This window comes from Mastacembelus armatus, chromosome 16, assembly GCF_900324485.2.
Source record: "Mastacembelus armatus chromosome 16, fMasArm1.2, whole genome shotgun sequence".
NCBI lineage: Eukaryota > Metazoa > Chordata > Actinopteri > Synbranchiformes > Mastacembelidae > Mastacembelus > Mastacembelus armatus.
Window position 1 is genome coordinate 5942443 of NC_046648.1, and position 72089 is coordinate 6014531.

Genomic DNA, 72089 nt, shown 5'->3' on the forward strand with positions numbered 1-72089 from the left:
GACAACATACAATATGTTTAAGCGGCCAAGAAGGAATGCATATACTTCAGTGTACCAAATTATCTGAAAATATAATGTGTTATGCATGTGACTGTGAATCTACAGTATATATATTTTAAAACATCAACATCTAGAGCCCTAATTACTGGCAGTAACTAGTTTCTGAGGAGCATTTGGTGTTTGCTTAATAGTAGCAGGCCCAATGTACATAATCTCATATAACCATAAGAAATGCAATCAATTGCAATACTCTGATCAACTGAAATACTGTGAAAAAAGCCTGACTGCATTGATATACTAGGTTAATAGTAAACAATTATACACAGTAGAAAATAACTTTGAGCCCGCGGGTCCCCATTTTTGGGGACTTTGGGAAGATGTTAGTAAACACAGTGTGAAACAATGCACTTTCGCTTGCTCCAAACACAACAAAAATAACAACTAAATCAATTACTAAATATCAGACTCGACACAACACTGCTGTCTCAACAAACTCGCCACATTTCCAGGTTTTACTGCAACAGCGGTTTATGCAAAACACACAACAGGTACGTCAAATGAAAGCAGAGACTCTGCAGGTTGTGAAAATGCGCCTAAAAACACGGTACAGCAAAGCATCAGAGACATAGAAGCCAAAACACAGCAACAGCAGAAATCGCTTCGCCAAATGATAACTGTTATATTTGTCTTACCTTTGCTGTTTTGCTGTAAAAAAAACTATTTTACCGGTAAATCCAAACTCCATTGTGTTTAGACGAATGTTTTGTGTTACAGTCAAATCATTCCGAGCAAGACTCAGGGCTCTAGGACCCAGGGGAGAACTTTAACAGCAGCCTGCTCCGCCCCTCTGCTTCCCCCCAACCCCCCGCCACACACGGCGTTTTACGGACTCTGATTGGCTAACCGTGCTGTCAATCTCATTTTGGTGACTGTAGTGTCACTCTACTGGCTCTAACATTCAAACGAGGTGCCATTCACTCAAATCGACCAATCCATTGCGGAGATAGAGCTCTGGGCAATGACACGTAGGACAGTAGCAAAGAACGCACAATGACGTGGAGTGGGAGAATGAGTGGTAATTAGGAGTCATTTTTCACTTAATTATTGATTTTGAAAGTATTAAAGTATTGAATACCATTAGTGACATACAAATGAAATATCTAGTTTTTTACGTGAGAAAATAGAAATGGCATACATGGTGCCAAACTGTGCCAAAATGGCCATTTTGGAAATCTTGCCTAAACTGTACTAAAACCTCTCTAGTTTCGTTCTGCTTCACTTTATCAGATTAAACTATTGCAGAGATAATGTTAACATGTTTTATTATGATTTCATAGAGGTTTAGAGCTGCTGCTGCATCATTCTCAAAATATACTCATCCTTTTTTTTTTTTTAGATGACACAGACAAACTCTTACACTCATATTCAGTTTAGAGTTACCAGTTAACCTAACCCCAAAATGCATGTCTTTGGACTGTAGGGGGAAAACCAGAGAAAAGCCATCCATACACAGGGACAATACATAAAAAGGAATCAGGATCAAAACTGAACCTTCTTGCTGAGAAGCAACCCTCCTAACCACTGCACCAAGGACAAAGGTTTCAACTGTAAGCTTGTTAGGGTGGGCCGAGTATCTCTGTAACATCTGTACATGACAGAATCAAATGCCATAAAATAAATTAAAAGTACCTCTTGGCCCGACTAAAGGCAGCGTAATAGATGTCTCCCTTGTATAAGGGATTCATTAAGGAGAAGCAGATACAATAAAAGTCAAAAGTTTGGACTCACCCCCATTTTTCAATTTTTATTGACATTTAAATAGTTCAAGTCCAATGATTAACCTTAAATGGTGCAAAGTAAAATGGTAAATTGCCAGATATAAAAAGGAAGAAAGAAGAAGAATGTAAAAACAGAAAATGAATGTAAATTTCAAAGATCAGGTATTAGGTTACTTCCATTTTTTCTGCAGCAGTCGAAATAAATTGAGCCTTGAAAACTGATTAAATCAGTTCCTACAGATGTTCCGACTTTTGTTGAGTCCTTCCAACAAAATGTGTGTTTATAAAGGCAGTGTTGGAAATGACTGTTACTTCATTTATTAAATTATTTAATACAGCACAGCAGAAAGCAGCACTGTATTTTGCTGTTATAATGGTGAGACAAAGGCAATTAAAAACTAGTCAGGATAATGATGCAAAACATACGTCTAGGCTGTGTAGGAAAAGAACAACACAGCAGCTTCAAATGAAGGAAGGGCAGCACAATCTCCAGAGTCTCCAGGTGGAGATTATAGCAAAGAAATCTACAAGGGCAACACATTTGATGAAAAATCTGCAATAATGCTATCATGCTTAGCAATATTTGATCTTCAGTTGTAATGTTATAAATGTTTTTGGACTGTACACGCAAGCATGAGGGGAACATGCAAACTCCACACAGAAAGGCCATTGCTGGGTTTCAAACTGGGAACCTTCTTGCTGTGAGGCAACAGTGCTAATCCCTAATCCACCGTACTGCCACAAAAATAAATCTGTAAACTGATTTGTGTTTCCATTTAGGAGTACAGTGTGACATTACGGTAAACTACATACATTTTTTCTATAGCAACTGGAAAATTGAACTGACCCAAAACTTTTGACTGGTAGTGTATGAAGCCAGCGATGATGATGTCCTATGACTGAAAGGGGCTTTAATTACACTGTGAATCTGTGCTGGAATTTGCATTTCATAGAAACAAAAGTACAGTATACACATACAGTACTCACACACATGGGTGAGCACTTTCTGTTTTGTAATATTATAATCGCTTTGTGTTACCATGTTGCACACATATGGTTCTGTTGGTAAATGCTGTTCATAGTCCTGTCAAGGGGGGATGATGATTGAATACATGTCAACTGTAATTCTCACAGGTTGTGGCCCTGAGGTCTGTGTGGCCTCAAATAACATCCAGCAGAGGCCGAGACGTGAGACTGGGGGGGACAGGGGCCACTATAGGAGAGGAGAGTGGGTGAGGTTGGTCAGATATAAAAACATTATGGGGAAAAAGGACAGAGGGAAATATCAAAAAACGAAAGAGGCATAGATAAAGAAAAAGACAAAAGGAAAAATGAGAGAAGCAGAGGAAAATGTTTTGAGCGTCTTTTAATCCTGCATGGTGGTCTGGTTTTAACAATAGCTATGGTGACGATACTGCAACAAGATGGATGGTGTGTCCCTGTTCAGGACCTCTTTCTTTGTTGTTTTCACCTCTCAGGCTACTTGTGGTATTGCCTACTATCTCCTGTCCTACCACAACACCATACTGAGCACGCACACTCGACTGAAGCAAATCAACACAAGAACCTGATTGCTTCTGCTCTTTTTTTCCCTCAATAACAAGTCATCTCTCTTCACCCTCACTTCCTTTCTGTGAAACTGTAATGCTGTGGCCAAGTTGATGTTTGTGTGTTTCTAACTGTAGGTTCCATCCAGGGATGATAGCAGCTCTGCAGGTCATCGTGGGATCAGTGGAAAGTCTGATCCTGCATCCAGAGGAAAAAGGGAGGAGGAGGAAGAAGAAGACGCTTTCCTCTTGGGGATCAAAAGGTTACTTCTACCCATTACGAGCACTGCACCACCTAAAGTGACAGAGGAAGAGATTAAAGTGTGTGTGCATCACTGCCTGATCAAGAGCACTGAGGGCTGCAGAAGGTGTCTTTGCCCTTCTGTATTTACAGCATTTCTTAATATAAATATAATTGAAGTTCAGCTCATCTATTTCTGCTCAACAATGATGCTCAGGTCCAGGGAGCTAATAGTGACATAGAGGTTATAGAAGGTATTTGAACATAAAGACTGCAAAACAAGCACAAGCATCAACATGAAAGTGTTTACTGTGTTTGTCTTTAATTTATACTTTTATTAATTTATACATTTATGGATTTATTTTCTGTTTCAAACCTGACTCCAAATGTATCAGCTTGCTTTACATTTGTCTCTGCATGATACATTTTTTATGTTTGGTCTTGTTTTGTCTATTTTTTGTCTCCCCTGTGAGTCTCTTGTCTACTTTCTGAGTCTTGCCATAGATACCTTGGCTTTGAACTTGTAGCTAGACCGACCAGCTGTTCGATAGCTACCATCTCACCATTTCCTTATATTTTTGAGGAGGTAAACATCATTGATCATGTTGTGCATAGTTACATGCAAAGGCTCCTTTTACACTATTGCATAATTTTTTGTTGTGCAACCAAGACATTAATGGGTTTCCTGGCCAACAAGCACTGCCTATTCAATTTTCTATTCAAAATATGTAATAATGATCCCAAATATGTGAGATGAGTTTGAATTTATGACACCAGATCATAAATTATGTTTCTAAATTTCACCATGTCCCAGGTCAATGTTTACCTCACATCAACACTGATTTACATCAATTCCAGCTACAGTTTGAACATATCCTTAATAGACAGCATCGTTTGGTTTTAAAGGATTAAACTTTTCTCCAACCAAAGTGTAGCCCAGTAATATCATTAATATTTACATTATTCTACTGGTCTTTCTGCTGAACATGGTTTCCTGGGTGTGTTGGATGTAAAATAACATGCAAAATTTACTGCTTTATAATGAGACAATGACTTGACTTGACTTCTGCCCTCCCGAGATAGTATTCCTTCCTGATGACTGATTGCATTTTTGGGGTGGAGGGCAAAGAAGATTTCCCTCATTTTCCTAAATTTGGGGAAATCAGAGTTTAACATATAGCCCTCCAGAGAGACATGAGGAAATTGTAGACTGAAGTATTTAAGAGCAGAGACACATGGTACCAATTGGACGTAAACTTTTGGAGTAACACTCTTTATGTCAGCCAGGGAAGAGAAAGGGAACCTAACATTGTAGCCTGCTCCGTGTGTGTGTGTTGGATATTTCTACTTGTCACACCCAACTCAATCCATTTCGGTTGTGTGTGTTTCACCAGCCACAAGTGCAGATGTCGAGACCCAGTGTGTTTGGTGGCTTTCTAATTGAGCCATCTAGAAACTGCACTTCACGCCCTAAGCCCACGCCTTGAGATGCAGCTGATTTGTGACTGTGGTTAAACTATGCTGAGCTCTGATTTATATCACCCACACACTCAACATTCAGTCAAGCTTTCCATTTCTTTAAGTTCTTAGACTTATGTCTTTAAGTGTCTGGCCCACTCTAGGCCTAATTATATAAAGTACACTTTTAAAACCAAAAAATTCTACAATAAATCCAATGGTGTAATACGTTAGGTTCATATAACAAACACATTGTGAAACTGTGCAACAAGCAAAACCAAATCTGGTGCATAAACATAACTCTGTTCGTATTGCATTTAGACTCTTTCTGTTGTAAAAACAGGAACATTTAAGAAAAATGTGAGATAAATGATGTTGTGATGATGTGTTAGAGGCTTTCCAATAACAATCTCTGACTTTCCTACAAATACAACAAAGGTAAAAGGAAACAAGAGAAGGAAATTCTCAGGGGTAGACATCTTGTACTCCAGGGACTACTTCAGTGCTCTACTGGTATGACAATATACAAATTACATTTTGGTTAAAAACCATTATTCCCATATTGACACAATCCAATCCATTTTTGCAGTTGAGAGTGTAGCTATTTAAAAATAATAGATGGCTAAAGGTAAAGAAAGTAGTTCAAGCAGCTAAATAAACAGTGTAATAATAGCTGAAAGTAAAGATCTGGTTGAAAGAATTAGCTCTTAGGGGAAATGGTTAAATGTACTTCTAAAAGTAACAGGTTTCTCCATTACTATTGTAGTCTGTTGGTTTCTTCACACCAAAGCAGTGACGAGAGATGTCACCTAAGACCTGAACTTCAAAGTGATCATTGCACGATGAGTAAAGCAGTACAGACAACCCCACACCCCATTTAAAGTAAGAAACATTTGGACATTTGGCTACAGTGCTTTCAACACCACTGCACACCTGCAACCTTTCATCTCACACTGGAAGGCAAAGGTGGTCAGTGTTTTTCATCTTATTTTCTACAACCTGAACTTGTGGAGCGGCACGACAGCAGTTCACTCCAGTAGAGCATCCTGTCTCGTCTGACAGTTTTCTCAGCTGATCCAGGGATTTGAATCGGCCACACTGTGTTTAAGCTGCACATTGGCTGAGGGGCGGCCGTGTCAGTGTGAGAGATTTGTGTTCAATCTCAGGCTGCTATGCTGGACAAGGCAAAAGTAAAACAAACCTTAGACTGACAGTGTGACAGGGTCTGTGAACATAGGCCCACAGCGAACTATACCTCCAAGAATAATTGCTCAATATATTCCCCAGTGCTCTGCTGCTGTTTCCTGCCTGTTGAGTCTCACAGCAGGAGACATCAAACATATAGAAGTTTTTCCATATTTCCATATGGACTTTCTGACTATGCCATGGGTGTGTGGTGCTGTCTACTGACTTCATGAGGAATGTATTTTTAATTCTTGTCCTACAGTGTACAATGCATACTGTTACAATTTGCCATTGACAGCAACATGGAACACACAGCACACAAAGCATGCTCCGACTTTATGTTTGCTCCCATCAGCCCTTGCTGTTTTCTGAATAAAAAGTCCTGATAATACTCATAAAAGCAGAAAAAGAAATATCATAAATGATCTATCTCAAGAAGTAACACTCAAAACACTGAAATGTAGCTTAGGCTTCTCCATGTAGAAATAAAACTACTGCTGTTACTTTGACAGAAACAGAACAAAACACAAAACATAAAAATCAGGGTAACAACTATGGTATTGTTAAGCAGCCTCTGAATTTTAAATCTTCTTTTCAGTAGCTCATGGTGGTAACGTGAGGCCCTCATGTTCAACATTTCCCATGATGTCAGTTGCATCTCTGTTCTATACTGTGCTCACTTCCAGGAAGCCTTTAGGCCTGCAAGTGATTGTGCATTTCCTTCTCTAAATAAATACTTTAGTAAATGAGCTTGTACAAATATAAAAAATGGAAAACGAGGGGACTCATTTGTCCTCAAACAATATATGGGCCATGCGACAATAATGTTGCTGTGTCTACTAGTACAGTGAAGTATAGACCCACTGGCTTAGAATCAGTGTTTTTACTGCACCATACATAAACAGTGCAGGTCCCGAGGGGTTTCCTACCACAGGCCCAGTTTCTGTTCATCACTTTGGGTCATAAACGCTCACATTCTGAAAATGATGTTTTACAAAAAGGATGTTTATCATGTGAGTTTAGATATTTGGAAAACGTGTAAGGGTTAGTATGAAATATGACACATTATGAGCCTTTGGTTTAATGTCGATATTATCAAGCCAAACCAATAGATTTGTATCAGTCAGCGCAACATACAACATGCTCAAACCTCAGGTCACTGAATCCCATGAAGCAATAGGCCACTACAGAAAATAAGCCTGGTTGCTGTGGCTGTATGTTCAGAAACCCTGATCATTAGTTCATTAAAGTGACACACTGACCACATGCGTTGTTTCCAGTGGTGTAGCGGCCATCAGGATAACCGAGGGGTTTCCTACTCCTCAAACTGACTCAGACTGAAGAGAAAACAAAAACAAAAACAGAACTCAGAGTAGGTGGAGAGAGACCACTCTGTGTCACGACCCAAAGTGCGTCTGTGTGGCCGTGATCTCCCTCACGTCTGCTTCCCTGCACGGCCCCGCCCGCTCCCCTGCTACTCATACACTCTTATCGTTATTAATGTCAAACACTGAGGCTGTGGACGGTTGCTGACTATAGTTTTACAGGATTAACGCGTTGAAAGAAAAATGTAAATGTTTGGCTCAAGTCAGAAAATCAGAAAACCATCCAAACGCTTGACATAGATGTGCGTGTCGCAGCAGCTGAGACTGCGCAGACACCAGGAGCAGCTGGAGGACCAGAGCTCCCAGTGACTCCAGTTCACACAACGGGCAGGTTTCACTGGATAAGCGGCAGGAGAATATTTAGCAGGATGCTGTTTTACCACTTCCTTTTCTTCCCAACACGTTAAGTTTGTGTGATTAACTCAGGGTTCAGTGAAGGCAGATATATGCTGAACAATAAACAGCACCTTATTTATTAATCTGCAGATTTTATTTCAGGCCTGTCTGATATTTCACTCGTTTCCAGACTACTTTGTGTGGCTTATACTCTGAAATGAAAAGTCAACTTAACAACAGTGAAGCAGTCACAGAATACAAATATTCTGACTGAGCTCTGAGGAGGAAACTATAATAAACAGTCTGATTAGATGAAACTGATCAGGATTAGAGCTTTAAAATATTCTGATATATGCGTGACAGGTAATATTAGATGGACTTGTGATGTTGCATTTATGTACATAGTTCTCAGATCCTTCTTCGGTCCTTCTCAGATGATGGCAACCACTTTGTAACTCATGGTCTTAGAAGTAACAGAAATTTTGATTTTGGGTGGATATTCCCTTTATATGTTCTTCCAGCGCCGCTACTGTGCGTTTCACAGCCCTGACTCTGGTTTCTACGTTACACAGCACTACCTGCTGGTCATGGGTGCGAACTGCACTCTGATGAATCAATGAAATGACTGAGATTCCTCAACATCCAGACTCCAGTTTACACCGCGATTATGAGCCTTTCTACTACACATGACTGTGGATTCTTGCTCTGCCACCAGCTTTTCTTTAAGTGTCAGACTTAAGACGATCATAGCGTTATATTCAATGTTATTCCAAACATTCACAGGCTCAATTAAACCTCAGTGCTGAACTTTGAGATGTGCCAGTTTTTACACCATGTGTATAAATTAATTAAAAAAAGATAAAAGCTCATAGTCTTTATTGTCTCTCAGGAACATGTCACAGTCCTTATCTGCTTCTCAGGCATGGGGGCATGGACAGCCAATGTAAATGACTCTCTCTCTCTCTCTCTCTCTCTCTCTCTCTCTCTGTGTCGCTGCCTCAGTTTGAGTTTGAATGACTTTGGATGAGTGACTCCCTGTCCCTCCCTCTCTCGCATCCCCTCTCCTTTGCTCCTCCTTATACCCCCCAAACCTCCCCTCTTATTAAAACAACACGCCAATCTGTTGTAGCCCGGTAAAAGGGGTTTGGGAGCCACAGCAGCCAGAAAAGGGGGCTCCACACGGACACACACATTCACACACACTCTGCCATCTGGATGGAATTAGACAGCTGAAACAGCGGCAGAGACTTTTGGCCACTTCTCTGCGCCCTGTGTAACCTGGATGCTTTGGGAAACTATAGAAATCTTTACCTACAAGTCCCTCAAGAGAGCAAAAAATACCGACTCATTATCAGAGTCATTGCTGGAAACTTTTTTTTCGTCTAAATGTGACTGACGCTGCCAAAGCTGATGCCTTTTTTAGCCTTTAAAAACTTTTAAAATATGAATGAAGGTCTGAGAAGTTGATGGAGGAGAATATTTATCATTTCTACACAGTCTGTTTTTTATTTATACTTTTTTTATATGAATAATGCCAAAGTTGACTGACATGATGTTTGTGTTTGTACACCTAAGATACATGCGGTGCGTAATTAAGGACTGCAGACAGACTGTTAAAAACTAAACACAAGCAGCCGTGATTATCTTTCAGGAACGATTCTCAAATTCTTTTTTTTTTTTAATGAGGATCAGTTGTAGCGGATTCATGAGACTCACTGCTCAACAAGTGTCCTTTGAAAGTGTATCAAGACTTTTTCTCCCTGTGAAGCGGCACCAGAGCCACCGGAGTTGACCGCATCCTTACTCAAGGACGAACCAGAGGACAAGAGCAGCTCCAAGGTAAGCGGCCAGGGATCATTTGGTGTGGGGGGCTCTGCAGAATGCGCACAGACAGTGACAAATGTTTGGTCAGAAGCCATTCATTCTTACCAAGAGGCAGTCTGGAAGCTAATTAGACGCATTTAAATTCTAAGTACGGTCATGTTGTTGCTCCAAAGGTTTATTTCAATACATGCAATGTGGCATATGATGTTTCTTTCATCATTTTAAATCATAATCAATAACTACGCTCTATAAAGTTGAGGGGGATGCCCGCTCTCTATGGAGAAGGGTTTGTTTCCTCTCCACGTGTCTGAAGGAGAGAGCAGCGTAAAGCGCAGATACCCGCTATGGAGGGTTTTAAATGGTAATGAAACAGCTTATTTGTCCTTCACAGGTCTTAGCTACTGTGTTTAAAATAACAGGTTGTGCCATAACAACTCAGAAAATATGTGTTGTGCATGTTTAATCGGCTCTAAATATCACGAGCATCCTCGATCCAGCTGTGCCATCCCTGGTAATGTGTGAAACATTTGTCTACACTGAACTTTTGATGATATAAAACTACATTCATTCTGGGCACAGCCGGTTGTTATAGCCTGATAATAATACCGACTGATGACGTCCAAAACAGCAGGTCATTCTTTGAGATGTGTGAGCCAATGGGAAAGCTGGATTTGGACACGTCCGGTGTGCTTTGTAGTAGGAGCGCGTAATTTGATGCCTAAAGTGAAAGACCGCCGTTTGCGCACATGTCAACGCTGAATTATAGATTTTAATTTAGTAATTGTTATTAATTATGTTCCCCGAGTGTCTGGGTAGTGACCAGACCCAGACAAAACGCAAAGCTTATGGCACCTGCCAAAAAGACACACTGCACTCACTTTTGGCATTCTAACTTTTTCACACATCCACCACGCACATTATACAAATGCAAATGAACATCTGTCCCCTGCTCTCTTCTTCCTTCCAGCTACTCTGCAGATACCACTGCTGCCTCATGTAAAACCACACCAGTGCCCATCTGTGAGATGGCTGTCTAAGCATCTCACAGACATGTATCTATGATGCACAGCAGAGTTGGTATCCTACTTAAGGAACCTACTCTCTATTCACCTGCCTACTTATTTTCATGATACATTTTGTTGAAGTCCACCTGTAAGGAGTGATGACATGTGTAGTCCAATGTCAGTGACATGTCAGTGATGTCAGATGTATTAGCAGAATCCCACTTTTTTCATGTTAGTTAGCAATAGAGCCGATCCAAACCCAAATCCAGATCCAAACACATTCCCTAATCCTGCACCTCAGTTCGTATTAGTTTGATGTACATACATAGATGCCCAATGACTGATGCAGACCATATGTTCTTTGCACAGACCTTCTGTCTATGCACAAACTACTAGAAACATACACCTACTGTCCCTAACCTGAGCCCTGCAGGGAGATTGTGTGCTGAGTGTGGGCCTCAGTGTACTGTAAGGAAAGCAGTCCATCTTCTGGTGTCTGTTAGTAGACTATAAAGCTCTACAACACAGCCCTAATTCGTATGTGGAGCATTATGTTCATTTCATTAAAGTGACTGTATCATGCAGATAAGCAAACAAAAACAAAGTCAAAGAAGAAACGTTTTTTGGCAATCCTTCTACAGTTTTACTGCAGACTCTTCAGTATGACAGGATGTTTGTCCACAGAGCAAACAGAGTAGTTTTAAGACAGGAAAGCATTCCAAGTCTCACGTGCAATTACCGTTCACAGCAGGGGTCCTTCAGTGCACAGGGCCCTGGGGCCGGCAAGGTTCTAACTACTGAACTTAGGAGAGAGTATATACATGCAGTCCCTCCCAGACACAAAACACCACCACCTACCTCATTTATTTTGCATCAATGCTTCAGTTTTTTCCATCTTCCCTTGGTAAAGTAGCAGTGAAGCAGCTCTGCAACCAGCCAGTAAAAGTGAAAATTTGGATGTCAATGAGAATTAGAGTTAGATTGCCACTACCTCATACTGAGTCATACAGAATCTCACAGAGAAGAATGATGCCAGTGCTAATGTGTCGTTCCAGGAGTTGCACTATACCATAAAGCAACCCAGGAGCTGCATAAAGTGAGCTGTGCTTTAGTAGCAGATTAAGTTGGCTCCTATTTGTGCAATACTAATGATATTCCTTACAGTATACACTGTGGTAAATCTCTAATGACACAAGGTACAAACGTTGGAATCACAGTCATGTTGTTCTTTTCTTCCTTAATAACTTCATCATTCAGGCTGATAGTGACTCCCTGTTATCTCTTATCCAATTAGATGTGATAATGCAGTGCTATGAATAGAGGAGGCAGAAAGGCTGTTATTTTAGAACACTTTTGATAACAGTCCAATGCCAAATAAGGAACATGTTGGATCAGTGGATGATAGAGAAAGACAGTCTGGGTTCATTAAAACAGAAATATTCTAAAGTCTTCTGTGACAGAGACCTCAGGGCTTTCAGAAACCAAACAGAAGCTTTTTTTCATACAACCGTGAAGGGTTAAAAATGACACTTTTACTTGTAAATGCTGCATAGGAAGGAAAAGCAGACAAATATTAAGACAGAGGAATATGAAGGCACGCTTCACTGTGCTGCAGCTGTAATTTGGCTGAAAATCTTAGAGCCTGTCACAGTGGCGTAACTCCAATGCCTCAGCTGGCAGTAAACTGAGCCAAGTCCACCACCGCGCCTCTAGTCTTTCTCCCCCTCCCTCTTTGGTGTCTGCCATCCCTCCTTCTGTCCTTCTTTCACTATCCCATTTGCTTCCAGCCCACCCTCTTTTTTTTCTTACCTCATCCTCATCCTCCACCCCTATCCTACTCACTCTTTCTGCATCTTTGTCCTACACACCAAGTATAGTACGGTTTCACTTCCCTCTACTCATTCACAGAAAACGAAATCCAGAGAGATGAGTCAAAGGGACAAACATGCCAAAATATTCCACAGCACAGCCTGGCTTCAAAAATGAAAATGGATTTACCGCAGTGTTTTATTAAATTATGAGCTTTTAAATTGAATCAAACTAAGACAATAAACAATACTGTTGTTTAAAATGAAAAAAAATGATGCATATATGAAGAAGCCGGTGTATTATAATACAAAACACTCTTCAAGGATGTTGAAACATTTGCTCTGTTGCCGGTTAGAGCCTTAGCACACCTGATTCTAATAGCATGCAGAAGGTGAAGAAATAAAGAGAGCTGAGGGTGGAGATAAACAGGAATGTAAAAGTCAACTCCCTTGTAATGTTGCCAGATGCAGCCCTGTCCACCCGATTCTAATCATGTAAAGAGGAGTTCATGACAACGTTCCCAAAACAGCACCCTGTGATCACACTGGGGTTTACAGGTGGGAGGGGGAAGAGGAGGATTAAGGAGAGGCAGAGACTACCTAGCAGTGCCTTTGAAAGCTCATCTGACCATTCATTTCATTCAGACTTAATAGTTTTCATGTACTGTAAGCATATATCATGAATTCAATAGACTTGACATAAAAAGCAGCAGGAAAGGAAGTGGAAACTAATGAGCCAGCCTTGAGTGTATCCAGAATGTCTAAGACAGCAGCCAACGCTCAAGTTTTTCCCAGCCGCTCCTTCTCCTCTGCTTATCATCTGCTTAGGAACATGGAACACACACACACACACACACACACACACACACACCTAAGATGAATGTGCACACCTAAAGGCTAATGCAAATTTTCACTCTGTGCATTGATTATTTGGACTTGAGCTTATGCATCTCTTTTTGCAGCCAGTTTCCCAGAACATCATGAGATTTCAAAGGTGTGTATTACCTCTGCAGGTACCGTCTTGTTGATAACACAATATTTCTTCGATATTTCTTCAAAGGATCAAGAGACTTTTAGCAAAAGAAAAAAATTATTATAGTTTTATTAGCCCGTACGTGTTGCAGATTGATAGAGGTAATGACACTTTCAGCTATAGATCAGAGTCAGAATTATAACCCTTTCTCAGTCATGTACTGTATTTATGCCCAAAGTACAGCAGTTACAGTTGTGAGCTGGCTGCTCTTTAGAGCAACATTAAAGTTTGATTTGTGAATACTCATCCAGCCAGAGCCGCCGATTTGTGAACGTTACACTTAAGGCGAGTGACTGCTGAGTCACAATAAGATAAAGATGTACACGTTATGTTATCTCAGCTCAGCACAGAAAAGAAAGGTGTCTTTTCTGGCTCTGTTTCAGATTTATACTGCTTGTGTATGCATAGAGTAATCACACACACGCACACACACATACACACACACGTCAACTGTATGAAGACATGCACACACACGGTCTGGCGAGGCTTGTTATATTTTATGTTTCTTCACAGTCCTTGGAACTGGACCCCTGATGACAGGGATCCGACTGCTCTCCTGAGTTCCTTCAAACCATCTCTTCCTCTCTGCAGTACACATGCACTCACACACACAAGCCTCCTCTTGTGGGCAAGTATACTCACTGGCCAAATAAACACACTGTGCATACAATACTTAGTAGTTTTTGTTTGCACACACACACGCACGCACGCATGCACATGCACACACACACACACACACACACACACACACACACACACACACACACACACACACACACACACAAATATACACATGGCCAACATTCAGCATCAACAGTGAGATTCACATTAACCCACACAAGGCACAATCAGTATACATGTGACAAGTGTCTTATATATATATATAGTGTCTTATAGTGGCTGGTGATTCTCCTGGCTTTGCAATATCACATATTATACTTATGGACCAATAGTCACAGAGATGTCTCATTTGGTTCTCCATGCAGCAGGAACGCTAATATGCTTAAGCTAAGACTCTAATTAAATATAGTTAAACTTTTTTTCAAATTTTAAACACCCCATCATATATAAATCTATGTAGACAGAATAGATATTGCGGTGGGCAGGAAATGTGGGTTGTGTCGCAGCCACCAGTCATCAGCTTTGTCACCTGTCACATGATTTTATCTGTATTGCTGTACTATATGTTTTGTGTTGGTGAGGCAAATATAGTTTCCCACCCCGGTGGACAATAAAGATTTATTCTTATTCTGAAATCTGTTAGTCACACCCACGAGGAATGATGTATTCTAACTGGCTGAAAGAGATGCATTATATTCAGATAATTGGCATGAAAAAACAACCTCATTTGTAAAAGCAATTATTGCTAACTGGAAGTCTACCCATTTCAGAGACAATGATTGTTCCTATTTAGGATAGTAATGCTTTTTTGAATTTGGTGGCTTTTGCTTTAGCACCACAACAACATAAAACTTTCTTTAACCCAGTAATTTTATTTCTTAATTTACTGGCTGTATTGTTCCAAAACACACACTGATGTTCCCTAAAGTTTGTGGATAGTAATTCACTGTCTTCTCATCCCAGGCCATGATCAGGGTAAAACTGAAATCAAATACTTTGGTTTGTAGAGCAGAAATTCCCACCAGTCTGAACAGCACTTTGTACCAGTAATAATTTACGCTTTTAGTGGTAATTATCAAATTTTAGCATGTGACCTTGTTCAACTAAGATGATAAACATGTAAACATCACATCTGCTTAACACTACTGTTGTTATTGTGGCCATGTTAGTTTGCTGATGTTAGAATTTAGCTTAAAGTCTCAAAGTAGCATGGTTGCAGATTCTTACTTGTCAATAGTTGTGCCCTACTTATTGGACAGGTTTTACTTATAAATGCACAAATGCTTAGAGTAATTTAAATGGACAACAGGGATTATAGTAAAATGTGTTGGACAGATGGTATACTAACAAATTATGTTTGGAGGGATCAGTGTCTTGCTTAAGGGCACCAGAGAACTTATTTTAGAAGAAGCCAAAGAGTCTCTCTTTAGAGATCCAGTTGAATGAGACACTTTGTTGATTGACACACGCACACACACACACACACACACACACACACACAGGGACAGAATAACCTACAAGTGCCAAGATTCAAAAACAAAAACAAAGCTGGGCTGAAGTCATTCACATGTGTTAATGATACCTTAAGCTCACACACATACATCGACATGGGTAGATACATGTACACATTACTGAAAAGTGACATCACCCACATGTGTCGATGACTGTTGCTGTGCAGATGCTCCTCTGACGAGAGGTTTTATCTCTAGGGGGGTCAGGGAGACCATCATGACTAAACCTTAGTCTGCAGTTAATTCTTCTGAGCTGTGTGTTAGTCTGACCTTTGCACTGGATCACACACCCTAAAAGTCATATGGGTGAATCGCAAACCAAACAGTGTCAATGTCTGTCTTTGCACTGAATCACACAATTTACAAAATGGACTACACACTGCACAGTGCTAAGCTGCTCTGTAATGAGAGAACAGCAGAGGGTTCATGTCTGAGGAGCATGACCTGAATTTAATTTCACAGTTTGGTTTTGTACTTTAACCACAAACTTATTTACCAGAGTGTTTCATGTCAGTACAGAGCAGATCATAAATAAACAAGCAGTGGAAAAACAACAAACACTGTGTGGAGTTTACAGTGTCTGCAGTGGTTTCCTCCATGTTTTCTGGTTTTCGTCCGACAGTCCAAAAGGTGAATTGGAAACTTCTCAGTAGGTGTGAATCTGTCAGTCTGTGAGCTGTCATGAAGGCATTTCAATATTTAATCTTATGGATTAGACTGTTAGTTGTACAACGTTAAGCACGCATCCATACACCAAACCATGCATGCCTATACTGAAGGACGTCTAGGATGAAATGCACTCTCAGCTTAACACAATTAACATCTGTATTTTTTACAGACAGACACATCCCCCCTCACTAGTGTATTAAGTTGTAGATGTGCATTTGTGTATGTGTGTGTAGCATGTGTGTCTGGGGTCTTGTAAATGAGCTGCTGACGTTAAGAGCCCTGCCACGTGCCAGAGGAAGCCTGCTGCAGTGGTTGTGGCCTTCTCAGCCAACAATCAAATGAACAAGGCATTATGTCTGAGCCAAGGGGTGTGTGTATTTCTCTGATTTAGCTTAGCCTCACTCTGATTTTTCTCTGACTCTCTTTCAGTGACTCTGTTGCTTTGTTTTCCCCTGTAGTCTCCCTAGCCATCTGTAAGTGTGTGCCACCCTTTCTCCTGACTGTGCTCTTAAATCTACTTTTACATATTTATTTATTTTCCTCTCTTATTCTTGGTTTCTCACTGCAGTTTTGACAAAACAATGACAAGGCTTTAAAATATTTAAAATGAAGCACAAAATATTAAACAGTGTCCCACAATGGATCAAAAAAGCACATGGTGACTTACAGAAAGTCAAAGGCTCAAACTACCTTCAATCTAGGGACACCTAGATGCCTAGATACCTCAATGACAAACAAAAAGCATGTTGTTCATAATGTGTAAAGCAATATAACATATCATCCCATCCATCCATCATCTATACCTGCTTATTCCTAATCAGGGTCACAGGGATCCGCTGGAGCCTATCCCAGCTCTCTTTGGATGAAAGGCAGGGGTACACCCTGGACAGGTCACCAGTCCATCACAGGGCCACATAGAGACAAACAACCTCACACACTCACACTCACTCCTATGGGCAATTTAGAGTCACCAATCAACCTGACATACATGATTTTGGACTGTGGGAGGAAACCAGAGTACCTGGAGAAAACCCACACAAGCACAGGGAGAACATGTACATATCATCCCTTTCTTCAAAATATCTTTGTATCTGGTTTAATCTTTGGAATGACTTTCTTGTCATTCTTCCTTTGGGAGTTAAGGAGGGGAAGAAGTACACGTGCAACATTTGAAAATCAAAAAAGCTCTTGTCTTCTTCCCACGGAGATATAAACAGATGACATCACAGGGTGGTCCGCTCTGCATTGAGCTGAGCTGAGCCATGCGGAGTGGGTCTCCACTGGCCTGCCAAACAGATGGCGGTAGCAACATAACAAGGGCTGAAAACAAACTTTAAGATTTTGAGCAGATGATTCTGTGTAGCAGGCCTCATGTTCATAAAACTGTCGCACAGAGTTTCCTTTCTGAAAACACAAAATTTTATGAACTAGATAAAAGTTTGCTAAATAGAGTTTTTGCCTGAACATGTCCCAAACTGTGTTTAGAATACTGCAGAAAAAAAATGACCAGATGTTCCTGAGTGAATGCTTGGAGTTTGGCTGCTTGGCAGGGGCAGCCAGCTTGCTGGTTAATTAGGTCAAGAAATCTTGTAATGTTCACCCACCCACACTAAAGCAGAGTTGAAACAATCAGATACAACTGTCTGACATTAGGCTGGGGATTTGGGGGAGGATTAGGGGGAAGGAGAGGGGAGGGAGACTGTTAAGAAAAAGACAACCTGACCTTGTTGTGATCAACTCATTGTGTCCACCAAATAAGAGTGAAGTCAAAGACTATGAATGAGCATTTGCTATATTTTAAATCTTATAAGGCCTCAATGTGTTTTAATGTTAATGAGTTCAATATAGTATAAGTATGACTCCCTAAAGTATGAACATGAGAGCATGAAAAATTTCTTTTGCATTTTACCTGCACATGTTAGGATGATTATTACAAGAGGTACATTTTTTCTCTTGTTAATTAATAATGAAAATGGAACACAGTAGCACTAAGGTTTCCCTTTCTACTCATTAAATTCTGTTCTTTTGTCTCCAGATGAAGTGTCAAAGAGTCCTCACCTACCTGCGGATATTTGGGACCACCATGTTCGGTGTGTCACTCCTGGTGGGCATCTCCACGGCCTACATCATGGGCTACCAATTCTTCACCACTGCCCACAATCACCTATCCTTTGGCCTATATGGTGCCATACTTGTCATTCACCTTATTATCCAGAGCCTCTTTGCTCTCCTAGAACACCGAAACATGCGGCGCTCCTTAGAGACACCAATCAAACTAAATAAATCCTTGGCGTTGTGCATTGCTGCATACCAAGAGGACCCAAACTACTTGAGGAAATGTTTGGTGTCAGTGAAGAGGCTGACATACCCAGGGATCAAAGTGATCATGGTGATCGATGGGAACGCAGATGACGACTTGTACATGATGGAGATTTTTAAAGATGTGATGGGATGGGACAAATCAGCCACCTATGTGTGGAGGAGTAACTATCACAACAGAGGGCCCGAGGAGACAGATGAGAGCTATGCTGAGAGCCTTCAGCACATTTCCAGGCTAGTGCTAAATAACAAGTGTGTGTGCATCATGCAGAAGTGGGGAGGGAAGAGAGAGGTCATGTATACAGCCTTCAAAGCACTGGGGAGGAGCGTGGACTATGTACAGGTAAGACTGAACACATTTTAAATGGTTTTTAATAAAGAAATGTAAAACAGAAATAGAATCAACACACTCATATAACAGATAAGGTCTACAGTGATATGTTTGCCTGTGTCCATCTCTTTACCCTAACCTTAACCTGTCCCCAAGTTTAACCACCCTATTTGGATGCCTAACCTTAAATGTTTATCCCCCTGATCCTAGCCAGGCCTAAAGGTTGTTTAACCCCAAATCAAACCAATACTCTAATCTCAACCATCCAACTACAACATGTCAGGGGGCTTAAATGACATGTAGGGAGAGTCACTGAGATAGAAGTACTTCACCTTACCTTTATCCTAACTATAACCTTCACCTTAAACCAAGTTGTCACCATAAAATTTTGTGGTTTACATGGTGGGGATCAGCATCTGGTCCCTACAAGAAAAGCCTTGTTCCCACAATGTGAATAGGAAGAAAGGGAATAGTAGGCTATAAAGAGAAAGTGCTACTCCAGTCCAATCATGGGTTCCACAAAGAGTCTTTTGTGTTGCTTTTAGATGGACGGTGGCTGTGTGCATTGTGTTGTGAAGTGTAAGAAGGACAGCAGTAGCTGATGTATAAGTGTTATGGGTAGGACTAGTAAGTGTTCCCAGGTTGACTTAATACACTATAGAAGAAAAAGCTGAAACCAATGTACAAACCTCACGTAAATATAAACATGAATTCGTCATAAAGTACAAAACACCAATAGTCATTGCACCATCCATGTTCAAATAGTTTATCTAGTAATGTTAAACTAAGAGATGTTGAGTAATGAGTGAAAGCGAACAGAACCCTCACGACTGTAATATTAGAATGATTGTTAATGAGTTTGCATTACAACAGATAAGAGGATTTCAAAACTCTTTGATATGATGCTGGAAAACACTTGCCACTGGATACAATCTGCCAGAAATATCTTATTTAACAAACACTTCAAAAGAAGAAGGCAACACTGCCAGCAATCATGCAGTACTTTTCAACATTATGGGAAAGGAAGGCCAGTGCATGCCTTTTTACAATCAGCAGGCTGTGTTTGTAACAGATGTGTAATGTTAATAGGGACTGGGCTCAAGAATTGTTTTAATCACCTTGTATACTTTATGTTTGCAGTGATGGCTTCACATGTAACAAGTTTTAATCCTAATATTTTTGTTTACATTTTTTGTATACTATCTTCACGCTATGCGCTTTTTTATATGACTGTGACTTCAGACTTAAAACACAGGTATCTCACTGTTTAACTTCTGGTTTTCACTCAGGTGTGTGACTCTGACACCATGCTGGACCCAGCATCATCAGTGGAGATGGTGAAGGTTTTAGAAGAAGACCCTATGGTGGGAGGTGTTGGAGGAGATGTACAGGTAGAGTTACAGAACTACAACAAGTGGCAAATTTTACAATTGAGTTTCACAATATGTTAAACCCCATCCTTTTTCTTTTTACTTATCAATCTGTCCCTAGATCCTAAATAAATATGAGTCGTGGATCTCCTTCCTGAGCAGTGTACGATATTGGATGGCTTTCAACATTGAGCGAGCCTGCCAGTCTTACTTCGGCTGCGTGCAGTGTATCAGCGGGCCTTTAGGAATGTACCGAAACTCCCTCCTGCATGAGTTCCTTGAAGACTGGTACAATCAGACCTTCATGGGATCCCACTGCAGTTTTGGGGATGACCGTCATCTCACAAACAGAGTTCTCAGCCTCGGCTATGCAACCAAATACACAGCACGATCAAAGTGCCTCACTGAGACGCCGATCACATATCTGCGGTGGCTCAATCAGCAGACTCGATGGAGTAAGTCATACTTCAGAGAATGGCTATATAACTCAATGTGGTTCCACAAGCACCACCTATGGATGACTTATGAGGCTGTGATCACAGGCTTCTTCCCATTTTTCCTCATCGCCACTGCAATCCAACTCTTCTACCAAGGAAGGCTGTGGAATATTCTGTTGTTTCTACTTATTGTGCAGGCGGTGGCACTGATCAAGTCAACTTTCGCCAGCTGTCTCAGAGGTAACATTGTAATGGTTTTTATGTCATTCTACTCTGTACTGTACATGTCAAGCCTGTTGCCAGCCAAAATGTTTGCAATAGCAACAATCAACAAGTCTGGATGGGGAACCTCTGGAAGGAAAACAATAGTTGTGAACTTCATTGGTTTGATACCAATATCAATATGGTTCACCATCCTCTTTATTGGGATTATCTACACAATAATCCTGCAGACTAGAAAACCCTTTCCCGAATCAGAAAAAATTGTTCTGATCATAGGAGCAGTCGTGTATGCCAGTTACTGGGTCGTCCTGTTGACTTTGTATACTGTGCTCATAAATAAGTGTGGGAAGAGGAAAAAGGAAACATATGATATGGTGCTGGATGTATGACTTACAGTCTACAGTCATCATTTACCACTTAACTCTCTTTTTGTATTGTTGTGCCACACACAATGTTGTTTTTATGCAAATGTTTGCCAGTGAAGAGCAGCTCTGGAGGCAAAATTAAGTCACCCAGAATGGGCGAAGAACCAGAGTTCTGTCAGAACAAAAACACTTGAATAGCACAGATATAAATGGCAGTGATTGCTTGTGTGGTTCACTCATGACCACAGTACTCATGATTTCAGATCATCAGCATGCTAGCTAATTAGCTTACCTAAATTACTTACAACTATAACGTTTAGCTGAAGATCAGTTAGCGTAAGAGAACGCAGAAAGGCAAGGTTACATATACTGCAGTTGGCAGCAAGAGCACTATAGGCTTTTTAATATTAGCTACCTCTTACTGTGGTCAGTTTCACTGGGTTTCAGTCTAACATTAGCAACTTAGCCAAAAAAAAAAAAGAAACTGTGGATTTTTTGTTCCACCCATTGGGGGTTAACTTGACCAATAAGAATATTTTACCTCCAGAGCATCATTGTGTTTCCTAGAAACATTTGTACACTTTTACAAAAACCAATCTAGACATTTCCTATACCAAAGGGAAGCCAGAAGACTGCCAGTCTATTTCCACTGTCATGTGACTGCATAACATTGAGGACTGATTTGTAACTGTAAAAGGTTCTTGAAAGACACCACTGGCATCACTATCTAATTAATCAACTCCTAATCGAATTGATAGGGACAGTTTTCAAAGAAAGTAAAGCACATTTGATTAAAGATTTTATGGCGCATATTTAAAATTTGTGACTTCTGGAACTTCCTGTTTTTAGAGCTACATTATCAATTTTCAAAAAGTGAAAGAGGGTTAAATAAAGGGCTATAAAATGAAGAGCTGCTCTCTTTTATTGCACTCATGACATATGGGAAAGAAACAAACTATTTTGTAGTGTTCACACATTATATTTTATTTATAATGCACCTGTTTCAACAGTACATAACTGGAACTTATACAATTCCACGACAGTGGCAGTTATTAGTAGGTATATGTGTTTGTGGATGACATTACAGATTTGCTACTAGAGATAATCAAAACACATCTGAATGTGAAAAGTTGCATGATCTTTAGAAATATCCATAGACCCATCATGTTTGAATGTGTGGATACATGGAAGTCAACTGATTGTTATTCCCATATGACGTGAATGCAACATTTTTCTCAGCGTTTACAAAGTGAAGTATCTCAAACTGATCACCGATCGGTAGAAATAATCTTCACCAGATCAGTTGACCAGGTGAACATGTGACCAGAAGAGAGACGGTGTATCACTGCTGCTGTGACTGTTATATTTTTACAGAAACAATGACTAGTTCTGTTTTTATGAGTGATTGGTGTATGTTGCAAAAATGGTTTTAAAATTATTATTGTTAATGTATTTCTTCCTACCAAGTTCAATAATAACCACGAGGCAGACACAGTGAACATGTTCCAATCTGAAGAATTTGAGATTTTTGGATTCCCTTGCTCCCTTTCTTCCTTCAGATACAGTACTGTATTGAGGACAATGTGGTGATACCACTCTCCTTCCTCGCAATGACGGGAAGAAGTAAATGTGAGAAAAAGTGGAAAAGTACTACCTGATAAGAGGAATCTGAATAGGGGCACTTGATACAAGGGAACAGCATTTTGGAATGAAAGTTCAGTGTTTGCTGCATAGACCAGGAACAGACATGAGTTTAATTCTTATGCACTTTTATGTCTCTCTCGTCGTCCAGTGTGATGCTTGACGTAATCAAAATAATATACCTCAGTGCATTGCATTAAGGCATCCAAAGACTTATGCATTCTAAAGGTCTCAAGTAATTTATGATCAGTTTTGTAATATTAAATATAGAGGTGTGCTTTTTTATACATGTTCCTTAAAGCTGGATTTCTCTGCCTTGACAGTCCTTTGCTGTAGCTGTTTACTTATCATTACTTGGTATTTTAATGCATTTTTATATATACAGACATTTTTTTTTCTTTTTTGCTTAGCTATCAAAGATTCTTTATTTTAATTCATGTTTTTATAAAAAAAAATGAAAAAAAAATATTTGTTGTGCTATCAACTGTTCTGACAATGACTTGTATATCTGACCAAACAATGTGAAATTGTGAGCTGGGGGTTTTGTCTGCAATAATAATAAAATGCAGTTTGTTGGGATATTCATGGTAGAATTGACTGAAATGTGTATGTGAAATGGCTGAAACCTGCTACTTCAATAACCCAAATGGTTGACACCAGACTGTCCAGCAAACTGTCCCCACAAATTGTGTTATTCAGAGAAGAGATAACTGACCTTGTGCACATTATAGTTTGGTAAAAGACACTAGTAGAGTAAGAGGTAGCTAAGCAGACTATGATGTATCTCACATGTTAATTCTATTTCCTGCACTCAGAATAAACATTAACTTAAGACAACAGAACCTAGGCAGAGACTATGCTTTATTCCTCAAATTGGCATTACGTGTAGGAATCCTGTGCAAGGTAAGTCCAAAAAGTATTTTTCTTCTTTCTTCTGTTTTACCCAGTGTGGCCTTTGATGGGATCAAACACAGAAAAAAATCTATAATTTCAGTAATCTGTCACTGAACAGAACAGTGGACAGTTAATGCACATAATTACTTTTAAGGAGATAATGTAGACCCTGTTTCTAGTACGTTATTTTAAGTCTTCTCTAAGCAACTTCTCATTTTTTCCAGCTGCAATAGATGTGCATGTATTGCTTGTTTTGTATAATAGATGCTAATCTAATACATTTTTAGTTATCTGGTAATATAGTTATTGCATCCATTTCTGCAGATCTTTAATTAAGATACAGTTTCATCATGGAGACCAGTGCATTTAGAATTACATCAAGAATTTCAAAGGGTTCATAAATACCAAAACATCAACAGCAAAGAGCAAAAGCAGAGACACACCAATTCAATGAAAAAAAATTGGGAGCAATAAATGTCAACTGTTGTGTCACCAGATTTTCATTTGAGCCTGAACATGACACCAGTTTACAGCTAGTTCTAACAGAGAATATGTCTTTTAAGAAGATGCAAATGGCACTGGTGTTTTCAACCCTTGGGCTTCAGTTGGAGAAGAAGGCAAGAGGCAGAGGATCCGCTTTCTCCTCAGCATGTTGAGCTGATCCAAAGGCTGCCATGTGTGGTCGCAAAGAATACAGTGACAGATGCTCACTGTTGGTGGTGTGCCATGGACCTCAGCTTTAAACTGTCAATATGTCTATATCATGACATAATTAAAGAGCCACTTATCAGTGAAAGCGCTTACATGCTCTCAGTGATTATAATTTTTAGGCAAGCTCAGCTTGGGTTTGGCTTTTGTTTCTAGCAGGTATAAATGTCAGTTTTGTAGGGATTCAAGAAGATGTCATGGTGAGTGGTGGCTAGTGCTGTCAACTCACAGCACAAGGTTTGCATGTTCACCCCATGCCGTGTAGATTTACTCTGGCTATTCCAGCAAACAGGTGATCTGTCTAGGGTGTCCCCTGCCTCTTGCTTAATGTCATCTGGGATAGTAAACAATTCTTTGATTTGAATAAAGATGACTGTGTTTGGCTCTCACCTGGCTGCTAATTGCATTGTGTCAGAGCTCATTTGTAGAAAGCTGAGTGGTCTCCATTCTTTCCCTGTAGTGAAGCTGACTGCTTTTTGAATCTGTTGAGCTCCACATGGGGCAGAACAGACCGACAAAGCCAAGTCTTTTTATAATGAACGGCACCTGTCACTGATTGGATGAAAGCATTGTTACAGGACAATGTACAGCATTAGCATTTTACAAATTTATACTTAGCTGCCTCAGTGTAGAAAGGATAGCAAAGTGAAAGATGTTCTTTTTATGAGTAATACTTTGTCCTGAGTCATAAGTTCTCCTGAATGCAGCATGTGCACCTGGAAGAAAATGGCTTTGTTTGCTATATTGCTGATAATTTTTGAATGTCCTGAAAACTAGTGTACACAAAGGAGTGTATGATTTTTTTTTTTTTTTTGCAAGAATTCCCAGATGCCTAATCCAAGCATGAATTTGGCTCTAGATACTTTAGGAGGAACCTGGTTGTGTTAATATGTGTGTTAAACAAAACAAAAATGAAGCAGAACACTAGCCATATGATTTTATGACACAAAACATAAAATGTAACAATTCTCAGTCCAATAATTTATCAACTAGTATAAAAGCATAGACATTTAGCCTGATATAACAAAATAAAATATTCACAATAATTGCTATTAAGTTTAGAAGAGGAACAGTAGCAACAAAAGCAATAGCTAACTCACTTCTGTTAAATATCACTCAAGTTAAAATATTTTTTTTCCATCTATTCAATTTTAAATTAATTTTCTATACATTAATAACTTTATTATTTGTATGTCTTGATTTTATTGAATATATTGAACAACCAACAAGTTGAATACAACAGACATAAGCAATAGGCCATTTGTCATAACTGAATTCAACACTGATGATGTCTCATTTTTATTCAGGATGACTTAAAACTCTTTTAGAAAACTTGACTATATATATTATATAATACCACATAACATAATATCATATAATATAAAATACTCATTGAAGGTTAAATCCACCCATTCATCTAACCCCCCAGACTGAGGATCACTACATAAAGATGTTGGAGCCTTGTATAAAATATTTTTATTGCTACATATATTTAAGACAGATGGCTGTTTGACTTCTGCCACTGTGCACAAAGTACATTTGAAATGTCTTTAGTAACTCCTGCTACTTCACTGTCACTTTTTTTCTACAGGTGAAAATATTTAAACATCTTATAAAGATCCTCTCAAACACTTTAACAATCAGTCTCTGTGTCTCATGTTGTGTTTGAGTGAGATAGTTCTCATATGTGCAGAGAGGAGTAGCACATGTGGGCCGAGCAGCAGCGCAGTAGAAGCCAGTCTTTCACTTAGTGCGTCAGCAGTCAACGCCATCACTGCTGTGACTCTGCCAAATGGATTACAACACTGCTTAGTGCTGTTGCTAGTAAGCTAATGGCTCCCTTCTGGCAAACCGTCTCCAGCAGCTGACTGATTTGTGCCCTGACCTCTGAGCTTTTTTTTTTTTTTTTTTTTTTTTTGTTCAAAGGTTTTGTGACTTCATTGCCTACTCCTACACCTACACCTACCTTTCTCTTTACCCCCAAACTCTAACTTTAATCCTACCTACTTTTACAGCAATGTTAAATATAGTAGACAGTTTTTAACTATGCACAACTTGGCTGAGGCAAAGTTGGCTTCAGAGCTCCCTGGTGGCGGAACTGCGCCTAATGCTTTTTGTATGAGTTGGACCATAAAAATTAGGAGGTTGCACCCAAGAGCACAGACTTTCTCAAAATTAATAAATCATTTTTTGATCATAAACTCAGTGCTACTATTGATATGACTGTAACTATTTTCACCCGTCATGGTATTTAGGCAAACAGCAGTTGTTACAGTAGCATATGTGGCAGGTGTCAACCAGTATAGAGTTTGCTCTTTCATCTAGAAATACTTACATGGTTCTTATCTCTAGGTTAAGTAGGTCATCCTGCAACATCAGCGAAAAGAAACAGAACTGGATGTGATCAATTACCTTGATTTGTCTGACTTTTACTCTAATTCACTGAAACATACATTCACAGCCTAAGAGCACCGATAATGTCGGTGTGCATTGCAGTGTGCTATCGCAGCTACCTGGATGTGGAAATCATGCAAGGCCTTAAGAGAGAAACACTCATCTTAGCTAAATCTAATATCAATAATTAATCATTTCTGAAAATATATACTATACCCACAATGTGTAAAGCCACCAATGGCACAGCTGTGGCTGCAATAAAAAAAAACCTTCAACACCTCCTGTTCATGTAATTAATATTAAACTCTCTTTATTCCAGCAGGATAACAGCTTCTCATTGCTGAAATGCACCATGGCCACCTATACATCATATTTACCCACTCCTTGCCAGCAACAGTGGCATATAATACAGGTGTAGATAGATCGATCAATTTGGAAGTCTGTTCTCAAAATTACATTGGGTGTAGTTTAACAAATCAAACTGGGAGCACAGAGTCTGCATATTGCAGCCAACACGTGTGAAAGAATACTTGCAAATTACAGAGTACATGGATGGAAAAGTTTAGGCTAGAAAGACCTCTCACTCAAGTTAGATTAAAGGTGATGGATGAAAAATGGAGTGGCAGCAGCCTTCTCTTTTTGTGCATCAAAGGTTTAGTTAAACAGGAGGCTGTGAAACTGGAAGACTAACCACAAACGTAGCTATAGACAAAACAGTCATTCTAAATTTATAGGTATTCCCCAATTGAGTTAGTTTAGTTAATTCCTATTTGAAATTTCAACTACTGGTGGTTAAATGTAATTGTCTGACTTACGTGGAATGGTGCACGCTGCATTGTTATTTTATTGGAGATCCCCACATCTCTGAACAAAAAATAGGCTGTAGCACATGAAGTTTTATCAGGCCATATGTGAGCACTATAGATAGAAAATCCAGTATTCTGTAATTTGACAGTCAAAAGATGCATGAAAATTATTTTTTGATGTTGAATCTGTACGACAGTATCTTGCATGAGTGGATTGGATGGCTTGAATTAAGATCAGTTTCTTCACAAGAGTCTATGTTCCCAGGAGGATGATGGGACCACAATGTTGCCAACAACTGATGCCGTCAAAGACTGCTTCCTGGTTTCTTGTTTTCTTTACCGACAAACATTTGTTCATACTTTTCAGTTGTCCAAGTTCTAAGCTGTTTAGCTTCTTTATAAACATGATTTTCTCAGTGGATTTAAGAGGACTGCACTGGCCCTGAGGTCTTGGGTTCTTGGCAAATTGACATGTCAGGGTGCGGCGTTTTTCACAGTTTGATGCGTCCCACATACCCCTGCCCTCTGGAGTTTGTCACCATGCTGTAGGGGTTAAAACAGCTTTAATTGGGATTTAAGAGGAGCCTCCACCCCTCTGTCATCTCCAACCTCTCAGCCACTCCTGCTTACTTTGCCACAATGAAACTTGTTTTCAACCTTGTTCCATTTTTTTTCCATCTCTTTTCTTCTCCTCGTCCATGTCTTTCACTTCATATTCTCACGTCTTCTTCCTTTCCCTCTTTCTGGTCTCTCCATCCTTCTCCATCTTACCTTTCTCTTCCTTTTCCTCTTCCCTGAACCCTCTAACCACATAATGACCCTCATTCAGCAGGGCTAATTGTTTTAAAAACTCCCATGTGTTCCTGGGCCTCACATTCTAAAACCCTTTTATTTTTGCACGGCATATACCAACTATTCTAAGTTTACCACAGTCTTTGTTTGGCACAAAGGTCTTCACAACCATACTAAAATCTAATGAGAAGAGTTTGTATGTAACATTTGTTGGGGTTGTTGTGTCCTGGAATTGCTGATTGAAGCTTTAATGGTTGATGTTGGTAGAGACCCGATGTCTGTTGCCCCACGGCCAAATGACTGGCCACCCACAGTTTAGCAAACTTTTGATTTTTTCCACCCAATCAGTTTTAAGACTGTTCTTCCTATTTTGAGGTCTTCATTCTCTCTGTTTTGATAAGGTTTTGGTTACTAAAGTCACAGCTTTCATTGCTGCAATTATTCAACTCCCATGTGGGGTAAAATCTCATTATAGCCATCAGGACTAAAAAGAAAAAGTATGAGGACAGTAGAGATGTTGTTATAATCACTAAACATTCAGCAGTAAACACTCACATTATTGTATAACAATGCTAGGACTGAAAACCGGTCCGACCTAACTGTTTCGCTTTTTCTGCACTTTACCTGTGCAGTACAAATCATCCAAAAACAAATACTAGCTTTAGGGCATTTGTTATATCTTTGTGTATGTATATGCATGCACTCAATATCTGAAAGACAAAGAGAAATCTCCAGATAAGACTTCATTCCCACAGAGAAGCACAAATTAATTTGTTATTGCCTGCTGAGAAAGCTTGAGTCTGAGTTAAACTCAAAGGGCTTTTTGAGCATTCAGACCTGGTTCTAGGTTTAAGGTTAGAAATAGGTTTTCATCAGGATTAGGCACTTAGTTGTGATGGTTAAGGCCAAGAAGGGGATGTGATTTCATTATAACAGACTAAAAATGATAGTAAATCAGTGGTTTTTATTAGAATGACACCCAAAATTTAATTAGCATCCAAAGTCTCTTGGGATGAAATTCAAATAAACAATAAATAAATGATGAATAATAAAATACTAGATATATACAAAATCTGATTTCCCAGTTTGATATATTTTATTGAAATGAATTGTTCTTGTAGACTCTGTCTACTACTGGTCACAAACAGCATCGATTATGTTTGAGAAGATCTTAATTGCATAAGGAAACAAACATACAACTATGTGTATAAAAGTGTATCAATATGGAAAATCATATCATTCTTCATGAGGTTACTCTTCTTATTTTGCAACTCCAGACTCGACTGGCAGATTGTCAAGCTCTTAAACGCGTTCACAGATATGTTTAAGTGCTTGTGTATGAGTGTGTGTGACAATCATGTTACAGTACCATGGGCCTTTTTTTCTGTCTTTCTAACTAATGTTTGCATCTTGTTTGTCTGTCTTGTACAAACCACACTGATCCCAGTCTAATTCAATAAAGCTGAGTGAATTTGACCTCTCCCAGTGGAAGCATATTAAAGAACCACTGACCAGCTCGGGGTCTGGACATGGTGATAAAGATGACAGTTTGGGGACATTGTGGTCATGAAAAATACAACACAAAGTATACTGTGGTCCAGAGACATCTATTAGAGCAAAAGTAGGAATTGATTTTGACTCTCCGTAGGAATGCATTAAACTTAACTATAAGCAGAAGAAAGGACTTTATGTGTATTACAGGCTGGGGGTATTTGACTCATTTTTCTTCTACAAATACAGACAATGTTCCTGATTGGCCCTACATCCACAATAAGACAATTAACCAATGCGGCATTTCTCTATTGCTGTCAGTGATAATAATGAGTAATGAGGGTGGGGTGGCTTTATGTTTTTGAACACTAAAATCCCCACAGGGATAAACAGTGAAACCATTATAATAGCAGAAAACAATGTGCTGGAAAAGCCCTGAGATGAAGGGAGCATGGGGCACGCACATCTTGAAAACAGACAGTCATAGCAGATTTCAGAAGGACAGATTCTGCTTTGTTTTATGTCAGAGAGCACCACCACAACTTTGACTTCTTTGATCTACGAAAACCTCATCGAGTCTCCAAAGATTTGAGCTGGACCAACAAAAAGAACAACAGAAACATAAGATGCAATAGTAATGACATAAATTTTGTGATTTTATTTTCTTGAGATTAAAAATTTAAGGAAAAATTATTTGATGAGACAAATTTGCTTTTAAATGTACATTACTGTCTTATCATGGAGATGTCTAGTAAGTGGACATTTAGTAAATTATTTTCTGGTTGTTGCTTTTTTGTTTCTTTTATTGAGTTGTCCCGCCCTGCTTGCTGCTCTTTTCAGTGTCACAATTTTTTACATTTTTATTACATAGGAAATATGTGCCTTTACCAGCAGATGTTTTATTGTGGCTCAACACAATACAACATATGTTACGTCAGTCTATTTTTAATTTTATTAAGTTTTTTCTTATCACCATTTTAATACCGTAGATTCAAATAATGTGATTTCTCGGCTTTTCACAGCATATGACTAAAAGAAAACATTTACTCTAACATGAAAGTTCATCAAAATGAGCAATTCAGTAATGAAATTGTTCAGATTTTATTTAGTAGAGGGCATTATCATAATTTAAGCATAGACTTTAAAGAATTTTTAGTGGAACGCTCCTTTAAAGGTACAAAAACAAGCAAGATAGCAACAATATTTCAAAATCAAGCAGGCGAGTGTAAAAGGTTTCTGTGGGGCTTAGGATCACAGGGCATTGGCTGACACTGAAGAAGTCAGGAGGTCAGACACAGCGGTGGACAGAAACAATAATTTAGGCCAGGAATTTGACTCCATCCAAAGGGCACTTTGTAAATGCAATCCAATAGGCTGCTAATTTTGTAGGTTCACCCTATTTGCTGCTATAACAGGAAGTTTTAGATTAGGAGTTCATTTAGATTGAGAAGTTCATTTAGGAGAAAAATTATCTATATTGCAAAACACAAATACTTGGCCCTGATCTGAATACTTTGTTTTCAGTGTATGAGATGAGTGTCCACTTTCCACACAGATATAATGCTGGTAAGTCCCTAGTCTACGTTTTCTATTAAATATTACTTTAATTCAGTGTCATTGCTATCCACAAAGTCTTAAGTCATGCAAACTGTGGGGCCTATTGTGTCACACTGTTATTACCCACTTAGCCATGCTGGGTTTGTCATTTGTGTGAGTTTCAGTGTTTTTGACTGTTTTTCAACTCTGCTGCCTTATGGATTTCCATTCCTAACTGAGTGTTTCTCATACAGGAATAACTCTCACAGTGTGACATCTTAATTTGTGTCTGTTATTACAAACAGGGGTTCAGTTCACTTATAGAGTCGGAGTATGGGGCACATTAACATTATTTAGGGGTCGTGTATTTCCATAGACCACTATCCTCCATCATGCTCCAAGTACAGAATCACTCTAATCACACCACTTCTCATTCCTTATGCACTGTCAGATGATTGATAGAGAATCAGCAGAACCAGGATATATTGAGCTTAATGGGATATTAAAATGGTCATAAAGTCTATGACTTATTAAAACAATGAGTGCAAAACTCACACTGCTCCACAGAAAGGTTTCAAAGATTTATGGGTGTGGAAACCAAACCCAAGCTTGTGGGTCTGGGCATGCACAGAACGGCTGGGTATCACATCTCAATAGGTAGCACAAATCGATAAAACACCTGTTGGCTTGTTTAGAACAATATCAGTAGACAGGCAGGTGGACATGTGCCATGCACTATGGTTGCTATGTGTGTGTCAAGAGACAGAATGGCAACTTTTGTGGCACCGTGGCAAGAGAAGAGTGAAACTAACTTTGCTGAGAGGATTCTGAGGTTTCCTTCAACCTGTCCTGTTGCTGTATTATTACTGGTCAAGTTGACTTTAAGTTGACTATATCAGAGATATGGTGAAGAGTTCAGCCTATCTGTGCCTCATTGGTAAATGTATTAGTGAAACATCAGTGATATCATGAATTTACTGTAATTATAATTTCACAGTTTTTAGTTTGATTTCAAATCCATGCAGACATCTGAAGGCCATTTGAAGCAGGCATTAAGAATTTATTCTGTATGCTGAGAACTAACAGTAAACGGACCTTAGAAGGAATTTCAAATCTGTCCTCTATGGGACGGTTCTACAGTGTTTTTTGATGTAGTTGTCCATATGCAAGCCCCATATACAGTATATGATTACAGTAAGGTTCAATTCACAAAATGTCCCAGCTAGACATTAAAGAGCACAAACTCCTTTCTCCATTGCATTCTCTTTTCTCCCTGGGTTTAATGTGAACATATGCCACTTTCTTCTTTCTGTTCTGCCCTCTTTCCAGTGTTTTCTCTTGAGGTTTGATGTCTTTTCACATCACAAATGAAATTCTATCATTTTGCTGTTAGGGTTCATAGTCGGATTTAATAGTCAGTCAAATAGAAGTCACAAGGATCAGCTAAGACAGAAATGTATTCGCTACAACCACAACCTAGTCATTTAGGGGTTACAGATGTGGTTTGGACTTCAAAGTTGGGGGGCTCTGAGAACGTGACTTGACTTGATTGTCATATGAACATAAGCCTAAGGCTTACATAGGTACCCAGAGCAATTTCAGTGCCAAAATGATATTTCTGGACTGTGGCAGTTATACAGATGATGTAAGAGCTGCAGATGTTTTTTTTCAAGGCGCAGTAGTTTTACAGCAGTTGTACACCAGTACTAAATATCCTTATATAGGAAAATGCAAAATAAAGGCTTATGAGTATTTATATAACATATCTCCAAAGACTTAAATGTAAAGGCAAATGACATACAGTACATAATACACATTCATATCACAGGTGATTGTAGTATCAGACTTTTAGGGGTGCTCAGACCCCCAAGAAGAATGGGCATTTATACAGGGCCTTATGCTCTCTCCCAGGGGTCTTGCTAGTGACTACACCCTGCTCTCTCCCATTGTCTCATCACTGTCCCCCTCTCACCTTCTTTGTGCTGCCAACCAAATAAACTTAACATCCAATCACAGAATCTGTGCTTTAATGAGCAGCATGAATTGATCTATATTGATTTATAACATTGTTGTAATGGAATATTAGGTTTGTCTTAGAGTTCACTAGTCAAAATGTCACTGCGGATATCTTAGCTAAATTACAGTTGTGACTGGTCATAAATACATTCCAGATATCTATAATTACAGTTGTGACTAGTCATAAATACATTGTAATCTAAGATATCTTGTATTCTGTCGGTCGAATAAACGCTAAAGTGGCACAACGACATCAGTGACATCATTTCAGATATTCAAACTAGAATGGTGACTAGTCAAAATGTAATTGTAGATATCTGAAATGCAATTAGATTCAAGTGAAATCTATTTAATGTTAAAATGGGTTAAAATGTTCATAGTCAATTTGCAAATGTGTTTGCTTTTCAGCTTACTTGATTTAATGTCCACCATGAAATCCACCACTACCACCTTCTTCTTCTACATTGCTTTAATGTGTCTGGCACATTAGAGACCAAGTTAGCAGAATTAACATGTTCGTGAAATCTGACATTAGCTAATAATAGATTAATAATTATCTCTATTTTTTAGGAATGCTGAGATGAAATTTAGGTGTGCTTGAGCACCATTAAATAGGGTCTAAAATCACCCCTGATTCATATTCAGATGCTTACTTGCAAACACTCTCATACAACATACTATTTTCTCAGCCTTGAGACTGTTGGTTTGACTGAATTAAGAGTAGTTTGGATGAAGTCAGATGAAATAATAACTGAAGTAGCAAAATTATATTGTTGAAATTCATTTGCACTCCCTTCTGGAAATAATAAAAGGAAATGAGTCAGACACACAAGACTGAAAAGATGGACAAGAGGCCAATGACTCTTTGGTTATACTAAGCTGTTTTTTTTTTACATTCCTATTGCTCATGACTCTTGGGATTGGAGACCAGGTTATGAATTATTAAAATTGCCATAAAAGTGAATAAACAAATGGAGAAAAACAACTGTTTATCTTTCACCCCAAGGGGAGTCAAGAACAGGATGAAGAGGTAAAACAATTTGACAGTTCCCTTGCAGAGAGATTAAGAGGTGACGGTAAGGGTCAGGGTTAGTACCCAAGGTCAGACATGCCTCATTTGGCCTTCCAGCACACACTGGAGACTCATGGGAACTCATATTTTTCCTTAAAATGGTCTCTGGAAATCCTTTGACTGAGAGCACAACTAAGTTACTTAACTTAAACACTGAAACCCCAAAATGAAATGGATATAATTATGTAAGAATGCATTATCCTTTAGAAAACTCATTTGAATATTTTCTGTTTGATCAAAAATGTTCTAGGATGTAAAATAAACACAGGTTTGTTAATCCATTTTTTTTATCTTGTCTTAATAGAAATTTGCCTATAAAATGTAGGATGATTCCAGCCTGCAGCACTATTGCAACACACACATTTGCATGCAGCCAAGTAGGACATTAAACTGCACACTTACTAATATCCTTTTTACTCTGCCTTTTTTATTGTCTCCATCTCTCTCTCTCTCTCTCTCTCACACACACACACACACACACACACACACACACACACACACACATTTAGGGCAGGCGAGGGGCTGGCTGTTGATTTAGTGTTGCCAGGGGAACCCGGGATTTAGGGATTCTGTGCTCCAGATGTTCCATGAACAATGAGGGGACTTCCTAGTTCCTGAAGGACTACAAGTGCACATTAACTTATGTGTGTTTGTATGTGTTTATTAGCATGCATGTGTGTTTCTTTGAAACTTTGAATGCACGTCAGCTGTAACTCCATGAGCATGTGTGTGACATCAGAAAAATGCTTTTTGAAACTCATCTCCTCCCAGTAGGACAAGACATTTCCTTCTCTGACCGCACAAGCAGAAGAGCACGAATGTTGCCACACCCACAAACACACAACAGGGAAAATCTGTGTATGAAGCAAAAACAGAGCAAAATAATCTAATTCAGAGAGAAAGAAACAGAAAGAGAGGGAGCAGTGTGCAGCAAAGAACTCGCCTCTGCTCTCTACTAGTCCACTGAAATAATACACACACAGAACAGGCTCCTGCTGAGTGTTAACATCTACCATAAAACACCAGGGCATGTTCCTCCATGTCTGAGGGTTCAAGCTGTATTTTTTAATTACATGTACAGTTAAGAATCAATAGACTGACTAAACATGCATCTCTTATCAATATACATTTGAACTGCTGGAAGTGAAAAATGTGGCAGTTGTTGCAGACAATGACCCTGAGAGAACTACCTCACAATTTTCATCACTTTCATGAACTTTCATCACGCTCTACGGTGCATTTAAGCATGTTCCACAAATTTACACTTACACTGGCACTTTTGATTGTTTTTCTCTAAAGTATTACCCTATACACTACTTTGTATTGTCAGTGTTAACTAGTTACAGGAGCTTGGCTCTTGCTGTATGGCTGGATCCATACTCCTGTTATCTCCAATCAATCTGAAAATCTTTGTGTATTATTACTAATAAAAGGTTTTAAGGAAAGACTTGTTATGAGTGTAGCTTCCAGCACAGACCAAACTATACTCAATGGCCTACTTTATTCCTGCCTGAATTATTCACTATTTATGAAATACTGAGTAGGAAAGTGATGGTGCTGGTGGTGTAGAGAAGGCTGATTAACCTTATTGCAACATTCACATTGTCATTCCAGTTCAGCTCATGTCTCTGAGTCAATATTTCTGTCTCCACTGTCAAATAGTTTTAAAAACAGCATATAATAAGATTATAATGTGAGCTCTGTTGGTTCACAGTATCTTGGATACCCGTGATGATATCCTCAGGACAATGTGTTCACTGACTACAAATCAAACTGTTTTTTAATAGGTACTTTCATGATTCCCTTTTGTGACTTCCTGCCGAGGACCTTTATTTTGTGTTCACTTCCCCTTTTCCCTGCACTGGTCCCCAGCAGCTTTATGTTTGTTTACCTTAATTAGTTTTGAATCTTGATTCATTTAATCTACCTTAATTGAGTTTTCAATCTTCCTTTTGTTCTTTCGACGTACCCTGCTTCCCTTTGAGTTTTGCAAGAGTATTAACTCTTGTTTTCAGTTGCTGTGGCTGCTAAAAGTACCTTTATTTGTGTTTTTCCTGAGCCCTGGTAATTCTAGGGAAATAAAGCCCTTTTTCTTGTCCTGCAATTGAGTCCTACGCCTTTCCTTCACTCATCACTTCAGCACACACCACCGCAACATAACAGGTACAGCCTTCATTTGAAATATAATGTAATCTAAGTGACTTTATGAGCTCTTAATTACAACAACTTATTGTGTCATGCCCTTTTCTTTTAATAATTTCCTTTCCTGTAAGTCCAATTTTTAAAGTGAATTTCAGACTGATAATGAGAACACACTCATGATATGAAGAATATCTGAGAATTGGTGGACAAAATGATTCCTTTTGGAGTAAACCTAAGGGGAAACAGCTTTTAGAGCAATAAGCTCTATTCCCCTGTCTGCTCCCATAAAATATTTGGTGGCCAGAGATGACAAAAACTACTGTCATGTCCTCCATGGCATTTATCTGAACTCATATTGCTGTCATACTGTCTGATAAAAATATTTTTCATTTTGCCCCATGGATAATCGCTTGAATGTATGTATAAACATAAGTGCAAAAAGCTACATTTTTCTGTCCTGTTCCTGTCATTCCCAGGTAAAAGTGCATTATGTCACTTTCCCAAAAGCTCAGTAACATTTTAAGCCTTTCGGCCTCCATCCAACAGACTGAAAGAGATCTAGGCACTAAATGTTTGGGAAAATCACCCCTGCCCTCTCTCACCCGACCAGATTGCGAAAGTCTTACCTTGTTACTGTGTGGGGCTCAGTATTTGTTTCTGTTTGGATCTCTGTTGATCATTAAATTTCTCCATGTGGCGCAAATGTTTTATGAGAAATTACAATCAGATGCCCATTGTTCATAATTATTTCTCAAAACTGAGGTACTAAACTGCAGTCTTCTTTTAACCCTTTATCCATTCAGAGACAATTTAAGCATATGGGATAGAAGTGGTATAATGACACTGATTCTGGCATGGGAATTGATTTTTTGTAGTGCACCAGGCCTCAGTTTAGCTTGTCCAGGGACAAAGCAGGAGCTTAAGGCTATGACACACTTAAGTTTTAGGAGTGTTGGGCAGCTTTTGCTACATTGTTCTAGACTAAACACTTAGAAAACCACAGCAGATACAAACATTCACACAGCCAGCACAGTGCTGGACTGTGTGTATGTCTGACAGAGACAGAGGAACAGAGGTTTTAAATTTGTTAAATCCACTGTCTAACTAACTAAATTCTCATTCTCTGGAAATGAATTAAAGGTTTACATCGAACATATTTTCAGTTAGGTTTTCATTTCTTGAAAATGTAAATCAAGACAAGAGTCAATCTTGGATTTTTGTCAGCTAAACCCAGAAAAAAAAACATTAGTGATTAGGCAACTTCAGAATATAGGAATTTAAACTGAAACCTTGATTTTAAGATTCATTTTTGGTTTGATATCTGCAACCAAAAATCTATCCTGCTACCTAGTTCTAATATTATAGGTCAGCCTGATCTGTAAGCACCAACATCGCTCCATCGATCCATCTGTATATCCAATTTCTCTTTCCCCAGTCCTATAATACAGAGCATAGATTTTGGCTTTTGTGGGAGAAATCAAAGGTCACTGCTCCAAACAGCCAACCAGTTTTACAGTTTCATAGTAACAAATCAAATGCTGATTAGTAATGCTGAATGACATTTACTGCACAATAAGAATGCAAGGAAAGGGGTGGTGCTCACTTTTTAGAGTGAAAAATCAGATGCAATGAGACAGGAATATGAAGAGACACTTTATAATATACTAGACTTAAGGAAATATGTGTGCATTTGTTAAACCCTCTATCTGAATGACAAATAGCTACTTTACATATACACAGTCAATAGTAGTCGATAGTTTTGTGAAATTCCCATCTGTGAATCATCGAAACTTTGCAGATTTTGCCTTGATGCAGCACTGTTACTAGCCACAGGCTGCAACATGTGGAGTACCCAGGAGAAATGTAAATGATTTTCTGCTTGGGTTTCTTTTTGAGAAAAAGTTGTAATCCACTGAGAATCATACTAAATCCTAGACTGTGAACGTTACAGCCATAAGTACTGTAGCTCTCACATTAAAATGCAGAATTTCTGTTATTGATTAAAGTGATAAGCATCTGACTTACTAAAGATTATAAGACATTGGTGAGTTTAGAAAAGATTGCTCTTACTGCTATTCTGTCAGCTAAATACCAGCCTGTATTTGAATACACTCCTATAATTACTTTTCTTAGCTCAAATATAATACTACTTTATAAAAAAGATATGGCCAACAACAAAGATATGTAAAGCTTAATTCCTCCCCTTACACATCAGCCTCAAATTGTTTGAACCTGTGTGCATGTTTTTATTTTTTAAATGCCCACATGTTTACCAAAGTAAATAGAAGTCTTGGCTTTACTTCAGTGTGAACAAAAACAAAAACAGCTTTATTATAGAAACTAAGAATCCATCTATGTACACTTGTCTATACATAAGCCATCAAAATTTATTTGAAAACACACAGGCACACACACACACACATCTGAAACATAAATACATGCACACTGAGCTATAGTCATAGATTACTCAGGTTTATATGGCTGTTACCTACAAAAAAACTCTCCCAACAGCTGCCAAAAGTCTGCACTCCTTCCAAACACACTCAGTCACTCTGAAGACCCATTTACTGGTAATCACGTGTGTGAATGTGCTTCCGAAGTGTGAGTCCTCTCGTATGTATGTTTAAATGAGGGAAGCTGGGAATTTTGTGTGTGTTTGGAAAGGGCTGCTCTAGGGGTTGTTGTATCTAAATGGTTTCTCAGGTTCAGCCCTAACACCCACAGACATCAAGACACTATAATCACCCTCGCACACACACGTGCACACACACCCCTCAATGGCATGAAATGAACCTGCAAAATAACAACAAAAAAAAAATCTAATCTGGATTAAGTCACATTAGTGCAGTGCAACATACAGTCTGGGGACATAAGGCGCAGAACACGATCTGCAGAGAAAATGGTTTAAGTCTGGCCAAAAACCTTTGTTGAATGTCATTTCCCGTCATCCCTCTGCTGTCAACTGTGTCATAAAGTTCCTAAGTGTTTCTCATAAACCTCAGATCTTACTTCCTAATCAGGTATTGATGTTTTTTCCAGTATCAAAAGTAAACCAGCTGTCCATAGTAACAGTTAAAACAGGACATGCTGAATGGCTGTAAGGTTAAAGCTAACTTGTCTCCATTTTACACTCAACATAACAGGGGCCCTGATGTGAGTCCATATCCAGGACTGCCACTTAAGGACTTCATTATAACCACTGACCAAATTCATATCTGTCTCTGTTGTATTTTAACGTTAATGAGGCTGTGCTGAAGATGACCTGGCATTTTGTGAAAGAAAAGAAACTCATTCCTTTCATTGAGACCACTGCATTGGCACAGAGGAGTTGCAGAAGCAAAGGGCTCATAAAAAAAAATACTCAAGGTCACCTGGCAAAAGAGTGGAAGCTGACTCAACGTTATCTGGCAAGGCTCTGCACTGGCCAGTTTAATATGTTCAGACATATATTTCTGATTACTTTAGTGTGTAATGCAGTGCAATTATGGTTATGTTGGAGGATTAAGGTTAAAATGACTGCCACTGTGGTTACTTCAGTTGTAAAAGTCTTCGTCATATAGCACTGGTGTTTTGGTGTCTAACAAGCCTTCAGACCCATGGATCTATTGCACAAAGTGGCCTTGCGGGATCAGATTTCACCATCTCACTGGTAAATGAAGCAAACTGGCCCCACAGATGCAGTTAATTGCCTTTTTCTAAAAGCAGCTCTTTCAAGTCTGAATGTCCAGCAAATTTTAGGTGGCACATGATTGTGGGATATGATGGATATTGTATGGTAAAAACCCAAATATGATTTTTTTATGGAGATGGGGAAAATGCAGTGTTTTAGGATAGATTAAATCCAACAGTCCAACTGCTGTTTTTCCCAGCAATGGACGAGTTTCAGGTTAGATCATAGAGTAAGGGTGGGCAACCGATATCCATGTTGTGGACCAGAATTTTCTACCCCTGTTAGAGGGCAATCACAGGGCTGATACATATGGACCGACAACCATTCACACTCATACTGACATTTAGCATTACCAAGGACCCAGCCTGTTCCAAGCCGGGACATTCTTGCATTTGTATCATACAGTTCACCCATTATGAGAAAGGTAATCAATATGAAGACTAATATCATTTTTATTATTTGAATTGGGGCAGTGCATGGCACAGTGGGGACGAACAATGCTTCGCCAAAATTACAAGCAAAAGTTACAGTTTACCTTTTTTTTTGTTAACTCACATACATGCGAGGTGGTGGAGATGACAGCAGTCAAATAAGAAGAGAGGAAGAGAGAGCACAATAATCACATACTGAGGGATGTTAAGAGAATCTGCTTTCAGTCTCATTCCCCTGCTCTTTGGGTGGGCCTTGGAAGGCACTGAAATTTAAATCACTGCTGTTTGACTGATATGTACACAGACACTTTCATAAACCACAGCCTCAAGGATGTTTAGATGACCAGCTAGAGTCATCAGGTGCTGAGTTTTATGGTTTTGCTAACAGCAACCTCTCCTCTAGGAACAATTAACTCCTCTTCTCTCATAGCCTTCATTTAAGTTACTATCACCAAAATTACAATAATTGTCTGAGGATACACCCTTCACACATGCATGGATTTCAGAATATCCATTCATATTCAGTAACTTTCATTATATTTGAAGGTAGGAGTGTAATTAAACACCTCTTGGTTATAGGCCATGGTAATTGTGTTGATGCTGAGTAGTTGCCTTTCTGTTTAAAGGTGTGAGAATAGTTGGATCTTTGATGATCCTCAGATGATCCAGTGAATATGGATAAAAGCTTTTCTGATATTTGTGTCTTGCGTCTTGAATACACAAATATTTCAAATAGTTAATATAAGAACTGGGCAGATCCGTGGCAGATACAAATATCTGAAATGAAACAAGCAATGACTGATCTGACCCTGATTACACATTTTTTGCAAACTTGCAAGTAGCTGAGGAAGTGAGCTGAATTCAGAGAAAAAGAAAAGGGGAATAAATAAGCAATAGTCCACCCAGTGCTGTTTGAATGCCACATTTAAACAGAAATGTCTCAGAAAAGGAGAGAAGCCTACTGTCACAGAGATACAGGGCTCAAACATACACACATAAATGCACTCCCCCAGGTGATACCTCTGGCTCTGCCTTATGTGTTGTGAGGTAATGCTTCTAGGAAAGGATGGAAAGGTTGGAAAGGGCAGGACAGAGGTGTCATGGGGGTGAGTGAGACCCTAGAGATAGAGCGTCCCGCAGCTGTGTGGCTTTGCATGTGTTGTATTTGGTGCCAGAATTCCCAGGAACTTCCCCTGTGAATTCATCATTAGACTGTTTCAACTCAGACACTCCCAGTGAACGCAGAATAAACTTTGGTCACACTGCTCATGTTTTAACATATAATTCCTTCCATGTTTTCATTATGATTCGTATTAATTCTCTGAAATGTGCTCAAGCAGAAGTCCTTGTAGTAGAAGTAGCTCAGGTCCTTGTGGTAGAAGAGGTGCTCATAGTAGTTTTTATATAATGTATCATCTTCCCTTCTCTTCTGTTCAGTTCCACTCTAATCCCACACACTTCTTGAATCCAGGCTCCTAAGATAGAAAGCAACTTCATTTAGATCCAGGAGAAACATGATCTGTGTCTCAGGCCCATTTTGGCCCAGATCTGTGGAGGAAAATGTCAGAACATGAAAGGTAGTGGGGATTAAGAAGCTAGTCTGAAGGAATGCTACTGCACATGCCACCCATTTGGGATGCAGGTTGTTACTGTATTTACAACAGATGGGATAAAGGCACAGTACAGAGGCATGGACTAGCACTACATATTTTGAGAGTATAGGCTTGTGGGTCAGAAAATACTTTACAGTTTATAAACATTTATTTTTACACTAAATCAAGGCCAACATTTTCTGTTGTGTCCTCAAACCCTCACATTAAGTTCAAACATCACTGCACTGTATCCGCGACTCACCTTTTAAGCATGGATGTATGTATACATAGTGAGACAGCAGCTGGCATGATGATGAAGGGAAAAAACACACAGCCAAATCACACTGGGAGGGGGAAACATACTCACAATGCATTACAGCCAGTATAGGAGCTGTGACAAATGGGTTGTGTGTGCTACCTTGATCTCTTACCACTGGACTTTTGAATTTACCCTTTCCACCAAGCATTTTTATACATAAGGCTGGCATTTAATAAACGTAATGATGAAATAACTGACTGACAAAGCTGATATCCAGATTTATTTAAGCTGTAAGGTCCAGCCTGGGTAAAAAAGTGGAGCCTTAACAGTGACAGGAGACCATGGTACACATCAGGAAGTGGCTTCACTAAAATGGGAACAGAAAAGAAGCAGATCAATCTTAAAATATAACACAAAGCTCAGCATTTCTAATAGTCTGTTAATTAACACAATCTATTGTATAGATGCACTGGGACACATACAACCCCAATTCCAAAAAAAGTTGGTACGCTGTGCAAATTCTACATAAAAACAGAATGCAGTGATTTACAAATCTCACAAAGCCATATTTTATTCACAATAGAACATAGAAAACATAAAATGCTTGGAGTAAGAATGAACCATTTTAAGGGAAAAATAAGGTAATTTTGAAAATTGATGGCACCAACACGTCTCAGAAAAGCTGGGACAGAGGCAACAAAAGGCTGGAAAAGTAAGTGGCACTAACAAGTGCACTAACTGGAAGAACATCTTGCAACTAATTAGGTTAATTGGGAACAGGTCAGAAACATGACTGAGTATAAAAAGAGCTTCTTAGAGAGTCAGTGTCCCTGTTGAAGTAAAGATGAGCAGAGGGTCACCAATCTGTGAAAAGCTGCATCTAGAACTTGTTGAGCAATTTCCGAATAATGTTCATCAACATAACATTTCAAAGACTTCAAAATATATCATCATCTACAGTACATAATGTCATCAAAGGATTCAGAGACTCTGGGGAAATCTTTGGCTGCAAGGGACAAGGCCAACATGCGAACTACACTGCATTATAAACAGGCATAAATCTGTGATGGACATCACTGCATGGACTCAGAAATATGTCCAAAAACTTCACCATGCCATCCAAAAATGTTAAAGCTCTATCATGTGAAGAAGAAGCCATATATGAACAGGATCCAGAAACGTCTTCTCTGGGCCAAAGCTCACGTATGGTCTGCAGCAAAGTGGGAAACTGTTCTGTCATTCGAATCAAAACTTGACATTCTTTTGGCTAACCATGGGCAACATGTCCTCTGGACTAAAGAGGAGCGAGACCTTATGGCTTGTTATCAGCACTCATCTCAAAAGCCTGCATCTCTCATGGTATGGGGGTGCATTAGTGCTTATGGAATGGGCACCTTGCACATCTGGAAAAGCACCATCAATGCTGAAAGTTATATCCAGGTTTTCGAGCAGCATATGCTCCCATCCAGATGACATCCTTGTCGAGGAAGGTCACGTAACTGTGTATCAAACATCCACCGCGGCTCAAACAGCAAAGGTCATTCTGTGTTCTTCCCACATTGTCATGCTTATCGCCGGGCTGTTTAGTTATGTTAAGAATAGTATATGAAACAAAAGTTCAAAAGTACAACTTATCTTACCATTTAGAACTTTAATCAACAGTAAATCAGCATTAAATCAGTAGTTAACATGTACTTACACTGACTACAGTTTTTCTTTAATAGGAAAAAACTATACGATGTAAATCAACAAAAAGACTGTTCCTGTAACCCTTCTGTAAAAAGAAGTCTATTTAAAGTCTAATTTTGGCTGGCTTTGTAAATTCAGACAAAAGAGAACCTTACTTGGTATCTCTGTGATGTAATTTGTGTTTATGTGAGTTGTCTCTTTCTTCCCTTACTCCTATTCCATGAAACACTATTATCATTTTCTGGAAGAGAGTCCTGTCTCTCAGCAAAGTGTTTTTTTTTTTTATGTGAGGTGTGTGAGGCGGTTGCCATGGTACAGAATACACACACAGTACAGCTGTGGCTGAAGATGACGTGTGAAAGATGTGTAGCTTGCGCCCTCTGGTGGAATTAAAGTGAAACTTACAAAGCTGAAGAGCTTTATAGTACATAATATTCTATCACATACAACATATGAGGCAGATATTTGGGTATCAGGATAATGACGCTGGAATAGCATTTCTCTTGAGAGACATAATTAGGTCAGTCTGTGTAATATTGTTGCCTACATGTTTTTTAAAATTCATTTCAAGTGAGTGAAGGAGCCTTTGAAGGTTCATCTGTGGGACTATGGGCCCACATGTACTTCCAGTACAATACCGTCCAATGTCCACACGCGTAGTGATTAAATTTTAATGTTCACTGAATGTGAGCATGTTCCAAAGTTTGATTGAAAATTAACAACTTATCTTGGGTCTTTGCCAGGCCTCACTCAGCTGCCAAGCTCACTGGAAACAGTGGTTACTAACAAGGCTCAGTATTTCACATTAAATTCCCTGCAAACCCACACAGGGGCTTTCAGTTATACTGGTTGATTAGATCTGCCCAGTTTAAAGTTACTTGCGGTAACCAAAACTTCTTAATAAGAATGATTAAGTGTAATTTAATCCTACCCAAGAAGCTCATAGTAAAACAGAAGTCAATGGAAAACATTTGTTACAGTAATAAAAACAATGGTGTAGATAATAAAGTTAATGATGGTTGAATTTCATTTGGTTGCTTCAGTCCCAGTATCCTGCTATTGTGCATGCTGGCCCACTGTCATGGCTTGTTGGGACACTTAATAGAACCGAGTCATTGTTAATGATATGACTAACACTTGTGCTCTTCCTAATGTGACAAGTCAAACTATCTGCTGTGCAAAAAGAACATCAGAATTGGCCTGCACAGACTCACAACATGGACGATGGCTTGCACCACTCAGCGATAATAACAAGACAGTATGTGCATATATTCATGGATATATTTATAGCTGGATTTACTTAATGGTATCTTTATATTTTTAACAATACACCAATATTCACTAACATTTTGCACAATACTTCAGTAGTTCCAACACCATTTCAAAATAACTTTGCAGAGATAAATGACTGTCCAGTAAAACACTGTCTGTAAACAATTTTATATAATGCTAAAAAAGGATGTGGTGGCTCAATCACTGTCTCTATTTCCATACATGCTGTGGTTAACTGACAGCCACAAGATAGTTACTGTTATGCCTGGATATGAGATCACTTTCATTATTTACAAAAAGTGGCAATAAAAAAGTGAAGAGGGTTAACTACCATGGCCTGGTAGCTATTTTTATAGCACGGAGCATAGAAGTGCCTAATGTGTAGGAACTGCAAATCTCTATATATTCTTGTGATCTCTGTTGTGGCTGTTACACATTTTCTATAAATGTAAAAACAATTGTAATTTGGCTGTAATAAATGTGGTTGAGCTGCGAGTCCTTTTAACTGTGGACAGATCTCAGGACGTTGGGTATATCTACTTCACATCCATTTTTTCCCCATGGACCTGGAAATACAGTATAGTTCACTAACAGATTGAAATTTTTTTCTTTTTTTTCTTTTTCTTTTACAAAGACTAAATACATAAATGAATAAATAAATATTAAACCCAACATTAAGGAGGATAGACTGTTGATTTCACAGCAAAACTTTAAAAGAAGCACAATGGCTACAAGGAACGGACAGTGAGCAAGTGTCCACCAAAACCAGCCTCCCCTCTTTAATAGACAACTAATGGAGAAAAATGAATGATGAACCCTAATGAAAAATGGGGTTATCAGAGGAGGGGGGTCTGTGTTTCCAACCATCCATGTCATATTATTTTGACTGTGATGAATTAAAGAAAATTATTGCAAAGTAAACTGTGTATTCATTGCAGGAGGTATCATTTATCACCTCCTGACCTGTCAGACCAGTTAATCAATTAATGCTCATGCAATAATCCATCTTCAGTCTTTCCATAAACCCAACACTGGATGTCAAATGGAATTGGTGATTCATCACAGGGTGACCATGAGAAAAAAAATTGCACAGCCTCAATGTAAGTCACATGCCAAACTTTAATTTAATATAATAACTTGAAATATTTATATTTTCATAGTTCAATGACAACTCCAATATGGAAAAGAAATGGCTATGAAGAATTCTAGCAATAGTTATAGCCCTTAAAAATTGTTATAATTTCTTTCAAACACAAAGACAACTCCCTCATTCAGACACTAAATATTATTAATTTTACAGAATACTACAGTGTAAAAGTTTGTGATACATTTACATTAAAATTCCCTTTGCAAGTAGAGTAGTAGTGTGCAAGTAGTAAACAAAATAGTTAGGCCTACTAATAAACCATGTCATCAGTCCTTAACGCAGCTTCTGCAACAGAACGTTGTCACCCTCAAATTCAATAAACTGACTCTTTAATTAAACCTAAATGTACACAATAACCGTAAAAACATCACTTCCTAATATACCTTCCTTTAAACTGACACACGTCACAAATTTATATCTGCTGCAATTTTCTGTCATAAAATAATTTTTCCCCCGGACACTGAATTCATCACGTGACCAAATCAGCTGACGTAGAGAAAAGGACGTAAGGCCGTCGTCGTGTGACGCACGGTTCATGCTACGGTACGCCATTTGTGTCTAGCATCAAAAAGCGCGGACAGTGGAAATAGTCACACAACAAAGGGTAAGTTTAATTATGATTTGATTATGGTGTCTACATATTGATTGGGGGTTTTTTACTGAAATGATAGACGACTTTCTGGAGAGTTTTCAAGCTTTATTATGGCAATATAAACCACAACCTCAAAGGTCGACGTTAGCCTCCTTTTTGGGCCTCTGTGCTGCCGTCGTTTTCCAAGCCTTGGTGTGTTCTAGTCCCGCCCTAGCCTCGCTCTGATTGGATGAGGGAGCTAATCTACCAATTTAATTGGTCGCGCTGTGCGTATCTGATGTACAGTTGGGTAAAATATTGCTAGTTAGCATGTTAGCCGTAGTAACCAGCAGCAGTGTGAACAACAAATGAACGTGCTGTTGGTGCAATAAACGACACGAAAAAAGACTTGACATTGTACTTTATGGTGCAAAACATGATGTTTTGCCGTGTCGCTATAATTTCCAACATGCAGTCTAAAACCTCTTCGGCTTACTTCAAATCAGACTAACGTTACCTAACTACGACGTCAAACTAGTCTCAGACACCTGGCAACATCAGTTAAACATCTGGAAATTCACTCACTAGGGTTCAACAAATCGACAGTGGTGTCGCTGAGTTGTACTCAAAGTTCTGTTAGAAAGGCGACCGAGCAGCACCTAAACAGATGCAGCGTGTGTTTATGAACTACAGTGCGTATTGACAGAACTCATGTGAACCGACGTGAACCCCTGTTGGAGTTACTGTATTTGCATTTGGGTCTTGCTATGAGAAATAAAAACATGTTCATATGTGAATATGAAGAAAGGATATACTGTGCTCACTGAAATCGTCACCAAGCATAAAGCATGTCATGTCACGTTAACGTTAAGTTTTCATCTGCAGCCTAGATAAAGGTGGTTAAATAAACAATTTGACCTTTTGTTGGCAACTTGGATTGTGGAAAACTGGTAGTTTGGTTACACGTGATTAAAAATGCTGTATGTACACAGATACAGACAAATAGCAACACTTGTGATGCACTGAACTCTGCCATTGTAAAACAAATTGCCATGTGTGCCACTAAAACAAAAAAACTATTGGAAATATACCTATTCATGAATATTAAAGTTGACTTGAATGATTAAATTGATTTAATTCTGGCAGTGGCTGTAAAACTACTAAATCGTGTCTACAGGCTTCGTAGTAATGCATCTTATACCAATAATGACATGTGTATACTTTACTAATGGCTGAGTTAAGCTGACATATTTTTCTCATTTTTGCTCAACTCTCATGCCAACTATTTTAACAAGCAATTTGAATCTGGAAACACTAGATGGCGACATTTCCTTGTGCCTGTTCAGACTGTTGCTGAAAGATCGATCTTTTCAAACACTTGTGGTTAATTACACAACATGTAGCTAAACTTCCTTACAGAATTTTATTTAATTCATTTAATTTAATTTTGTTTGAGATCACTGAATGTGCTAAACTAAGTTATGTTTTTCTCCCTCAGGAAGTTTGATTTAACTTTGACAACACAGATCAACTTCACTGCTATAATATTTTAACAGGATATGATATGAATAGGGACAAAGATCTTGAAAGTGAGACCACTGGGAAGGTGCAGCCAGATGATGTGGAAATGGAGGAACCTAAAAGAGACTCTTCCAGTAGGACTGCTGAAGCTGAAGAAGCAGATGAGAAGCTGGGGCCAGACTCTGTAGCAGAGGATCGGGACAACGTCTGCACAATTTGTGGCTTCTCAGCCAAATGCCCAAGATCACTCAAGATTCACAATGCAAGAAAGCATGGAAAGAACTCAAAGAACATAGATAAAACTATGAAACCAGCTGAAACAAATGAAAAAGACTCTGATGTGAGTCCAGCTGAAATCCAGGTAGAGATTGAGACTGAAAGTGCTGCAGAAGTTAACCAGGAGTCTGATCTTCTGGCAGTGGGAGCCGCAGACGCTGACAATAGCAGGAACACTAAGATTTCCATTAAAAAGCAGAGTATTTTAGGGAACCTTCAAGCAGACCAGGATGAAGTGATGCCTACTCAAGAGAGAAGAGTAAGCAAGCGAACTCCAAAACCTAAGATGATTCATTCTTGCAACTACTGTGGGCAAGAATTTAGGGACAAGGCTCCTCTTGATGTTCACATACAGAGATACCATATAAAAGACATCCCATACACATGTGAGTATATGCTGTTTTTAGTTTCACTGAATGTTGATAAATTTTTACCAGTCCCAGGCATGAATCATTTAGGTTGAATTTTCACTTCAGTGGTGTTAACCTTAGAGGCATGTAATGCTAAGTGTTCTTACTCTCTTTCTGCATGGATTTTAATGATTGCAAGCAATGTTTAAAAAATGTTAATAGTGTAATAGAGTTTAAACTGTGATCTGAAAGGCATTTAATTGAAATGTCTTTCAGATGATGCTGATGAGAACATGGATAAAGAAGAGGAAGCTGAGGATCCAGGCAGCCCAATGAAGGGTGTTCCAGCGAGCGTAGCACCCAAACGTACTCTCAGCAGGTTCCAGCTCAAATGTGCGTACTGCGATTTCAGGGTCAGCACCCCTGCACTACTGGAAAGTCACTCTCGAGTCAAACACCTGGACCAGGAGTGGTACCGTTGTAAATTGTGTAACTTTTTTTCGGCCACATCTGAGTGGATGAACACTCACCTGTCCTCAGATAGCCACAGGCAGCAGCTTGAAGGTAAGCAAAGTGCGGAATCTTCCTCATTTGAAGTCTGTGTTGAGTGTGTAAGCAGAGACAATGCTGAAGATGCTGAAAATATAAATGATAGAGCTCAGGCTAGCGGAGAAGAGGAAGAAACTTTGAAGGAAGGACAACAGGAAAATGATGATGCGGCTAAGGCTTCTAAAGCTGTGTTGGTTGAGGAAGAGGAGGATTTAGAGCTTGAACCTCCCAGAAAGAAACGAGGAAGACCAAAACAAGGGTCCACAACTACTTGTGGATACTGTGGCCTGGTAGTGTCCAATGCTACCAACCTCAGTGTTCATGTCCGCCGCAAACACAGCAAGGAGTATGGCTACAGCTGCACTCTGTGCAACTACAGCTGTGTGACCAAAGGAGACATGGATCGTCACTGTATCACCAAGAAACATGTTAGACGTGCACAAGAGTGTGAAAATAAGAACGCACACAACAATCACACAAGTGCAACACTGCAGGAAACCACAAGTACACAAGTCCAGGAACCAAATGCAGCCTCACAGACTACTGACAAAGAGCAGGAGTCTGACAACATGGCCTCCAAAGAACAGAGTGGAGAAGAGCAAATTCAGTCAGACATAAGCCAGAAAATCACTCAACATGACACTGTTAATGCATGTAGCCACTGTGATTTTGTAGCACAATCAGCCCCTTCTCTCCATCTTCACATCAAGAGAAAGCACACCAAAGACTTTGAGTATGTCTGTCTAGCATGTAACTACTATGCTGTAACAAACAGGGAAATGTCTCGCCATGCCAACACAGAGAAGCACAAACAAAAAAGCCAGAAATACCTGGAGGCACTGGGGAACAGTGAGGGACAAAAAGCTTTATCACTCCCATTGAAGCTGAAGGAGGTCATTGACCTTACGAGGGCAAACTCTGATACTGAAGATGAACCCCCTAGCCCCACAGAAGAGTCTGAATTTTGTTCTGATGACAGTCAAGCTGTGGAAGGTCAGAATATAGCTAAACCATCTGTCAATATAGAACCTGTCAGTGCTGTGGTTAGTGTGGCTGGAAATGCAGATGAGAAGCGAACAGAGCATATTACATCTTCCACTGGTGATGCACTAGATCCAAACAACCAGACTAATAGCCCTACAGTACTGTCTGAAATCCAGCAGGCTCCAACAGATCTTCAGCCTGCAGAGAATGAGTCTGCACAGACAGAGAATCAGGAGGAAGGGGGCAAACAATCAGGAGATGAACATTTAAATGCAAAAAGCAACAGCCCTCATTTGGATACACAAATGTCCAAAGCTCTTCCCTTTGATGCCTGCATTGTATCCATGAAGGCCCTTGCTGAGCAGGAGCAGACACTGCAGGAGGGCCTGGCTCTAGAAGGGGAGACTGCTGTGATTTGCCTGACTGGAGGCTTACCACTTCCCTCCGATATCCTGGGTTCCAGTTCTGCATATGTCAAGAAGCTCAAACCCAAGGAACCGAAGGTTAGAGAGGAAGCTAAAGGAAGCAGCTCTCGCATTCGCTGCGAGGATTGTGGCTTCATGGCCGATGGCATCAGCGGTCTCAATGTCCACATCTCAATGAAGCACCCGTCCAAGGAAAGGCATTTTCACTGTTTGGTGTGTGGCAAATCATTCTACACCGAAAGCAACCTACACCAGCACCTGACCAGCGCCGCTCACCTCCGCAATGAGCAGAACAGTGTGGAGGAGCTGCCCGAAGGGGGAGCGAGCTTTAAGTGTGTGAAATGCACAGACCGCTTTGAATCGGAGCAGGAGCTGTTTGTTCACATTAAGGAGAAACATGAGGAGCTCCTGAGGGAGGTCAACAAGTACGTGTTGGAGGACACAGAGCAGATCAACCGTGAGCGAGAGGAGAACCAGGGCAGTGTGTGTAAATACTGTGGCAAAGTGTGCAAGAGCAGCAACTCCATGGCTTTCCTGGCACACATTCGTACACACACCGGTATGTATCATGTTTCTATTTACTCAAGCACTCTTTTTCCTACTGTCTGTATCACACACACACCCACTCACACTGTGTTTGTATACCCACAAACGCAAGAGCAGGTCAAAGTTACTGTCAGTTATTATGCATAGGATTAAAAAAAGGAGATGAATTAGAGTAGCAGCTAAACCCTACAGCCTGCTATGAGTTTGTTTAAACACAATATGACAAAGGAGTGTTAAGAAGTTGATCTTAATACTTTGTATATTCAGTGTATATCTTATCTCCATCCAAATATATGAGAGACTGACTTATATTTTTTATGTTAATGATGCAATTTATTTTTAAGAATTTAAACTAAAAATAAGATTTTGGTTAGAAAAATTTAAAAAGTGTGTATATATAAATGCAATATAAAAACGTCACAGTAGCTGTATGAACAATTTAACCTCCTGTAACTGCTGCAGATTGACTTTGTGGTATTTTAATGTCTGTTGCACACGCATTGAGATTTACTAAAAATTCTAAAAGGAAAACAATATTCGCTTTTTGTAGCTGCTCAACTAATACCTTTGTTTTTAGGTACAGCAGTATTGAGTGGGGAGATACAGACTCTTTTGGCAGCTCAGGCTAATGTTAGGGCTGCTATCTACTGCAGCCAGGTAATAGCTGTTTCAGTAGAGGTGAAGGTAAAGACGGATTGAGCTTCAGAACAGCAGGAGAGACGCTAATGGACCCCAGATTGGGATTCCCTGAGCAACGCTTGGTCAGAGACATGTGCAACTCATAATTGATGTGTCCATTACCAAGACTCAGTTGTAATTATAGTCAATAAGTCTCTGTAAATGTGTTAAAGCTTAGGCTAAAAGCATTGGAGATCCAAAGAGAGGTGGGCTAATAATTTAAAATAATCAATGCAGACGTATTCAAAGCCTTTAATTTCCCTTGTGTCTGTACGTCCATGTTTGTGTATATGTGTGTGAGAGGTTGTATGCCTAGTGAATGTGTGTATATGTCAGCCTTCATGGCTAGGTGATTATCCTCAATCCATTAAGATTTATCTTGTCATTTATAATGCAAAGCAGGGCTGCGTTGGTCAGGGTTTTGGCTGGGAAATGTCCGGCAGGTTAAAAACATAGGGCGCTCCATTACTTTTCCCTGACTATGTGTATTAATTGCTTTTCAATTCAACTTAATGCAGGAATGAGATGTGAGGGCGCCATCAATAAACGCCCTTCTCTGCCTACTGTGGTCCAACCCCATTTTAGCCCAAACTTAAATGGGACTTTAATTGAAGTCCATGCTCTATGCTACCACATGTAAAACCCAGAGCTAATTTTCCCTATATGTCCTCACAAAATACTGGTGATGTACTTCAAAAAGTGTGCTGATTTCACTCCTTTATCTCTTTGTATTCCTCTAAAGTGTGCTGCTCTAAAATAACCTTACATTGTGTTGCTTGAGCAGTATAGTAGGAATAATCAATGTACTTGCTGGGAATAATTGAACTTTACACAAACATTTTTGTCCTTATTTTTTATGGTATGTATTCCAGTCACCTTGTGTGCCAAAGTCAGATTGCTCACTGCTCAGAGCGGATTGCTTAAAGAATTGGAGGTTAAAATCCTGATGATTAATGTTGAGCCCCCACTTTCTTCTTATTAACAGTTAGTCTATATGTATTCATAATTTTACCCTATGTCATAATTCTTGAGTTTTGAGGTCATTTACTTAGAGTTACTTAAGAAAATGAAAGCTGTGACACTAAGGTCTCAACGAATGGCTTCAAGTCAAGGGCACGTTGCGATGCTTCAAATGATGAATACTTTGTTTTTTCGTTTTTTTTCCTTTTTATTCAGTTGAGTTATGTTCTTGTTTATGAGATTACATCTTTACTTTCATTCATGCTGTTCTGTTTTTGCTTGTGGAAAGCACCTATTTCTCTTCATTTTGACAACATATGCCAGTTGCTATTATTGCTAAGTTCGCTCATTACAGTGAAATATTCACCTTTTATATGGCAGTCATTTATTCTGTGAGATTGTTTGTAGGGCTGTGGAGTAGCACAGTGGGGGTCTGCCAGTTTCTGGGTTGGGAGTATGTCCAGATCCTTTTAATTAAGACCTAGTTTTTATTCATTTGATTAATCAGTGAAATCAGGAGACGGTAGTGGGAGGTAGCACACAGATTTGTCAATTTGTCCCTTAAAGGAAATGAGTACACATGCTTGTGGGGTATGTCTGAAATTAGCATTTTTAGGTAAATTGGTCATCTTTTCACTGAAGTGAGCTGTCTGACCTCAGACTGAGCCTTAAAGTAATGGGGACACATGTCATGCATGTTCACACACAGGGTGACTGTGTTCTTGTAGAAATAACTGAAAAGTAAAATGACCAGTGTTCCAGTCGCCTGCCTTATATCAGGGAATTTTAAAATTTTAACCAGCATGGACTTTTGATATTGAAATTTCTAAGAGCCAAATGTAATGTTGTCTCCCAGGATTTTATCTTTTACTGACTGAGCATTTGAAAACACTTTTAGAGCATTGTGGGAAATTAAAATCTCCACTGTCCTCAGATGTTTTGATAATGAAGAACCTTCCTTCAAATCCAGAACAGATGGAACTTCTTATTGACATCTTACATTTTAATTTTACTATTAAGCCCAAGTCAAGTTCATAATAAGATCTAGATGCAAAGAACATACATTCTAAAGGTAAATACCATACAAAGGACCTTTGTATGGTGCTAATTTATCTGAATAGTTTCTATACTAACCATCAACATCTCTCACTATTGTGTTTATCGTTGCATGGATTTGGGAGATCAATAAATGTAGAGGCACCAGTTGGAAAGAAGCATGTATTTGAAAAGATGAATGCTGAATCAAAGTGAAAATAGAAAGTACATTAGTACAAGACTGAAGTATTTACAGCTCTAGATTTAATTGCTGTTTTTCTATGCCAGCACCTCCTGCTGCAGCGATCACCATGCAGGCAGTAGAGGAACTGTTGAAACAGTCTGTGCAGAGGAAAGTGTCCAGGCTTCAGAAATCTTTGGATGAGCTTGCACAAGAAGACACTTGCACTGGAGGACAATTTGTCTCTCAGGATAGCTGTTGGGGTGCTGAGGCAGTAGCTAACCAAACTTCGCAAGGACAACAATTCCTTCGGAGAGCCTCTGAATTGGATGGTGGAAAGGGTGAACTCCAGGGATGATGGAGAAGAGTGGAACTATGAACAGTATTTTTTAGCACCATGGTAAGAACAGTTTCACCAGCTGTATCTTTTGCTTTCACTCAGCCCACCATAGACGGTGGCCCGCAGCTCCTCCTCAACTGGCGCTGAGATGCAATTTTCACCTAATATGCCATCGTCATCAGATGGAGCTTCCACTAATAACTCTACAGTGGCTACCAGCTGCCAACAGCTCCAAATATCTTACCCGTCATTGTTATGCAGACTGTGGATCCAGAGGTAGGAGATCAGATCTTTAGCATTACAAAAAATAAATATGGCCCCCTAGATGTTTGTTCATGATGACTGTGGACATACCAGTCCTGGGCACAGAAAATGAATTGGAATTGCTCAGATGGCAAACCAAGGAATGTTATTATCAAGATAAAAGAACTTCTCCAGCACCATTACGATAACATCTCAGATCAAGAATGCAAAGACAATAGAGACTGCGTTAAAAAAAGACCTAGAAAGCCCAGGACAGTGGATCCCAGGAGAGAAAGGGTTTTTTGATGACAAAATATAGATTGCCAGCTTGTCTTTAGGGTAATGACAGGGACATAGATTTGCAGTAAATCATTAGTTTTTTACATTATTAATTAATACTTTCGGTTTTCTTTGTCTTATTGTGATCTACTATGTATATTTTTGGGTCCTACGTGTATTTGTAAATAATCTGTATTGTTAAATTGTAACTCCAGGTGGTTTACTCATACCTAATACATTGTTTATTTGGAAAATCTAAATGATTTGGGATTTTTTATTTTTTCAGGGAAGGGGTCATTGAGAGAGATCCTGGTATTTTAAATTACAGTACAACATAAAGACAGTTGAACAGTAGCACCCCAAGAAATAGAAAGAAAAAAATGTTTTCATTTGTTAAACTAATGGGACGCCACAAGCAACGACACAGCCAATTCAGTCAGCAAGAACCTTAATCGAAGTATTATATCAAGCATCATGGGAATGAAGGATCCAGTATTTTTGGAGCTTAACCCACAGCGGGCACTAAAACTCAGAAGCTTTTAGTCTCAGCTGCTTCAGTTTTGACAATTCTTTTTTTTTAATATGTTTTTGTGAGTCTCAGCTACATCATCAGATTATCTCTGTGACATATTAAAAAAAAAAAATTCCACAGACATCAAACTTTGTGTTTAACCACTGCCCACTGCAGGAGGGAGAGATGCTATTCCCTTCCTTATATCCCCTCCAGAATGCTATTACAGTAAATTTATCACATGTTGGTGCAGATGCACACTGAAGCCTGTTTAATGTTTCTGTGAATTATGGGGCTGCATTAACCATATCTTAGTCCACTCCCTTTAATGTAAAATAGATCTATTGGGCATAATAATTGAAAACAATGTGACATTTGAAAAGAAATTTTAACCAGATATCTGTGACCCTCAGAGTGACAGTTTATTTATAGTTGCTGTGCAAACTGTGCAGTAGAAAATGGTCCAGCTTGTTGTACTCAAAAAGATAACAAAGCAAAAGTATGTTTGTATAAAATTATCACGTGTTATTCTCTTCTGCCAAACTTCAAGGCTAAAGCCAAACCTCTGACAGTAGCATGTGGCATGTGCAAGGCTTAAGATATCGTGTGTGTGTGTGTGTGTGTGTGTGTGTGTGTGTGTGTGTGTGTGTGGTGAAACGTTGCATGAGGTTCTTCTTTCCTCTCAGGAAATGAATTAGTCATTCCCTGTCTCATCTGGGATGTGAGGGAGCCACATCGCCCCTATGTGGATGGCAATATTAATTTAACATGACACTGCATTGATGGTCAATTTCAGTTTCACGGAGGCTGTTTAAGTGGAGTGGTGGAGTATTAATGTGATAAGATGTGAGAACTGAGGGATGTTACATCTCTCTCCTTTCTGCCATGTCTCATACTCAGCCAGCCATCTGGACAAATCAGCACCCCACCCGCCTCTCTCTCACCTCAACTTCAGTTTGTGTATGTGTATGTGTGAGTGAGAAGGAGAAAGAATTATCTCTCTTTCTGTTTGTCCATGAGTGATTTAATGTGTGTGTCTGTATGTACGTATATACTGGTCTGAGGTGGGGTTCTGAATCTCGATGTAGGTATGTGTTGGTGTGGTGTGAATGTATATGTCTGTCTCTTTGTTTTTTTTTTTTTTATGGGTGTTGATTTTGTTGTGTGATTTTCTGTGTGAAGGTGTCTGCACATTAGGTGTGAAGTTATGTATAGGGATTTTATTTGTTTATCTGCCTTTTATTCATTTTTGTGTGTGTGTCTCTGTAACTGTGTGCTTTTTTTGTTTGTGTAGCATACTGTAGGGACATGTGAAACGAAGAGGCTGACTTTGCTGTTGCCCATGCGTGGACCCCCCATCCCCCGCCCCCTGTGTTTATGGGCCTTGTTAGCACAGACTTGCCTTTCAATCTTCGTTACCAGCTTAAAATTCGATGTGTCGTTCTTCCAGCTCACAGCAAGTGAACCGTGTATGAACGAATTAGTAATCTACACAAAGTGCTTAATCAAATCAGCGACTGCCCCTGGAATAAATATTGTAGAATGTCTTGGGATATGTACTGAGAGAGGGTGAGGGTTTGCTCAAAGATGCGCATGTGGATATCATACCAGGCTGCCACTTAGATTGGAGTGTCGCACTGTGTGATGCTGGCCCAAATCTGGCTTGCGTTGCCAAACAAAATATCCATTTGATTTTGTTAGTTTTGTGAAAGAGTGTAAGGTTTAAGGCTGAATTAAGGGTATGTTTTGCTAAATTCTTAATTTGAACTTTTGTTTTATATATATATATATATATATATATATATATATTTATACTGTATACACATTTTTCTGTTTGTTTTGACCCTGTTCTCTTTTTTTAAAGTGATCTAGTAGATGTTTTTGTATCACACAGAGAGCACAGGCATCTGCCCTCGCAGCTCTGGTCTTAAATGATGGATGGCAAGCAGAGGCTTTGCCACTCTCTCAAACACTACCCCGCCCTCTGGACTTATTAATGACAATAATTAGGGGGAAACCTCCCTGCAAAGCCCGCCAGAGTGATTAGCGCTTTAATGATGGAATGGGAGGTAGTGAGCGCACACAGAATTGATTTACGTATTCGCCCTGACCTTTGGAATCCAATTTATTCATCCACAGGCAAAGGAAGAGTAGGTAAGAGATGAAGGAGAGTGACAAGGATAGTTAGAGAGTGAAAGAAGAGATGCCTGGCACTTGGAGTGTGACTGTAGTTTTTATGGGGCTGGTGGAAGGGCATCTGTTTTTATAATGCTGAAGTCATTTTGTGGTTGGGAAGTAGACCGAAGTCCGAGCACAGAACTAATAATAGTCTTACATTCCTGGCATTGAAAAATGATCTGTAGTGTACAATCATATTTGTGCCCAGCTGTCATACACTCCTGTTTTATTGAAATTTCTACTTTTTTCTTTCAAACATCACTACATATGAACTTGCCATACTTTATTTTGCAGGATCTAAGCCCTTCACATGTAAGATCTGCAACTTTGCAACTGCTCAGTTAGGAGACGCCAGGAACCACGTGAAGAGACATCTCGGCATGAGAGAGTACAAATGCGACATCTGTGGGTGAGTTAGAAGGACTAACAGCTTTTAAAAGCAAGTATAATGTTTGGAACTCCACTCCTTAAAATGGTGATGAAATTCACACCAACAAGGAGGGAAACAAAGGCCCGTTTTGAGATTGGAGATGAAGGATGGTCAAATCAAAGTGAAGGTGCTGCTGTTCTGTGTGTGTTTTGATATCATTGCAGTTTTTTGCAATATTAACTAACATCGATTTCAAGTTGAAGTTGAGAAGCAAACACCGCTGAGCAGGTGGATGGTATGTTCCTCCTATCAAGTGCAGTCTGCTAATTACAGTATCTGTTGTGCAGCCCACTTTAAATTGCATTTGTCTCATGGTGATTTACAATATAAGCCAACTTGACTCTGTTGGACCACTGTAAGAGAAGTGGAATACGTTTGCTGCTAAAGTGATCATTTAAAGAACTTCCATAGTCTGTTCTGTGGTTGTGTGCAGAGTTAAAATTTAGTTTAGAGAACACCTCTGATCACATCAATGGATGACACTAAATACACAGGTTTTTTTTTTTTTTTGGCACAAAGCAGTTTTCATTTAAAAGACATATACATGCCTATATTAGTGACAAAAAATGACTGCAATCAAAAAATGTTAGTAATGGTGTCACCTTAATATGTGGATAGACTTTCTGTAAGGGCTCCCAGGCCTTATTTAAAAAATGTGTTGCTCTTAGTCAAATTTCCTTATTAATTAAAGGTAAAAGAAATACCTAATTTTACCTTGTTCATGGTTTTAGCTGTACAAATAATTCTAATTGCAGGTTTATGTAGGTAACCATGAGCCTATAAATACCTAGTAGTGCAAGAGTACGGTTATTTTCTACCTTATGCCCCCTACGTGTAGACCATATGTTGTGTTCAGCTTGTTTCATTCCCATGGTAGACCTCTTCACTGCCATGCCATGTTCAAATGGACGTGTTAAGCTGTTTAACATGCAGTCAGGGAATAGAGTAAATTGTAGGATTTCCAGCTTTGTGCCATTGAGCTTCTGCGGCTACACGCTCCCTAAGATGAAGACATATGTAGAGTTATTAGTTTCTCCCTTAGTGTAATCCTGTGTAGATGGTTCTATTTAGTTCAGTCGCAGGCCGATTCTGTTCCTCTAAAGCTGAGCAGAGCGAATGTGTTTATTTGCTCCTGCTGATGTTCGCAAACATATTACAGCAGGAGCAAACAAGCTTTGGTTTAAACACAGCTTCTACTTTAATGAGAGGAAAGGCTCATGTTTCACAAGCCCTCCAGCTGAAAACCTTCTCTTCCCAAGTGCTACAAATGTTGGGCTTTGACCAAGCGTCTAGCTTTATACACACACACACACACACACACACACACACACACACACACACACACACACACACACACACACACACGGAACAGTTCTCCAATATGCCTTTAAATGGGACTACTAAATAGAGCCCCTGGTTTCACAAATCATGTGGATGGAGGAGCTGTGTGCTGCCAGTGCCAGCCACTGGTGACAAATCGGCCCGGTATGTGCTTTCAGTCCTGACTGATCACCAGGCCATCTCTCCTCTTGACTAAAGAGCAGCAAACACAAAGAAACCCCTAGAAACACCCTCATTAAGGCCAGAGCCATACATACACATAACCTGCTTCCCTCCCCAAACTTTTTACGTTGGATGGTATGTCCTTAATCTGAACCTAAAGCACATTACTAATGGATGGCCATGTTTCAGGTATAATGTGTAATGTGATTACCCGTTTTGTTTTGGGTGACCTAGAAAAGTGAGATTATAGCACGATTAAGCTCTGCATTCTCCTGCGGATACTAATGACAGGGCAACAATTCACTTAACCAAAAAAAAGTTTTTTGGGGGGGATTTTTATATCTAATAACCATTTATCATTTCAATTAGCACAATTCCACGTTTTGACTGCTTTTTACAGTATAAAATTTGTGTTTCATTAATTTGTTTCATTCTTACAGACTCTTGGGCCTTGTTGGGCTCCATTCACTATTTTGTTTTAGAACATCCGCTTCGGATATTGTTTACATGTTTTGTCTATTTATTCTATCCTTTCCTTAAAAAAAAAAAAAAGAAAAAGAAATTCAAGAAAAAAACTCTGCTCACTGCCATCAATTGCCATGTTTTTCTTGTTAAACTTTCAGTATAGAAGATTACTTCTGGTCTAGCATCGCGGGTGAACGGATGTGCTGCAGCTTAGCTGTCCACCTCACTTTAGGTTCTGCACACTGTTGCTGATCTCTTCTTGGGAGTGGGGGAAGTTGTTGATAGTTAAAGATCATATTGTTGTGGCATTTAATTAACAAATGCAAATGCAAGGCCAGCACAGAGTGAAACCCTTGACCATGCTGCCAATCAAATCTGAGTGGGCTGGTCAGCGCCTTGCTTATCATCCCTAACACTTTATAGGCTTTCTGTCTGTGCCTCACGATTTCTCCCACTTCCACTTTACCTGTCCATCTGCCTATCGGCTCATTTCAATCTGTCTTAATTTGCCTATAAAGAACTCTTAAGGTGCAAAAACAGCAGAAAAACACAAATTGGATGTTAGCATGCAAGATAAGATTTCTCATATTTAATTGGTTTAAAAAAAATCCTCCAGCATGTGAGACTCTTGTGTTTCCTCCTGGTGTGTTTTGTCCACAGTGGGGCTCGGCCACTTAATGAGCCTCCTCCTCCTCTCCTCCATCATCTACCAGAAAGGCCCTGAACTCAGCATTTCCACCCTCCCGCTCTCTCTTCCTCCCCAAAGATGCAATGGACATCTAGTGCTGTTGTAGGTATTAAATTATGCATAAACAGTCTAAATGCTTTGAGGCATTGGTTTAATATCTCAGCCTGGGCCTTAGAAGTATTAACACTATCATGGACATGGATTGTCCTCTTGTGGACTGCCGTTTTTATGATTATGGGTCATAAGCTGCCCATTTCATAGTGTCACTTCAGGAATTTGAACCGAACTAAAACAAAAACCGTTGCTTTCTCACCACAACCAAAGTTTGCAACATGCTAAAGTTTTTTGTGGAGGAGGCTGCATTGTGTTTTTCCCTCCCTCCCTTCCTCGTCTCAGTTTTCTTGACTTAGTGTTGGAGAGAGTATATATAGTCATGATTTCATGTTGGGTGTTGTGTGTGTGATTTGACTGTTAACAGGATGGGGCTGGCTCATGTCAGGGTTTTTATGTCCCCCCTGTCTTGTGAGATTGTCTGGTCTGTTCCCAGAATAGCCCATCAGTTCCGCCCTGCGTGGCTCATCCGCTGTAATGTGCCTTAATGCCCGGGCCTGTATGAGTAGTGTGAGGCCTGGCAGTGACAGTGGAGGAACATCTTAGCTTGCTGCTTATCCAGAGAAAGCCGTCACTTAACTCAGCCCTTCTATTGTCTATCCACACCCCTCTCCTTCTCCCCTGACGTGATTCTTTATAATCCTCAAACAGATTCTGGTTAGAACTCCCTGAGAACTATTTTTATGTTTTTTTTTTTTTTTCCCCTCCCTTCCTCCGATTTAAACATTAATGGTTGTTGCAGATGAAGAGAGGGATCCCTATGAAGATGATTATAATGTCACTCCGCTGATCTCCCGCCGCCCTGAAATAATTGTACATCATCGCTTCATAACGTGTCAGAGGGACACGTTGGTGGCGTGCAATTAAAACCGCAGAATATAATACACCAAATTACTGCCTGTCAGGCCTATGAACAACACACTCAGTATTTGAGTTACACTTAATCATCACGTACATTAGCGATTTCGCTAAGATCCCTACACCCTCCACCCCCTCCACTTATACAGCCGAGGCGTGAAACACACTGCTCTTTACAGGCTGAGGGATTGTGTCTGTGATACAACAGCTCTAGGGTAGCTTTGTATTTATATTAGAGTTAGACCTTTTGAAAGCTCATAATGTCTCAAATCATTTAGCTATGTGTGATAGAGGGTATGCACCATGTGTTGGCAGGAACTGGAAGCAGGAATTCTGAATTAATTAACGCAAAACAGATGTAAACACTGAATATTTACCTCAGGTTCAGTAAGTATGGTAGGTTTCTAAAGGTTGATAAAAATAATTATGCACTTTTAGCCAAGGCAGACTTATTTACATCTGTTAATGCTATTATGGTTTGCATTAGAAGTTATAGGTGGTGAACCTTGACCAAATATTTATGCTTTTGTATATTTGATATAAAATGGCGAGCAGTTGTTCTGTTCCGTGTACTCCTTATCAAGATAAATACGATTTTTTTTTTTTTTTACTTACTTTCTGTGCTCATCATACACAGGGTGTGGTATTCATTCTCATCAGGAAGGTACATTAATGTTAACTGCTTTGCACACTTGAGAGTTTGTGTCTGGGAACGTGGTCCTTGTCAGTCACTGAAGTCCCCTTCACCAAAATAAACACATTTTGCTCTGATGCATTTAGCTAAATTTAGTGCGCCATTATCAGAAATGAAATAAGTAACGCTAAAGGTCATTTGGAAAATAATGCAGAAAGGCTGGTCTGGAAAGGTTAAGTATGTGAAGGAGCTGTTCTGATGATAACGAGGGCTGCGTATGGCTTGGAGAGCTCAGCGTTCTGGTTTGACTCGGCACTCTGCGATCGCTCTTTATGACCGAGACAGCTTTACAGCCCGTTACCCCCCATAACACGATAAAGCGCAGCATAATGGATTGGATGTGTTTAGTAGCCTTGGGCTGATGTTTGTAAAATTAATGTTTTTTGCAATAGAAACACACTCTCGCACAGGCACACATACACACACAGAAAAAGGCAAGAGAGGAGAGAGAGAAATCAATTCTAGACAGCATCAATGTATCAATATAAATCCAGCAGTGAACAGTTTAACACTTTTTATACTTGTTTTGGAGCTGGATGTCAAACTTTATTTCTCCACAAGTGATGTGTCCTTGCAGATATCTCCCAGCTGAAGAGATGACAGCAAACATATGGCTTCATTAGTGGAGTTTGGATTATAGGAGTAACACTGAGTAGAAATGCAATGAATGCTTTTAAATTTGTATTTCAAATTACACAGCACGAGTACTTTGGGGAGATAAAGTCTTTTTGGTTGGTCAGTCTCATGTTGGCGAAAGGACGCTTCTGCAGAGTTTGACTGGGACTCGCCTCAGCATCGCTGAGCGTGAGAGACAAAAAGAGAAATCTCTGTCAGCAGATCAGTCCTATTAGGTTTTAATAACAATCTCATACTCTTTAGTGGGCCCAGAACAGGGCCTCAGGGCTTCATAATCAAAGCGTTTGCCTTTAATCAAAGACAAACAAAAACAAAACACTGGGTCTAAACGCTAAATGGCAAGATCAGTAGTTAAGCTAGGGAGCCAGCACAGCACATAGGCTTATGATAGTAAGTTATACTACTCTTGAGGACTGTCGAAATTAAGAGGATATTGTTTGCACTATGTATGATCTCAGTGATTCTCTGTTAAAACATTAAACTTGTGGCCTCAGCCTTTTTCAGTTGTTTTTATCACTTTTTCTTGTTAAATCTCAACTTTGCAGAACAAAAATTAAGAGAAGCAGTAATTTTTTGCTTTACAAGAGCCCTTCTTGGTAGCATTTACACACTTGGAATTTAAAGATTAGTATCAGTTAACAAAGGCAGATTAGTTTCATTCTGCAGAGAAACATTGGTAAAATAAGTTTACAACGTTTCTTCAAACCAAGTCACAAAAGAAGTACAAACTTTATCCTTTAAAGATGTTGAATTATTATAAAAAATGTTGCTGAACAATTCGTTCTATAGAGATAATCATGTCAAAGGTATATTGTAGGCGAAAAAAAAAAATAGAGAGCAAAGTTAATGAGTGATTAACAACAGCAATTAAAAGATGAAGAGGAAGGCAGATGAAAAAGGGGGTGTAATTAAAATATCAGTCCTCTCATTGTCAGAAGTGCGAGTGTCATCCCTTGTGCACTTATTAAAAAGCTGGGTGGAGGGGAAGGAGCGAATGATGCTTAATTCCAGCAGCCTAAAGTGTCTGGTAATCTGCCCATGGATGGGGCTAGAAAAGGCTGTAACTCATGTTTAAGTGTTGGGGCTGTGTCATTGCAGGTTCACAGTCATGCATTTCTGTGTTGACACCCATTGGGGCAGGGGATATTTGGCAGTCAGGAGTAATTTAACTTAATTAATGGTATGCATGTTTGATGGAGGAATAAAATATCCCAGCTCAGCAAAGTGGAAAAGGGGAAAGATTTAGTAGGAGTTGAAAGGTGGAGGGGAGAGTAATTTGTGCATTCAGTTACCGGCTGCTTGAGAGACAGAGCGAGAGAACGCGGAGATAGGGGATGGGTTGAGGCTGATAAAGATGGCAACTGGGAGAGAGGAGGAATCGGAAGGGAAGTTGAGAGATGGATGGTTGACACAAACCTGAGCTGATATGTAGAGGGGAATGGGCTGTCCCTCTATTGAGAGTGCCTTTAGACTGACAAAGCTTGATTTAATTGATATCCTTACTGAGCCCTTTCTCAGCGCAAACAGACATATTACACTGGTTTGCAAACTTGTGGCAGAGCTGCCGTCTGCCAGGAGCCTTTTTAATATTCATGAGGGGGCTTTCAAGGGTGTTCAGGAACAGTCTCCACCCCCACTATCACCCGCTTTCCAACATGTCTTCACTACCTACACGCACACACTTTGCTGCGCACTAACTCACACAACCAACACGCAACACGCTAGTTCTCCCAGACAAACCTGTGGCCTGATGAAAAGCTGTCAAGCTGCTCTTAATCTCCCCTGGCACTTTTTAATTGACTTCCTGTAGGTATAGATTATTTTCATGGCGAGTCTGCCACTGAGATGTTTGATACCGTCCCGGAGACTTGCATCTGGGATGCATGTAGCTCACCAGAGATGACGCTGCTATTTCAGTGTCTGTCTCTTTCTCTCTCGTTTTCCCTTCTTCTGTCTGTCTGTCTCTGTATCTGTGTGTGTGATGGCCAGACTTATTGGGGGAACAGGGGAGAGGTAAAATGCAATCAGTCATTGCCATCATCGTAATTGAGCTGATGTACCTGCTGGAAGTGCTGGGGAAATGTTGGCTTGGGTGGAAGGGCGGCTCTTTGTGACTGACTGAAGCTGTTAGTAGCATTAGACCAATACACAGGGCAGGTTCTGGCCTTCTGTTAAATATTGGATGTTAGCCAGTCTGTGCTGTCCAGCTGATATGATGAATATGATGCCGTTTGTTTGATTATATACTGTATTTATTGTCGAATTAATCAACACTGTGCTGCTTGTCTGAATTAGGTCCTTAAGTATAATGAAGCAATTTGATCAGATTCCAAACAATTATCCATGGATTATGGTTATGATTAGCAGTTAGGTCAAGTTCATTTAAATATATAGCCCAATATTACTTACAGTGACTTCTTGAGCTTTGCAAGCTCACAACATCAGCACTTTCTAACCCAGACTAAATCCTCTAAGAAGATCAAACTTCTCAAATGACAGGGTGTGCAGCAGAAGCCACACATCGTTCAGATCCAAAAACATAAAACAGTAGGCTTGCATTACTAACAAGTCTGTAATCCAAACAGCAGGATTACTATGTTCGATACTAATGTCCATTGTCCCTGTACTGTGTCCAAGACCTTTTCCTCTGTCACTGGAATTGAATTCAAATTCACAGAGAAACATGGAATAGTTTTCAGATATTTTGGCCCTGAGAATGGTGACATTTAAAGTTATGAAATACTCACACAAACTGTCAGCTGTCAGTGGCCTGAGTCCAAAAAACCCTGTTACTGATACAAGCCTTCATATCCATTGGTACGCCAAATACCGCTCTCACTTTGTGTATATCACATGTGGTCTGGCCCACACATGCTCACACCAGGCACACAAGCAGACAAGGCCTCCGCCTACACAAACATGTCTATTTACACACTTTTGTACAGAGCCACACTCGGTTCTCTATGATAAAACACTCAACATGCGACATTGTGGTTTAACAGGAAGAATATCTGGTTGTGGTTATTGAAGTGGGGTTTGGGAGCCAGTTTGAATCCATAATAGGGGTTAATTTTTTTTGTTATTTTTATTTTTCAGATATTTTGGTGCTTTTAGCCTTTATTCAATAGAGCTGCAGAGACAGACAGCAGGGAAAGAAAGAGAAGGGGGAGAACTGTGATGAAAGGCCACGGCTGGACTCAAACTGCGGATGTAATGTAAACCAGTGAACATCCGTACAAGTGCCCACTGAAACCACTCAGCTATCCAGAGCAACCATTAAATTATTATTTTTTAACTCATAAAGATTAAGCACAGATATGGTCCTTGGGCTCTCCTCTTGGCAGACCTACAGTAAGGAAAAATAAAATACATATTAAGGGCAGTGCTGTTATCAGATGGTGATCTTAGTGTTCCCTTTTCTACTGATAGATTACAAAAAAAATGTCTGTATTTCTGTTTTACAGTCTGTCACAATGGGTTTTCCACTTTTTCAGTAGGTTTACATGTTAACTTTAGCCCTCATGTTCTGTAGTCTGTGTATCCTTCAAGCATAATATCACAAAATCCTATGATTCTCAGATTTATGAAGTTTTATTGACCATTGTCTATGTGAAACAGATAATAAGGCGTGATAAATGGATGACATTAGTGATGAAATTACATCAGTCTTAACAGGCTATTGTATTAACACACCTAGGCTATCGCACTCCTCCCCACTGCCTGTTTAATTGATTAATTGCTGACGTGGATGGATGAGGGGTTGTGGGTCCTGAATTGTTGGCTGATTGCTAGTCAACCATAAACAGGAGCAGTCACAGTGGGCCCTCAAGGGCAATATTCATGCTCCCCAACCTTATGGTGATTCCTTATCCAGCTCTGACAAGGGGAAAAATATTCGGCCATAAAAACGCTGGTATCACTGGGCTGACATATAAAGCCCTTTGTCACTCCCTCCCTCTCTCTCTCCTTGCCTGTGTTGCGTTTCTTTTAGCTCTCAGTCGTTCAGCACACCCGTCGGACTCTGAAATCACCCATCCTCCTCTGCATGTGTTGCTACAGTCCCTCAGGTAGCCCCTGCGCCTCCCTAGCTTTAAATATGAGCAAATAATGGTGAAGTGAGTGATGCTGCCTGTGTCCTTGACTGGATCCTCTGTGTGCTATAGCTACATCTCACTGTCTCCAAGCCCCGTGGGATGCATAAAACACCCCCCTAGAAAAACTTCCAAGGCTTGTTGGTGGCATCCGTTGGATGGATGCAGGGATGTAGAAAGGCAACGAGGTCTTTGTGTGTGTTTATGCAAGAGTGGAGAAGGTTAGGTAATGGTGGCACTGCTGTGCATTTAATGAGAGAAGCACTATGTCCACTTTAATATGTTTGCATTTCAGATGTGGTGCAACAACGTTATTAAAACGTTATACTGCATATCACATATCTTTTATGTCTTACACTTTGTTTGCTTGCATCTTCTGTGGCCCTGGTAGCTGATGTTGGGCTTTGTGGTGGAAAAGGTCAGAATCAGGCTTTGTGGCTGCCACCAGAATTGTGCCAAAGCTTGTGACAAAGGCAGATGCGGGGTACAATTTTTTTGAGGAGGATAATGCATAAAGAGAGGTGAAATGGGTAGGGGGAGATGCTTGCCCAGTGTGCACAATTGTCAGGTCTGCAGGAAAGAGGAGTGGACATGTGAGCAGAAAAGTAGAAGACCCCATTGTCAGCCATGTTCTCTTTGCTCTCCCTCAACCCTGCATCACATTAACCCCCACGGGACCGAGCCTTCTCTAGACCGAGGCGTAGGTCTGAACCCCTGCATCCTCCCGTGAAAATGCTGACACATCAATTACCCCGCGGGAAAAAAAAGTTGAGCGTGATGAGGAGGAGAGCGCTCTGTGAAGAGGAAGCATTTATTCATTTATTCTGTTTATTCAGCAAAACAAACAGAGGTCAGAATTATGCTGGAACACTGATAGCTCTGTGTCTATTACACTTAAATTTCAAATTAAGGGGGTCCACTCTGCCGACTTTTATGGTCATTTTAAAGTCTGACTGCTGCCTTCCAAGCCCCCCAGCAAAATGTGATTACTTAGACTTTTACACACTACATACGTTTTCAGTAGAGCCAAAAAACTAATTTGTTTCTTTGAGTCCTGTTTAGAAGTGGTGGTTTTCATGACTTGTAGTCTTTATTGCAAACATTAGATGGCGCCATGCAACTTGCTAGAAAATGACAGTTAGAGATACTGTTGGCGATATGTGACTTCCTGGTGTGTGGTACTAGTGGATCTCTTGCATGAATGAAATGCAATTAAGATTCTGTTTGTTCTGTTGAGAGGTTTGTTTAAATCTGTGATAACATTAATCTCAATTGATATTTGTTTTCTATTTGTTTTTTTGTTTTTTTTTAATCCATCTAGAACATATACTGGGCATATTTACGCATGTTAGTGGCAATGTCAGAGCTTGTAGAAGGCAGGTAATGAAGTAAAACTTTGTTATAGACATAACTCACATATTTTGGATTACATATAAATTGATATGTACAATTAGTCAAATATGTAGATGCCCACAAAGGTAGTTGGCCCATTTCAATGTACTTGTCTGCTGCTTGTCAAAGTTACACTTTGAAGAGTAGAAAATTTAAGAGAAGGTTTCTCTCCTAGGTTTTGTGAGAATATCATAGTGGGTGTTAGTGCAGTGGTAAATGAGTGGAGTCAGAGGCTGGGCTTGTGGCAGAGCAGACGTACTATTCAGAGGGGTGTCCCTGCCGGTGCTGCTTTAACTAGGACAAGCCTCTCTATATCGGTGGACCTCAGGGGCCGATCAGCAGGTCTCAGGAGAGGCTCCCCATACCGCAGCCTCACCAGGCCTGTCACAAGGGGGGTGATGCTGGACTGGCTGGCTGACTGGGTGTGGGACTGCTGTGATAGTGGGTGAGTGGGTGGTTGGGGGGCTGACATGCCGAGAGGGCAATTACAGCAAGGACAAAGACTACTCAGTGATAAGTCCCCCCAGCAACTTAATGAAGAGAGCAGGTTAGCCTGCTAAGAGGACTAGGGAAATGAGCACAGCTCAGTGCGTGTTTGTGTGTGAGTCCGTTTGTGTGTTTAACCTACCCGAGGAGGATACATTTTCTGAGGTCATGTTGTACCATGTTCGCTACCCTCACCGGCTGATGCCTTCCAAAGCTGGTGTTTTCCCTCTCACAGAGCAAAAACAATCATCAGCACGAAACTGGAAACCAGCGCATCTTTATGGAACTGCATTTCTGTGTCCGTGTATAGAGAGAAAGAAAGTCCCGATGCAAGCTATTAATGAAATGAAATCTTTAAAATATCATGCCTTTGGTGGATAATTGTTGCACATTAATGGATCTACAATTTGTTTTTATCGCCTCAGTTAATGATTTTTTTTTAATAATATCCCACTTAAAAATTCAGTACATTATATTCTGCATTTTATATGTGAAATAAATTGATGAGTTTGTAGGTCAGCACTTGTAGAAAATATTTTCTAGACTGAAAAAAGGAAATGTAAAACAGAAAATGAAAAAGGAATCATTTCCAGAGAAGGATTAACTGTATTTCTCTTTTGGTCAATTTTGCATATCAAGCCCAGATGTGATTACAGCCAGATCATGTTATCAGGACACAGATCTCAGATGCACCAACACTCTTCTTCTCTTCTTCCTTATTCTTTATTTTGTTTTCTGTACTTCTAACCTTTTTTTTCTTATTTGGAGGTAGAGAGATGGTTTGCACCTGATACTGCTGTGTTGGCATATCCGTCTGGGATCTGATAAGAGAGCCTCTGGTGCGGTGCTTATTCAAATCAGTGCATGTTCACAGTGAATAGGAGCAGGTAAAGGCAATAAGATACAATGTGATAACCTTTCTGAAGAGGGAGAGAGAATAGTTTTACACTCTTTCACAACTCTGTTACACCAGATGAGGGGTTTTTAGCTGAGCCTAATTGATTTATTTTATCCTGATTTTTACAAAAAACTAAAAACAAAAACATTCATTTCACTAGTGCGACTTAGAGAGAATGTCAGAGGAGATTATACAGTTTTTTAATACGTAGCAGAATTTATCGTTAGGTCTTTTTTTATTTTATTTTGTTTAGTTTTGTTAAATTTGCTTTGTAAATTGATCAGCTCTCAACCTCCTTTAGTGACCACTTTCGATGTTGTTCTCATGCTACTTTTAAGTGTGTGTGGACTGGTCTGTGTAGAGTGTGCGTGTATGCATTTTCATGTTTATATTAAATAGATATTCAAATGTCACATAATCAATTCAACTTTTGACATTCGCCCACAGTAATCTTTTTCAGACTGACTTCAAGATAAAAGCAAAATTAGACTCCACAGTGTGGGTGTTACTTGCAAGTGAGTTTGATCTGCGCGTGAGTGTCCATGTGTATGTCACAAACATAAACATCACATTAAATCAATTTAATTTAATAACGCTAATCCACAGTGATCAGTTTTAGAGCCACAGTGCAGAAATCTGAAGTGAGGCTTAATTGCAGTGTAGGGTGGCTTGCCACGGTGTCTCAAGGGGTTGGGGGTTTGTAACGTATGTTGTGCGCACTCAGTGTAAGATTCACCAGTGATAGTTAAACACTGGGATGAAATGGATCCTCCAAGGGCCTCGGTGTGCTAATGTGGTTGGCTTGTACCGAACTTGGCCTCTCTGCATTTGAAACTATAACGCCGTAAAACCATTGCCCATACTGAATGTATTTTGATTACATGAATTATGAAGAAAATTGAAAAATTATAACAGTAATTACTTTGAATAATAATTGTGATGCAGCTATAATATACACATTTTATTTTTAATTAATTCATGACTTTATTTTTTAGTATAATTTAGGAAACAATTATTTCTGTTTGCCATGTTAATTCTTACAGTTGTAATTGGCCATTCATTTGAAAAGGACACAGCATGTAGAATTTTCATGTTTCTGTTTCTTGTGTTTGTGGCTTTCTATTTGTGCGTGTGTGAGAGAGAGGGAGGAAACGACAGACAGAAAAAGTGATAATGTGCAGACTGTGCTGTGGTGATGTGTGCTCATAGAAATA

The 72089-nt window shown here is 39.6% G+C and overlaps 2 protein-coding genes across 4 annotated transcripts in view; both read left to right on the forward strand.

The window, feature by feature from the left end:
* Positions 1–9077: 9077 nt before the first annotated feature.
* Positions 9078–21902, forward strand: has2 (hyaluronan synthase 2). The gene is made up of 4 exons (XM_026294474.1): positions 9078–9769; positions 18436–19062; positions 20340–20441; positions 20542–21902. The coding sequence occupies exons 2-4, from the start codon at positions 18436–18438 to the stop codon at positions 21466–21468; spliced, it is 1656 nt and encodes a 551-aa protein (XP_026150259.1). The 5' UTR covers positions 9078–9769; the 3' UTR covers positions 21469–21902.
* A 25603-nt stretch (positions 21903–47505) lies between these two features.
* Positions 47506–72089, forward strand: part of znf407 (zinc finger protein 407) — a 137129-nt gene continuing 112545 nt past the window's right edge. For all 3 annotated transcript variants that reach the window (XM_026293650.2, XM_026293653.1, XM_026293651.1), the window contains exons 1-4: positions 47506–47600; positions 49066–49750; positions 49991–52231; positions 58918–59032. In XM_026293650.2, coding sequence (XP_026149435.1) covers positions 49132–49750; positions 49991–52231; positions 58918–59032 — 2975 coding nt within the window. In that variant the 5' untranslated portion in view covers positions 47506–47600; positions 49066–49131. The remainder of the gene's footprint in view (positions 47601–49065; positions 49751–49990; positions 52232–58917; positions 59033–72089) is intronic.

Excerpts from the sequence above, each read along its gene's own strand:
- has2 (XM_026294474.1), top strand. The coding sequence starts at position 18,436 with ATGAAGTGTCAAAGAGTCCTCACCTACCTGCGGATATTTGGGACCACC. Across the intron at positions 19,063-20,339 it reads GGAGCGTGGACTATGTACAG|GTGTGTGACTCTGACACCAT; the intron begins GTAAGACTGAAC and ends GTTTTCACTCAG. Across the intron at positions 20,442-20,541 it reads GTGTTGGAGGAGATGTACAG|ATCCTAAATAAATATGAGTC; the intron begins GTAGAGTTACAG and ends ATCTGTCCCTAG.